Source organism: Haliotis cracherodii, unplaced genomic scaffold (assembly GCF_022045235.1).
Source record: "Haliotis cracherodii isolate W230 unplaced genomic scaffold, xgHalCrac1.p SCAF_12, whole genome shotgun sequence".
Classification (NCBI taxonomy): Eukaryota; Metazoa; Mollusca; class Gastropoda; order Lepetellida; family Haliotidae; genus Haliotis; species Haliotis cracherodii.
The window spans coordinates 2811529-2883617 of NW_027266267.1; the positions used below are offsets into that span (position 1 = coordinate 2811529).

At 41.7% G+C, this 72089-nt stretch overlaps 5 protein-coding genes across 5 annotated transcripts in view; 3 read left to right on the top strand and 2 right to left on the bottom strand.

Annotated features, from left to right (window-relative positions):
- Positions 1-9166: 9166 nt before the first annotated feature.
- Positions 9167-9901, top strand: LOC139458072 (uncharacterized). The gene has a single exon (XM_071239380.1). It carries the CDS (start codon positions 9167-9169, stop codon positions 9899-9901), a length of 735 nt encoding a protein of 244 aa, XP_071095481.1.
- Positions 9902-11216: 1315 nt separating this feature from the next.
- LOC139458073 (uncharacterized) lies at positions 11217-11546 on the top strand. Its single transcript, XM_071239383.1, has one exon. It carries the CDS (start codon positions 11217-11219, stop codon positions 11544-11546), a length of 330 nt encoding a protein of 109 aa, XP_071095484.1.
- Positions 11547-11672: 126 nt separating this feature from the next.
- LOC139458074 (uncharacterized) lies at positions 11673-12980 on the top strand. The gene has a single exon (XM_071239384.1). The coding sequence runs from the start codon at positions 11673-11675 to the stop codon at positions 12978-12980; it is 1308 nt and encodes a 435-aa protein (XP_071095485.1).
- A 21053-nt stretch (positions 12981-34033) lies between these two features.
- Positions 34034-47034, bottom strand: LOC139458123 (uncharacterized). The gene is made up of 8 exons (XM_071239431.1): positions 46974-47034; positions 43257-43533; positions 38213-38498; positions 37443-38003; positions 37099-37226; positions 36372-36621; positions 35899-35982; positions 34034-34671 (listed from the first exon to the last, which is right to left on the bottom strand). Exons 2-8 carry the CDS (start codon positions 43500-43502, stop codon positions 34091-34093), a joined length of 2136 nt encoding a protein of 711 aa, XP_071095532.1. The 5' UTR covers positions 43503-43533; positions 46974-47034; the 3' UTR covers positions 34034-34090.
- A 15443-nt stretch (positions 47035-62477) lies between these two features.
- Positions 62478-72089, bottom strand: part of LOC139458125 (uncharacterized) — a 10957-nt gene continuing 1345 nt past the window's right edge. Inside the window, exons 2-7 of the mRNA XM_071239432.1 lie at positions 71341-71629; positions 69985-70545; positions 69063-69226; positions 68057-68306; positions 66416-66508; positions 62478-63171 (exon numbers count right to left, since the gene is read on the bottom strand). Coding sequence (XP_071095533.1) covers positions 62615-63171; positions 66416-66508; positions 68057-68306; positions 69063-69226; positions 69985-70545; positions 71341-71629 — 1914 coding nt within the window. The 3' untranslated portion in view covers positions 62478-62614. The remainder of the gene's footprint in view (positions 63172-66415; positions 66509-68056; positions 68307-69062; positions 69227-69984; positions 70546-71340; positions 71630-72089) is intronic.

Below are 72089 nucleotides of genomic sequence, written 5' to 3' on the forward strand. Positions count from 1 at the left end.
TGGGAATCGAACCAGGGTCTCCGGTGTGGCGTGCCAACGCTATAACCACGAGGCTACACGACAGCCCCGCAAGTTCACTGAACATCAATGAGGAAGAAAGTGTATAGTAAGGAGGATATAGTTCAGTGAGGGATTAAGGGTACAGCAATGAGGCTATAGATCAGTGAGGAAGTAAGGGATACAGCAATGAGGCTATAGAGCATTGAGGAAGAAAGGGGTACAGCAATGAGGCTATAGATCAGGGAGGAAGTAAGGGGGACAGCAATGAGGCTATAGATCAGTGAGGAAGTAAGGGGACAGAAATGAGGCTATAGATCAGTGAGGAAGTAAGGGGTACAGCAATGAGGTTATAGATCAGTGAGGAAGTAGGTGGTACAGCAATAAGGCTATAGATCAGTGAGGAAGTAAGGGGTACAGCAATGAGGCTATAGATCAGGGAGGAAGTAAGTGGTACAGCAATGAGGCTATAGATCAGGGAAGAAGTAAGGGGTACAGAAATGAGGCTATAGATCAGGGAGGAAGTAAGGGGTACAGCAATGAGGCTATAGATCAGAGAGGAAGTAAGGTGTACAGCAATGAGGCTATAGACCAGTGAGGAAGTAGGTGGTACAGCAATGAGGCTATAGATCAGTGAGGTAGTAAGGGGTACAGCAATGAGGCTATAGATCAGGGAGGAAGTAAGGGGTACAGCAATGAGGCTATAGATCAGCAAGGAAGTAAGGGGTACAGCAATAAGGGTATAGATCAGTGAGGAAGTAAGGCGTATAGCAATGAGGCTATAGATCAGTGAGGAAGTAGGTGGTACAGCAAGGAGGCTATAGATTAGTGAGGAAGTAAGGGGGACAGCAATGAGGCTATAGATCAGGGAGAAAGTAAGGGGTACAGCAATAAGGCTACAGATCAGGGAGGAAGTAAGTGGTACAGCAATGAGGCTATAGATCAGTAAGGAAGTAAGTGGTACAGCAATGACACTATAGATCAGGGAGGAAGTAAGGGGTACAGCAATGAGGCTATAGATCAGGGAGGAAGTAAGGGGTACAGCAATGAGGCTGTAGATCAGGGAGGAAGTAAGGGGTACAGCAATGAGGCTGTAGATCAGTAAGGAAGTAAGTGGTACAGCAATGACACTATAGATCAGGGAGGAAGTAAGGGGTACAGCAATGAGGCTATAGATCAGGGAGGAAGTAAGGGGTACAGCAATGAGGCTATGGATCAATGAAGAAGTAAGGGGTACAGCAATGAGGCTATAGATCAGTATGGAAGTAAGGTGTACAGCAATGAGGCTATAGATCAGTGAGGAAGTAAGGGATACAGCAATGAGGCTATGGATCAATGAAGAAGTAAGTGTTACAGCAATGAGGCTATAGATCAGTGAGGAAGTAAGTGGTACAGCAATGAGGCTATAGACCAGTGAGGTAGGTAAGGGTCACGGGAAACACGAAAACGTCGTTTCTTTCCGTATATAGTCATTGGACGGAAAAACGACGATATTTGGACGCTTTCAAACCATCGTTTTTCCGACCAAATAACGTCGTTATTTGACATCGGAATTTACTGGGAGTGAACGATATCATCAAGCTCCTCCCTTTCTTGATTGGCATTGTCAATCAAGCAACAGCGTCTACTGGTATTCCTACTTCTCAGATTTCATTGGTCAGTTCTCGCGTGTTAGATTACAGGCCCGAGTTTGACGCTGTACTCGAAGCTCTTAGCGGAAGTACTGAAATCAATCATTCTTCGCATGCGGATTGCTTAATGCCTTGTCCAAATTTTCCGTACTGTGCATGCGCGATTTCGCGCATTGTTTCCACTATATGTCACCACTATTTGACAGTGATTCATAAACACAGTCTCGTGATGAGTTCGGAATCGTACAATGTCGCTTTAATTTATGGCACGTACTTGATCGGCGCGTATTTCCCATTAACAAATACAGTGACAACGGTAATAATTTTAAGGTTCGTCCGTCTAATTGACGGGATTCCACTTTCTCATTTGTACATGATCATGACACTTAAACAGTGTTCTGTTACTGTAAACAGATTAGTTTCAAATTCCAAACTGGTATTATCTATTCAGACTAATGCTTAGTCTCTAAAACTGTAAATTTTTGAAAGAAACAAGTAACTCCATTTAAATTGAAGAGGAGCCCCAGTTATATGGGAGAATCCGAGATGAACCTACTCTATGGATATCTAAGCTGCCACCCAAACCGACCCAAACGGGACGCGAAAACTTATTGTATGCTATATAGTCACATGGAAGTGTACTAGAATTATACATTGTATCTCGGACGATTGTGTTCTTTCATCTACTTTTAGATGTTGCTTATACACTAATCTGGACGTACTACTCATTGTTATATTTATGTCATCCTATTGTATATATATATATTTATATCAGATATACATTAACGCATGTTACCATTCCAAAGTCATACTCTCATATAACCTTATATTGTTCATAGTATCAAAGTTTATTCATCAACATCAAGAACAGCAATTTAAACTACTGAAACACCCAAACACAAGGCTGTTATCAAGCGCTGGTGCAGACGTGATGCATCGTAAAAAACTGTATCGTGATGTCATCAGAAATACAATTTCTTGCAACATTTATACTACGAGAAAGTAAGGCTAACGCTTACTCACCGATGGAACGTAGACAATATCGCTAATACAGATATCACGTATTTGAATGTTAATACTAAAGACAACACTCATTATTTTTACAGTGACGATATAACACTTATACACGTTTATTGGTGACTTTCATCAGTTTTCCAATTAATTTTAATAACTTTGTTTTCACATATACAAGTAGCAATACCCGACTAGCCTGTCATACATACTTATGGGGCAGTTTTCAATCTTGTATTGACTTACTCTGGTGTTCCTGAGGGGAGGTTATTGGCTTGGGTGTTATACCCCGTTTTTCTGGTAATCCTATTATTACTTCATTTTATCTAATGACACCTTGTTCTCTGGATCACGGCTCCGTGACTATCCATAACAATTAAGATGAACATTCAGATCAAGTACATGAATGAGTTTGTTTTGACGCCACAGTCAATCAAAGACCAATGCTGTGCGGTTTGATTACACACTTCTACCAGTTTGAACATCGTGGATCTTTTTCTACCTGAAGAGAATCATAGTTCATATGCTAATCCATCTATTGCCTACGAAAACCGTCCCGCTCAAGATGACCTTACAGGAAATACTGCTGATAGCCTCTGGTCAACACCGCCGCGAGCGCTACCACAGAATATTCGTCGAAGAACCGTGTTCACAGCTGACCGACTTGGTATTTTTCTGCACTGACAGAAACTGGATGTACTGACACACAGCTGTTATAGAAGTTTAACTTACCCCTGATCAAATAGATGCCCTTCGTTAATCTCTGTGTGGAGTACGGTACTTGTGATAACGATACCGGTGGCGATGCTGATGCTGATGGTGGTGGTGATGAAAATGATGGTGACGGCGATGATGATAGTGATGATGATGATGATGATGATGATGGTGAGGGTGATGGTATGCTGATATCCTTGCATTTTACAATGGTGATAAATATTATCTGTGATTGCAAACTTTAACATTTGAAAAATGAAAACACATGAGTTGATCATATGATCAAGGCCGCTGGCGTTGCCTAGTTGTAAAAGCGTTCGCTCCTCGTGCCGAAAGTCCAGGTTCGATTCTCTGCATATCATAGGCACAATGTGTGAATCCCCCGCCGTGATATTGCTGTAAAATCCGACTCACATAAACTCTCATAAATCACTGTGCCATTGCTAACCAAGGTTCTGCAGATGGCACCGGAGTATGTCAAGATTCAACTCTCGGTTGGTCTTCTTCCATAGTAAGGTGGCGCAACTGGCCTCGTTAGGTCGTTCATTCATCCACAGGGCTGTGTACTTGAATGGCGGCACTTTCTTAAAGCGGTTGTCAAGTAGGAGTTTATGTCAACCAATTCCAGCAGTCCTGCTTTTATCTGATCCATTGACCTAAGTTTGTGAATCTGTGACAACACGTACAAAAGAAAGTCTTTGTACAGGAGATGCAATGGGCTATTCATGGCATATGACATGCTTTTACGGATTGTGAAACGGCATCGCAATACCTAATCCGCTGTCCTCGCATAGATATTAACATATCTTCGAGATCTGTCTGAATGAATGGCGTGACAACATTCAAGAAGTACGTTAACGGTTATGTGAAATATTAGAATGATTCCACCACAGAAGCCAAATCTTAAAGTTGTTTGATTCTTCGGTAGCATTTTCCATTAATGTTGCTCATGAAAGGTTCCTGAATACATTAATCAAGATTACGCTATCCGCATGGATGACCTATTCCTTCAAAGATATATCTAGATTGGTGACGCTAAGCCGGTGACCTGTACCAAAATCCGGACATACCAGTGAAACACTCACTCACTCACTCACTCACTCACTCACTCACAATGAATGTATCAATCTATCAATCTATCAATCTATCAATCTATCAATCTATAAATCAAACAATCAATCAAAATGGAAATCGAGTGACGGATGCTTGACTCATTGTAAGTCTTTGTACGCCATTGTATCGTTGCTAGTGGTACCAGTTACCGGTTTGGGCTAGACGAAGCATTGACGAAGCAAAGAGTTTAATCAGACGTCTCCTTGAGGGAGACTGGTATCACACCTGTCATCCCTGGCGATAAGAAATATGACATTGCGTACCAGGCCAGCAGTTAGACGTATCAACGTATAATCGTAAATTCTCCTCGGCGTAATATATATCTTGCACGTGTACGTAAACAGGATGTGTTTGGTAGGTTGAGCAGGAAGCACAAGTGAACGAAGGGATGGTATTTCAGATCACAAATGAAAGAGGACAGAAAGATTGTGACCCAAATTGAGTGACTGGTGGCCGTGTCGCACACACGACTTTTTATTAAATGTATCCTCGAGAGTCAGTAAGAAACTAGAAATAACTGCCTTTGTTCTGTAAATCTCACCAAGTTTCAGCTTTCGCCTCTTCCTTTGTGGAATGAGGTTTCATATTTGTAAAATGATCTCTGTTATCTGTCTGTACCAGCAACTTAACTGCCCTCACCCCCTGCAGTTTTCCCGTCCCATATTGCCAAGCAGGTGACCCACAAGAAGGAATACGACCCTCCCTCAGTCCAGACTCATGAGTTATACTGTGCCTAACACAATAAGTTGTGAATACGTAGCCTTGCTGTGGCCAAACATTTTGTAACAATTTGGCACACTTTGACATGTAAACAGCACATACTTTTTATTTCACAGTTGTATTTCATCGTAATCCGGTTAAGAATAGATTTACAGCAACCCATGCTTGCCGTTATAGGCGACTATGCTTGTCGTAAGAGGCGACTAAAGGGATCGGGTGGTCAGGCTCGCTGACTTGGTTGATGCATGTCATTGTATCTCAATTGCGTGGATCAGTGGTCGTGATATCAATCACTAGATTGTCTGGTCCAGACTCGATTATTTACAGACAACCGTCATATAACTGGAATATTGCTATGTGCGGCGTTACACAAAGAACAACAAAAACGGAAAAAAACGGATCCTACTTATTTTGTGGATACCATAACAATAAATCAAACCAATAGATCGTTTGAGCCAGCTAAATATAAAAAAAATTAGCCGATAGTCATATTTCCCTCTGTTGGTCCCACGTGAAATGTTCTTCATGAATACTGTAAATTATGAAATTAACGCAATAATAAGTCAGCACATTAATGCGAGTATAGAAGAACCCTGGCCTCAAATGCGTCATGACATTTATGAGAGTTGCCTTGCAAAAATAACTGTAGTCTCACAATTCAATAATGTAATATTGGCTGATAGATGTTCGACCGAATAATATAATTTGTTCAATCAACTGTTCATCTAATTTCCATTAATGTATGTTACATTGATAATATGTTCATGGGTTTCTTCTCTGAACGTATAGTGTTGAGGACTACTTCAGTTGAGGATAAGTAACATAACTAATGATGATATTATTTTGATATTATTGTCATTATTATTCCTTCAGATCATTAAAAAGAGTTATTATGTTTCACATTAAACATAGAGAAAGAGGTATGGATATTGTGGAGATTAATTTTTAGCATCGACATTATTAACATAATTCTTAAAGATATTATGTTTTGTTTATGGTCTAATGCCGCATTCAGCAACTTAAGGATATTACAACAAACATTCAGGTTCAGTTGTATTATTAAATTTGTTTTATTTGTCATATGTTACAGAGACCTTATAAAATAATATAAAAATGTATAGTCGCTATTCTTAAAAGTAAGCATATGTTAGATTTATCAACCGGAAATATTGCACACCAAAGGATAATTATATATCATGACACTATTCTATGTCGAAGTCAACTATATTTGTGTTTGCTATTGCTACATTATTGGTTATGACACGGATACGTCATGATAAAGCAATGAGAAATTGACATTTGATGATATAAGACAGCTACGCGATAAATCGCAAAGAACAAAGAAGAAGGAAGCGATATTTATTTCATGATCAAACCTTGTTCTATCATTTATGGAGATTCGAACATGCACTCGCAACTTGAGGACGTCGTAACTTTGATGTTATTTGTGAGAGGGAAGTGTCCAGTGAGTTGTTCCTTATAGATGTAGCAGGAGAAGGTAGATAAATGCAATGCCAGAACAATCGCATCAGAAAGTGAGAGGGAAATGTTAATCGGTATTGGGAGAAAAGGTACAGACGAGAAAATTGTGACAATATGCGGGAAAGACCAAATTCAAACCCTCCTATTTATAAAATGGATTTATCTGGCATGGCCGCGGTCGAACGTAATGTTGATATCTCATATAAGAAATAATCGAGTCGTGGTCGTTGTTTATCGTACAATAAACAACTCCCAGTCGCGGTTTGTTTCTTAATTACATGACCATATACCCTGACATTATATCACAGTTGATTATATCAGTTGACAAAAACGACATAAGCCGTTCCATCATCACAAGAAACCCTTGCCAAAAGTAGCGCCAACTGCACGATTCCGACAACACCAGGAGCATGCATGTTTCATTATTCACCTTATAAAATGATGACACTGGGTGCTCGCAAAAAGGCGAGCTCATCCCGATCCACTAGTGGCACCGGTTACAAACACATGAAAAGGAAAGCCAACTGTTCACCCGAAAAGGCACGGAAACACACGGTACAAGTCAAAATAGAGAATTGCATCAAACATCATTCTGGTCATTGATACGTCAAACCTGGATTTGCCAGCTACACGTCCTATACAAAGACCAAGCCAGGACCCCAATCCTTTAAGCCCGCCCAAACAACCCACTGAGCATGAAGCTTGCTTACATTTTCTCCTAACCTAAAGTAATCTATACTAGCTCTGAAGTAAATCGTATTTACCCGCACGAATCGCCTTATGTCATTTATTCCCGATAAACAGAGCATGCACACTTTCTGACAGTAATGTGGGGTAAGTCACGCACCAAACCTATGTTGCTCTTTGTTAGAGCCGAATTTAGGTATTTGTGGTTCATTGAGAATCCTTTTAATTGGAACTTTGTTAGGGTTTGTATGTGTGCATGGATGCATGTGTTTAGTATAATTATAAGATAAAACATTAGAAACAGCCAGCCCTTGCTGCCAGTGGCCGTTTCAGGCTATTTTCCCAGGGGTTGGTGACAGCAATAGTATAATGTTGCGGCTAAGACTTTAAAGTTAATTGTTTTGTGTGGAGTCTTAGAGGTCGTGACCTGATCAACAGCGATAAGCATCCCACAAGAATTTCAGATATATAGCTGGACGAATGAGTGTGAGAAAGAGAGAGAGAGTTTTAAGATACGAAAGAAGTAAGACATGTTTCTAAGAGAGTGTAAGAAGATTGTGTTAAGGGAATAGAGGACATACGGTTTTTCAACCTGTCCGAGCTACTGTCCGAGCCACTGTCCGACCTACTGTCCGAGCTACTGTCCGAGCTACTGTCTGAGCCACGGTACAAGCTATCCTGCATTTATCCTGCAACTGTGCTGCGACTGTTTATTATATTACGACTTATTCTTGGAGTGTGTGATATGTTATTCAATCATTGTGTGGATATTCACTGAATTTATGGAATTATGGTATATGGAATTTGTGAAGTTTGAAATTAAAGACAATATTAAAGTGCTGGATCGAGTTAAAACTTTGATATCCTCTATCTCCAATAATTAGATAATTTAAGAGTTCACATTAAAAGTTGAAAAACCCGTGAAAATCCGGATGTGAACCTAAGACTTGGACATAAAGAAGATTGTGTCTCCATTCGTGAATTGGCAACAGGATCCTGCAAAGTTCAAAACGGATTAACACAGATTGGATTAAGGACTCGAAGTCGAAGTAAGGTATTTTATTTTCTCAAGAAGTTGACATTGTGAAGTAAATGTGACTTTTATGGTCTTATCAAGGCGTGATAAAAGAACTTACGGGTAATAAGACTACCTGTTCGAGTATGGAAGTGTGAGTTTATTCAGAAACAGGCAAATACAGGAGGGATTATATTTCACCGGAATCGTGTATACACTGAATTGGATTTATCACATAGGATTACGGAATTCAAGAACTGTAAGTTACATCAAATATTGAAAGATTATTGGAACTGGTGTTGAATTGATTTGAAATCATGGCAAGTAGAACATTGAGTGATGCTGTTACGAGTGACAAAGAACTGATTCATGAACCTGTAAGAAATGCTAAATCAATAACTGAATCAAGATTAAGAAAACAGACTGAAAAGGGCCAAAATTATGTTTTGAACATGGCACAGGATAAAATGAAATTCTTATACAAGCAGGTTCCTTCAAAGATAAAGGACATTGAATACTTGATGAGCTCAAAAATGAATTTGAAGATTGGAAGGAATTATGTGACAAGTTTCAAGAATCGGCTAAAGCTTATCATGAAAAACTTCATAGCCAATCAGCTAAAGACGATGAAGCAACTTGGTTCCAATCAAAGCTATGCACCTTTTCGCAGTTTGAAAGAAATGTTACCTCCTTCATTAAACATTACAGTACGGGAGATGACATTAGACCAGAAGATAGCGTTTCTCAAGTTGGATTACCTAAGGGTTCTGTAATCTCCTCTGCCTCCTCTGCCAAAATGGAGATCCTGGCGAAAAGGGCCGAACTTATTGCCAGACAAAAATGTTTAGAACGAAGACACCAATTAGAAGAGGAAGAAAACAGATTAAAACAAAGACGAGAAAGATTAGAACTTGAGACAGAAGTAGAGATTGCCGATGCCCAGTATGAAATTTTTGACCAGTATGACCGAGAATCACACAGTTCTCGAAAACCAGAAAGTTCACTAAGGTCCTCCAAGCAAGTAAAGACCCGAAATAAAGATTTGAACCCAGAAGCTGAAGAATTTACCCCTATTCAGAGTACAAACCTACAGGTTGGAGTCCACAATTCAAAATTTGATGAAGTATGTAAGCAACAGAATGAGATAATCCAGCTAGTGGTAAAACACCAGAAACTGGCCACGCTACCCACTAGGAAGATCCCTGTGTTCAGTGGTGACCCACTACAGTTTAAGCCCTTCATACAAGCATTCGAGTATGGCATAGAAGATAAAACCATCAATCCAAAAGATAGGCTCTTTTACTTGGATCAGTACACCAACGGTGAACCGAATGACTTGGTTAGAAGCTGCCTATTCATGAACCCTGAAAGTGGCTATGAACAAGCCAGGTCACTGTTGGATAAGAAATTTGGGAACAAGTACAAGATAGCAACAGCTTACATGGACAAAGCATCGAAGTGGTCGGCTATTAAGTCAGAGGACAGCGAAGCACTCAACAGCTTTGCTTTGCTGTATGTGGAAATACCATGACCGATATCGACTATCTAAGAGAATTAGAACATCCAAAGAACATCAGAGAGTTGATCCAAAAGTTGCCATATAAGTTAAGAGAAAGATGGAGAACAGTTTCATTTAATATCTTGGAAAGGAGAAATGTCACCTTTGCGGACCTTGTTGGTTTCGTAGATAAACAAGCACAGATCTTGTCAAGCCCATTGTTTGGCAATATCATAGACATCCAAGTTCAAGCAAGACCAAAGATGAAAGAAGCGCCAAAGAGATATAAGAGCTTTGCTACCGACACATCAAATTCTGAATTAGGTCAAGAAACTGCCACCAGGGCAGCCTACCCAGTTCAACCAAAATTGATGACATCTGATAAGCCATCTGCAACTAGAGAAAGAACAGCCAACACATCTAGAGTATTCATCAAGCCATGCTGATTCTGCAATGAGGACCACACCATGGAAATGTGCAAGGGAATACAGTGTAAGACGTTGGATGAGAAGACTGACTTCTTAAGACCAAAGGGCTTACAATTTGAACATATGAGTCGCGAGTGCCCCAGCAGATTGACATGTCATGTCATATGTAAACTGAGACATGCAACCTGTTTTCATGACAACGGTAAGGACAGAGAAAAGAAAGAAGTAGACCAAACGAAGCCAAGGGTTGTCACAAACAACAGTTTGGCTACGAGTGAGAGCGGGGACCACAAAGACTTGAGCTACATGCCTGTGGTCCTTGTTAGGATTAAAGTCAACTCTGGTAACAGATATGTCAAAACATATGCCTTCCTTGACAACGGCAGTTCAGCAACCTTTTGTACCAGCAAGCTGGCAGAGGAGCTACAAGTCACTGGAAAGATGACAAACATAGTTGTCAGCACCATGACTCAAAGGAAAACTGTAAATACCTCCATCCTAACAAATTTAGAAGTTGATGACATTGATGGAAACAATTGGGTCAAGCTGCCTTTTGTCTTTACACAGGATGAAATGCCAATTTCCACAAGCACAGTCCCCAAAGAAAAGTTCATCCATCAATGGCCCCATCTACAGGACGTCACACTACCACCTATAGATGCGGAGATAGGACTCCTTATTGGCAACAATGTCCCAAGAGCAATGGAACTGTATGAGATAATCAACAGCAATGGTAACGGGCCTATGCAGTCAGAACCATTCTTGGATGGATTGTAAATGGGCTAGTACAGGAATCAGAATCTCCCAGTAAGATCTCAGTAAACAGGACTGATGTTCTTGGAGACGATAAATTGGATCTTCAGTTAATAGGATACTTCAACAGGGAGTTCAACGAGCGCATCAGTAATGATCAACCTGAGATGTCAAGAGACGACAAGCAATTCTTAGACATCATGAACTCCTCAAAGACACTGACAGGAGGACATTACCAGATGTCACTCCCATTCAAAGATGCCCAATTAGATTTGCCCAACAATAAAGGACAAGCTGAACAAAGAGCCATTTCACTTAAGAAGAAATTCAAGAAGAATGAAAACTTTTATGAAGACTACAAGGTATTCATGAAAGATCTCCTGGACAAAGACTATGCCCAGAAAGTACCAGAGAATAAGAAAGACCGCAAGGATGGAAATGTGTGGTATATACCACATCATGGTGTGTACCATCCAAAAAAGCCAGAGAAGATATGAGTTGTATTTGACTGTGCAGCAACCTTCAGAGGGAAATCTCTAAATGACCACCTCCTACAGGGGCCGGATCTAACCAATACCCTACTGGGAGTGCTCCTGAGATTTCATCAAGAACCAATAGCTCTGATGGCAGACATCGAAGCTATGTTTTATCAGGTTAGAGTTGAACCAGACGACTATGATGTTCTGCGGTTCCTATGGTGGCCCAATGGAAACTTGGAGGAAGAATTACAAGAATATCAGATGAAAGTGCACTTATTTGGCGCTGTCTCATCACCAAGTTGTGCCAACTTTGCCTTGAAAGAAACAGCGAAGGACAACATGGACTTGTTTGGCAAGGAAGTGGTTCATGCTGTTGAAAAGAGTTTCTACGTGTATGACTGTCTTACTTCAGTCCAATCTGAGAAAATGGCCATTGAAATGTCACATAAGCTGAGAGAAATCTGTAAGAAGGGTGGATTTCGCTTGACAAAATGGATAAGTAACAGCAGAGCTGCGATAGAATCAATCCCAGGAGAGGAGCGAGCCAAAGAAGTTAAAAACTTGGACATGGATGATGCTTTACCAATTGAGAGGGCATTAGGTGTACACTGGTGCGTCGAATCAGATACATTTAAATTCCGGATTGCAGTCAAAGACAAACCAGTAATGAGAAGAGGAATACTGTCAACTGTCAGCTCCATCTATGATCCATTGGGATTTGCAGGCCCTTATGTCCTCAAAGCAAAGGGGATTCTACAAGACCTCTGCAGACTTAAGATAGGATGGGATGATGTAATCCCCGTTCCCTTGCAGAAGGACTGGACCAAATGGTTGTCGGAACTACGCAGGCTTGAGGAAATGGTGATTAGAAGATGCATTCAACCAAATGATAGTAATCAGAAGATGGTATCTCAAATACATCATTTTTCGGATGCCAGTGAAACAGGTTATGGAACTGTTTCTTACCTAAGACAAGTCAGTAGCACTGGTCAAATTCATTGTGCATTTCTCATCAGCAAATCAAGCGTTGCCCCACTTAAGCAGATCACGATACCAAGAATGGAGCTAACAGCTGCTACTCTAGCAATACGGGTAGACAGTATGCTCAAACGAGAGCTGGAAATGCCAATTGACCAAACTTACTTTTGGTCAGACAGTATGTCAGTTTTAAGATACATCGCCAATGATTCAAAGCGATTCCATACTTTTGTGGCAAATAGGCTGTCAGTAATTCATGAAGGCTCAAGCCCATCTCAATGGAAGTATGTGGACACTCAGAACAATCCTGCTGATGAAGCATCTCGAGGACTGTCAATAGATGCATTTCTGAAAGATACCAGATGGCTCTCTGGACCAAAGTTCCTGTGGGAAGATGAAGAAATGTGGCCTCAACAGACACACCTTTTGACAGATATTCCCAAGAAAGACGTTGAATTAAAGAAGGTTGCCTGAGTCAACTTGATAGACTACAGCAAGCCATGTAAGGAAATAGACAGCCTTATCAGTCACTATTCTGACTGGTTTGCACTGAAGAAGGCTATCGCATGGGTGCTCAGGATACGGGAAGTACTCCTGGATCGCAGTCAAAAGAAGAAGGCAGGCTTAGCACCTCAGCAAAACATGCCTGTAGTGTTGACTGTGAAAGACTTAGAAAATGCAGAGAAAGACATTGTTTGCTATGTTCAACAGCAAGACTTTTCAAGTGAACTTGAAAGACTTAATTCAAACAAAGAGCTTGATTTGAACAAAGGTAGTCCAATCTCCAAGCTTGATCCATTTGTAGAAAATGGTGTGCTTAGGGTGGGTGGAAGACTAAGTCGCGCTAACATGCCCGAAAGCTCCAAACACCCAGTGATTCTACCAAAGAAATCCCATGTCTCGGAACTGATAATTCGCCATGTTCATCGTGAATGTGGGCATTCAAGCAGAAACTTTGTACTTTCAAAATTGTTTGAGAAATATTGGATTATCAAAGCCAATGCAACAGTGAGGCAAGAAATACACAGATGTGTAACTTGCCGACGCAATCAAGTTGTAGCAGGTAAGCAAAAGATGGCTGACTTGCCAGCTCAACGTGTGACTCCTGATGAACCTCCTTTTACCTTTGTTGGAGTGGATTACTTTGGTCCATTTGATGTAAAACGTGGACGAAAGCATGAAAAAAGGTATGGAGTTTTGTTCACGTGCCTCACAACGCGTGCTGTGCACATAGAAGTGGCGTATAGCTTAGACACTGACTCTTGTATTAATGCATTGCGCCGTTTCATGGCTAGAAGAGGTCAAGTCAAAGTCATCAGATCAGATAATGGTACAAACTTTGTTGGAAGTGAGCGTGAGCTCAGAGAAGAGTTAGAGAACTGGAACAAATGTCAGATTCATCAAGAGATGTTACAAAGAAATGTTGAATGGACAATCAATCCTCCTGCTTGTTCCCACCATGGCGGCGTGTGGGAGAGACAAATCAGAACCGTGAGAAAAGTGTTGAGATCTCTGGTAAGAGAACAAACGTTAGATGATGAAACTTTGCGAACTGTGTTGTGTGAGGTAGAGGCTATTATCAATAATAGACCTATCTCCAGAGCATCAAGTGATCCAAATGATTTGGAAGCCCTCACTCCAAATCACTTGTTGCTCTTGAAAAGAAAACCAAATTTGCCACCAGGTATGTTTGGTATGGATGGTCATTATCCAAGACGGAGGTGGCGTCAAGTGCAGTACATGGCAGATCTGTTTTGGAAGAGATGGTTAAGAGAGTACCTGCCATTACTACAGGAGCGACAGAAATGGGTGAAGCTTAGAAGAAATTTGAAGATTGGTGACATTGTGCTCATAGTGGACAATACTGCACCTAGAAACTCTTGGTCGATGGGCAAGGTTGTGAAGCTTATGCCCGACAGAAAGGGTGTTGTAAGACGGGTTGAGGTGAAAACCCAGACAAAGGTTTTGGACAGACCTATTAGCAAGCTATGTTTGCTTCTAGAGAGTGACACTTAAGCTGTGTTTTGAGATTGTGTGATGTGGACAATGAACATTGTCATTGTGACAATGAACTGTCTTGATGTTAAGATAAATGGCATTGATCAATATTGTATGTTTACTACATTCATGCATAATGTAAAAGACTAAGATTTAAATAAGACAAACAGGATTATCATTATGTTATAGAATGTAGTTATGCAGCTAATTACAGTTGCTTGGGAAGACATTGCTGTACATTCAAAATTCGCTCTGTCCATGAGTTCTTGGTAATTGTTATAGTCAAATACAAGTAACAATTAGGGGCCGGAATGTTAGAGCCGAATTTAGGTATTTGTGGTTCATTGAGAATCCTTTTAATTGGAACTTTGTTAGGGTTTGTATGTGTGCATGGATGCATGTGTTTAGTATAATTATAAGATAAAACATTAGAAACAACCAGCCCTTGCTGCCAGTGGCCGTTTCAGGCTATTTTCCCAGGGGTTGGTGACAGCAATAGTATAATGTTGCGGCTAAGACTTTAAAGTTAATTGTTTTGTGTGGAGTCTTAGAGGTCGTGACCTGATCAACAGCGATAAGCATCCCACAAGAATTTCAGATATATAGCTGGACGAATGAGTGTGAGAAAGAGAGAGAGAGTTTTAAGATACGACAGAAGTAAGACATGTTTCTAAGAGAGTGTAAGAAGAATGTGTTAAGGGAATAGAGGACATACGGTTTTTCAACCTGTCCGAGTTACTGTCCGACCTACTGTCCGAGCTACTGTCCGAGCTACTGTCCGAGCTACTGTCCGAGCTACTGTCTGAGCCACGGTACAAGCTATCCTGCATTTATCCTGCAACTGTGCTGCGACTGTTTATTATATTACGACTTATTCTTGGAGTGTGTGATATGTTATTCAATCATTGTGTGGATATTCACTGAATTTATGGAATTATGGTATATGGAATTTGTGAAGTTTGAAATTAAAGACAATATTAAAGTGCTGGATCGAGTTGAAACTTTGATATCCTCTATCTCCAATAATTAGATAATTTAAGAGTTCACACTCTTACTTAAAACATTATTGGGCTAACAAGATACGTATATTAAAGTGCCATGCTTTTCTGATGCGCTATCATTCTAATTCGAAATAATGACATAAATAGTTACCACTCACCCTTCAATATTTTTCAAGGTCGGGTTAATCACAAACATATTTGAATATATACCACATCTATACTTACATGTACTTATCTTTATACTTTAAAGAATAAGTGTGTCTGTCATGCAGACCACGAAACAAATATGTCAAATACAGACCAAAATTTGGCAAAATGAAGAAAGTCTCTTGGCTCCTTTTTGTTATATTTTACAACTATTGTTTAAGAACTGTTTTTTTCTGTAAAATATGTTCATTTCAGAGATTAGATGTTATTCTAGCATCAGGTCTGTGGTACGTTCACTGCATCAGCGTTGACATAAAAACGATTTTTACATATATAAATACATACAGAGGAAATGCTTGGCATTTATCTTTTAAGGAAGAATGTGGGACTTGCTTAATACATATGTATGTGGACATATATGTATGTACATTTAGATGAATATAGATAGACCTCCTTATAGATAGTGATCGTAGATGATTGTAGAACGTGCACGAAGAAAATGGAATAGTTATGTGAGTAATTGGGCAAATACCAAGTTTAGCAATATTCAGCCATGTTGCGATATTAGTTTCCAACATACAAGACGGACCATGAAATTATGACTTGAATTTGGACCTGGCTTTCTGGTGTGATGTAACGCCCCATAATATAATGTAGAAAAAGAGCTTAAAGCACGAATAAAGATGACGAGATGAAACTTATGTATACATCTGGGCATATATTTGCGTAGTATTACTACGTTAATTCATCAGTATATATGTATTTTGGGCAAAGGATATTGTAGATCGACGCTTACATGCGCATATAACCTATTCACCAGTGCTGTAATATTTAATTCATTCGTCTTTTGATACATATAGATAGGAACATGGATAGTCTGTCTGAAGAAATATAGACATGCATGGGATCTTTTGGATAGTTGTACTTCACGGTTAGACAAACGCTTAGTCCCTGAAAATACGTTATTTTGGTTAAAACGAGAAACTATATTTAGATTTAAAAGGAGCCTAAGTGAGATGGAAATTTCAGCCTGAACCCGTTGAACATCAAGCTTGAAGCTATAAGCATTGCAGTAAGGCCTGGGCGGAAGGGAAAATAATATGGTTCAGGGACTGTGAGACAAACTACATCACGGTTTGTATCTCCGTCATGATTTTTAGAGCTACGAAATTAGAGCCATCTGAGACAGCCACTCGACACCTGTTTGCACCCATCAGATACCAGTAACTACTGTCACTACTCCTCTCTCCAAACGAAAAAAAACCCGAAAAATATTGGAAGTGTATATTTTGAATCCTTCTAATTTACTATTTAGATACATGATTTAACTTAAAAGTAAGTATATAGATATCTGTGATGCTAGTACTGTTTTGTCGCCATTGTGTAGCTATTGTCGAGTTATTATGAATATCAAATACATGTCTTGAATATAGACTTGTAAAAGAGTTCATCAAAGAACCATATGCAGCCATTTAATTGGCGTGAATGGATATATTATCATTAGATGAGAAGATCTGTTTCAGAATTACCTCAGTAAGTCAATTACAATGACAGAGCGTCGTAATACATTTACATCAAGTACAATACGTCAAAATGGCCGACACGATAAACGTGACGGGAGATATTTCCGTTAATTAACCTGTGGCTATTTCAAGCCTTTGTCATCACTGATCAATTGGCCGATCGTTGAAAGGTGATTGTAAAGATGTGTCAAATAGATACTAAGGTAAATTCATAGATTGCTATAGATTGTCACTACGATAGTTTCGATGTTTTTTTCGTTTGTTTTTTCTCTGGGATGGGTTGTAGCGAGGGTATCCTTAAACGGGCATGCAACCACGCTCCTGTATGAATTCGTACCAGGGAATTCCAAGGGTTTTCTCCAGGAATGTGGAAGTAGTCAGTGTTTACGCCATTTCAAGAATACAGTCACGTGAAGAACGTTATGTGACCGACCTCTCGTCCTAGCCGTATATCTTGTAAACTTCACATTAAAAAATTAGCTATTATTATAACCAAATGAAACACAACCCATTATCTGATAGGGGTAACTGTTCATAGCCGAGGGATATGTTATCACAATAAACTTGGTAACAGTTGAGGAAGTAAGGGGTACAGCAATGAGACTACAGATCATGAGACTACAGATCAGTGAGGAAGTAAGGGGTACAGCAATGAGGCTATAGATCAGTGAGGAAGTAAGTGGTACAGCAATGAGGCTATAAGTCAGTGAGGAAGTAAGTGTTACGGCAATGAGGCTATAGATCAGTGAGGAAGTAAGTGGTACAGCAATGAGGCTATAAGTCAGTGAGGAAGTAAGTGTTACGGCAATGAGGCTATAGATCAGTGAGGAAGTAAGGGGTACAGCAATGAGGCTATAGATCAGTGTGGAAGTTAGGGGTAGGCAATGAGGCTATAGATCAGTAAGGAAGTAAGGGGTACAGATTGAGGCTATAGATCAGTGTGGAAGTAAGGGTTACAGAATGAGGCTATAGATCAGCGAGGAAGTAAGGGGTACAGCAATGAGGCTATAGATCAGTGAGGAAGTAAGGGGTAAGGAATGAGGCTATAGATCAGTGAGGAAGAAAGGGGTACAGCAATGAGGCTATAGATCAGTGTGGAAGTAAGGGGTACAGCAATGAGACTATAGATCATTGAGGAAGTAAGTGTTACAGCAATGAGGCTATAGATCAGTGAGGAAGTAAAGGGTACAGCAATGAGGATATAGATCAGTGAGGAAGTAAGGGGTACAGCAATGAGGCTATAGATCAGTTAGGAAGTAAGTGTTACAGCAATGAGGATATAGATCAGTGAGGAAGTAAGAGGTACAGCAATGAGGCTATAGATCAGTAAGGAAGTAAGTGGTACAGCAATGAGGCTATAGATCAGTGAGGAAAAAAGGGATACAGCAATGAGGCTATAGATCAGTGAGGAAGTAAGGTGTACAGCAATGAGGCTATAGATCAGTGAGGAAGTAAGGGGTACAGCAATGAGGCTATAGATCAGTGAGGAAGTAAGGGGTACAGCAATGAGGCTATAGATCAGTTAGGAAGTAAGGGGTACAGCAATGAGGCTATAGAGCAGGGAGGAATCAAGGTGTACAGCAATGAGGGTAAAGATCAGTGAGGAAGTAAGGGGTACAGCAATGAGGCTTTAGATCAGTAAGGAAGTAAGGGGTACAGCAATGAGGCTGTAGATCAGTAAGGAAGTAAGGATACAGCAATGAGGCTATAGATCAGGGAGGAAGCAAGGGGTACAACAATGAGGCTATAGATCAGTGAGGAATTAAATGGTACAGCAGGATTTTGGTTACAGTCTGTGGGTGATTCAGTGATTTGAAATGCGAAGTGATCAGTTGCCCAGACTTGAGCAGGTGTGAGCAGGTGTTTATCACACATGCGCCGTCACGGGCACGCCTATCACACGACCAGGCACGCTCAGGTGTCTGAAACGCTTAAGTGCATAGCTTCTGTTGAGAAAAAAGTACGTGAATCACTTGCATGCATCCGTATCAGCTTACACAGCTTGCCGGCCGTATCTGTACATCAGTAGCGACACCTCCACCTCGTGGTGGAATAGGTGCACATCGATACTCAACCCCCCACGTACTGTAGAGGATTAACGTCGCGTCCAACATTATTGAACTTATGTAGCGACGTGCATGCATGAGTGTGTGTGTGTGTGTGTGTGTGTGTGTGTGTGTGTGTGTGTGGCTGTTTGTACTTGTCCAGAATAATGCCGATTTTATAGTGCTAGTCTACTAAGATACCATGTCTCAGTAAAACATTAATACCCTACTTAGAAACAGTATAATGACTCCGAACTGATCCGGCCCTTAATTTCGAGCGTCAGGCAGGATAACAACAAGTACCAGCTTTTAACGTCTTTTTGGACGCGGCCGGGGTTCGAACCCCTGACCTTTCGCTGTCCGGGCGGACGCTCTACCACTATACCACGGAGGCGGCCCCTACAGTATAACACATGACACGCAGTACGTCACACAGATATACAGGTTTTTTGCACTGATCACAGTATCTTTGGTCTTGTAGAGATAGGGAACAACTGCACCAAGGAAAGCATAGAGACTATGTTCCCCGAGTACAGTGTCTATGTTCCCCGAGTACAGTGTCTATGTTCCCCGAGTGCAGTGTCTATGTTCCCCGAGTACAGTGTCTATGTTCCCCGAGTGCAGTGTCTATGTTCCCCGAGTACAGTGTCTATGTTCCCCGAGTACAGTGTCTATGTTCCCCGAGTACAGTGTCTATGTTCCCCGAGTACAGTGTCTATGTTCCCCGAGTACAGTGTCTATGTTCCCCGAGTACAGTGTCTATGTTCCCCGAGTACAGTGTCTATGTTCCCCGAGTACAGTGTCTATGTTCCCCGAGTGCAGTGTCTATGTTCCCCGAGTACAGTGTCTATGTTCCCCGAGTGCAGTGTCTATGTTCCCCGAGAACAGTGTCTATGTTCCCCGAGTACAGTGTCTATGTTCCCCGAGTGCAGTGTCTATGTTCCCCGAGTACAGTGTCTATGTTCCCCGAGTGCAGTGTCTACAGTGTCTATGTTCCCCGAGTACAGTGTCTATGTTCCCCGAGTACAGTGTCTATGTTCCCCGAGTACAGTGTCTATGTTCCCCGAGTGCAGTGTCTATGTTCCCCGAGTACAGTGTCTATGTTCCCCGAGTACAGTGTCTATGTTCCCCGAGTACAGTGTCTATGTTCCCCGAGTACAGTGTCTATGTTCCCCGAGTACAGTGTCTATGTTCCCCGAGTACAGTGTCTATGTTCCCCGAGTACAGTGTCTATGTTCCCCGAGTACAGTGTCTATGTTCCCCGAGTGCAGTGACTATGTTCCCCGAGTACAGTGTCTATGTTCCCCGAGTGCAGTGTCTATGTTCCCCGAGAACAGTGTCTATGTTCCCCGAGTACAGTGTCTATGTTCCCCGAGTGCAGTGTCTATGTTCCCCGAGTACAGTGTCTATGTTCCCCGAGTGCAGTGTCTACAGTGTCTATGTTCCCCGAGTGCAGTGTCTATGTTCCCCGAGTACAGTGTCTATGTTCCCCGAGTACAGTGTCTATGTTCCCCGAGTACAGTGTCTATGTTCCCCGAGTACAGTGTCTATGTTCCCCGAGTGCAGTGTCTATGTTCCCCGAGTACAGTGTCTATGTTCCCCGAGTACAGTGTCTATGTTCCCCGAGTACAGTGTCTATGTTCCCCGAGTACAGAGTATATGTTCCCCGAGTACAGTGTCTATGTTCCCCGAGTACAGTGTCTATGTTCCCCGAGTACAGTGTCTATGTTCCCCGAGTGCAGTGTCTATGTTCCCGAGTACAGTGTCTATGTTCCCCGAGTGCAGTGTCTATGTTCCCCGAGTACAGTGTCTATGTTCCCCGAGTGCAGTGTCTATGTTCCCCGAGTACAGTGTCTATGTTCCCCGAGTACAGTGTCTATGTTCCCCGAGTACAGTGTCTATGTTCCCCGAGTACAGTGTTTATGTTCCCCGAGTACAGTGTCTATGTTCCCCGAGTACAGTGTCTATGTTCCCCGAGTACAGTGTCTATGTTCCCCGAGTACAGTGTCTATGTTCCCCGAGTACAGTGTCTATGTTCCCCGAGTACAGTGTCTACACGAGCTACAGAGAGTATAACTACCGAGGGGGCGTGTCTGCGTGTGTTCCAACTTCACTGTTACATAGTCTGCCCCGTGTTATCACTGACTACACACACATGGTATTTAATTTCTGTTATTTGATAAGAATATATTTAATCTCACACGTATTTTACTTATTGGTTTGGATATATCCATCCTGTAAATTCTTCAGTAATGACTGACAATAGAATCCATAAGGGTATAGAGTACTGAGATAAAAGCAGTGTTATATGAACATCCAGATTGCGAAATTATTCCTCCTGGTGACTATAATGCACGGTGTGGTAATCTGATTTTATTATCGACGACTACAGATTTATTACATGCTTAGACGACATGGAATATGTATCGGACGTTTGCTCAACTATGCTCAACCAGCTTTTTTGACAACATTTCTACTTTACCAGACATACTCGCTTTGAATCAGATCACTTTCCTATCATACTATCCCTCCATAGATGTGATAGACAGGTCGATAATGCTAATGAAATGCATGTAAATAATATTCCTAGATATACATGGAGAAATGAAATATGTGATGCATTTAAACATAGTGTTTCTGAGTCATTGTCTGCTCTTGACAAGGATGAGTTGATGCAGGTATTGTCTTTGAATGTTGATTTAGCTGTTGAAGCTTTCACCAATGCTGTAAATAATGGTTCTATTTCATGTGGATTACTTTCTAGAGCTAGAAAATCAAAACGTACGTCTGGAGAAAAATGTTACGATAAAGGCGGTGAGGATATGAAGACTAAAAAGTTTAATGTATTAGACAAGGTTAGAGTTACTGATTATAAGGGCATTCTCTCTAGATAGTCTCGTTAAGGAATAGTTACAGGTCTTTATACTGGAAGAAGAGAAGAGAATACGAAGAGACTTGTGTTCGTGAACTTGTAGACAGTAGTGGAGATAGTAAAACATTCTGGAAAAAGATATGTGCATTGACAAACAAGACAAGTTGTAATCCTGTTTCCAATAAGATTTGCCAAGAAGATTGGTGTGGTTATTTTAAGAATAGTTGAAACCATACTTGTATACTTGTGGACTCGAATATCATTGAGCAGGTAGATTATGTTATTAATAACCACAATTAACAATTGTGTGATTATCTGTACTGATGATGACTTAAATAATATTCTTAATGATGATATTACACAGGAAGAGATCGAATCATCCATAAAAGATCTGAAGAAGGGTAAAACTGCAGGACCAGATGGTATTAAGGCTGAGATGATCCAATGTTGCAGTGTTAGTTATGTATAATATTTGGTCAACGGGTAATTTTCCTTCCGAATGGGCTGAGAGTGTTATTGTACAGCTCCATAAAAAGGAAGCTTCGACTGTGTTAATAATTATGAGGGATATCTGTGATGGATATTTTTGGGAAGTTATTCTCCTCTTTTCTAAATGCGCATTTTAAACGTCGTTTTTTTCTGATCACTTTAACATTATACCTGAGGCGCAGGCAGGATTTAGGAAAGGTTACTGCACAATGGATAATATTTTCACTTTGCAATGCCTTGTACAAAAGTATTCATCTAAGAGTGGCGGACGTTTTACTGTATATATGTAGACTTCCAGAAAACATTTGATTTTGTTAATTTGAAATTACTTTGGTATTCAATAATGAATAAAGGCGTTCATGGTAAATTATTCTCTGTACTGAGAAATCTGTATTGAAATAGATAAGCAGGTGTAAGAGTTTCCAACACTACTACTACTGATTATTTTGATGGTTTTATTTAGTGGAGTCAGACAAGGTTGTGTTATCAGACCACTTTTATTTGCAATGTTTATTTCAGAATTTCAATCCATGATGGAAGATGCAGATGTAAGATGTATATTCACAGGTGTAGACTATTTGGAACTACTGTTATTATTGTATGCTGATGATTTATGTATTTGTATGACAGTGTTATTGGTTTGCAAAGAAAGATTTATGTACATGTTGTACATCATGAGGCTTTCAGATAAATATGGATAAGACAGAAATATTAGTTTTTCGAAATGGGGGCAATTAACTACATCATGAGAAGAGGTTATTTGATGGAGAGCTACTAAAGACATCACTTTATTATGATTTGTTTAGGTATTATGTTTTGCTACTAGGTTGTCATGGACAGTGTGTACAAATACTCTCGTTTCAAAAGCCAGTAAAGCTCTGTTTGTTATAAAGCAATTACAGCATAAATACCCAAATATTCCTGTCAATATGTTATCTAAGTTGTTTGATTGTAAAATAAAACCTATTTTGGTTGTGGGGGGCGGAGGTGTGGGGCTTCCAAGAAAGAGCTGTTTTTGAAAGATTTCATAATATTTTTTTGTAAATATGTATTGGGTGTTGGTACACATGTACCGAGTAGTGCAGCTTTAGCCGACTGCCGTAGACATGTACTTTATATAGTTTACTACCAAACATGTGTAAAGTACTGGTGTAAATTGTTAGGAACGTCAGATGATCGTTATCTAAGATAATGTTACCTACTTATTAAGAAGTGAGATTCAACAGGAAGGCAGGCATGGACATCCTGTGTAAGATTGTTGTTATACACGTATGGTCTCGGATATGCATGGGTAAGTCAAGATATTGGAGATAGTTCATATTTTCTGTCGATGTTCAGACAGAGATTAGAAGATTGTGAAAAACGGAATATTTTTAGTATTATCAATGATTCAAACGACTTGTACATTATAAGAATATTAAGTCATTGCTGACTGTTGAATATTATGTGACAAACATCAATGTTAGGGATTAAGAAGATGTATAAGTTTGCTGAGATTGTATGAACTGCCGTTGCGCTGTAATATCAGATGTAAAGAAGCTATAACTGTTAACCGAATTTGTAGGATGTGTAGTACTAATAACACTGAATATGAACTCCATTTCATATTTGATTGCGAGGCATATGTATTGTTGAGAAATAAGTACATGTTGCATATGGCATATGTCATCAAACATTTGTTAATTTCACAAATTACTGACTTCTAATGATGATGGTTTGCACGGAGATACCGGAAGATCTGAATTCAGTAATGTTTTTTAATATATTTTTTTATTTTTTTAATCATTTTACATTTATTTGATAAAGTGTGACATTCCAGTACATAGTTGATTATTCATCTAAATAGATGATGGCACGTTGACCAAAATTTATAGAATAGGCCAATGTCACACTCAATAATCGCTGAACATTTAGTATGGTTTTAGTAGTTTCTTATTTCGTTCTGAAAGACTTGAAATGACGGAAGTCTCTTATTCAACTTACTTTTAAATGTAAGATCTTTTGTTATTAAAAAGATGATATGTAGAGGGCCATTGCGCTTTTCTGGAAAACCAATCATCACATGTTTATTTGTAATTTCGATTTGGATGTTAGGCTTTTGAAGTAGCCAAACTTCAAGTTGACGCCAGATTTGATGAACCATATTACAGGACCAGAAAAGATGAATTGGGGTCTCGATATCAACTGAACAAAAACTGCAATTTCGACTTTCAACATAACCTAATTTACACAAGAGAACATTAGTCGGAAGTATATGATGAAGTATTTTGTATTGGAGCCATTGCAGTTTAGTGTCTCTCGTGCATTCTATTGTATTGGGACCAATTTAATCATCCTTTAGAATATTCTTTTCCCTTTTCACACAGTATTGATTTTTTGTAGTGATATCTGAAATTAGTAAGTTGTAGAAACATTTCGATCCATTTGCAAATTTTAGCACATTTTCGATACTTGGGGGTATAATTGGATTTTGCAAATTGTTCAATTCTTCTAGTTCAACAATACTTGCCTTGAAATAGTGTTTAATGGCCACGATAAGGCCGATATAGTAAGAAGTTCGTTTTTATCTCGAAAGATTTTAAAAAGTTGTCAAACGACAGAAATTTTCCATCTTTGTCAAGGAGGTCATTTATGAAACGTACCCCCTTTTGATTCCAGGTACTATAAAAGACGGGCTTACGCCCAATACATATATTACTGTTAAACCAAATATTATCGACCAGTAAATGATTTGCGTTATGTTCCAGTTGAGCGTTTAAATCCCACCAGGCAGTCAAAATATCTTTGTAGTAATTGTTAGGGGTAAGTGGTAGTAGTTTATTTCTTAAGTAGTTACAGTTATGTTCTAATATATTGCCTGCACCTACCGGTAACTTGGGAAGATTAAGATTAAATAGATAACTCCAATTGGATTTCAAAGTAAGAAAGCGTCTTATCATTGATATATTTTTAGCCTGGATTGTTGCTTTAATGTTAGGGACACTGAACCCTCCATCCTTTTTCACAAATGATTTGGTTTCTCTTAATTTTGTCAGGCTTATTCTTCCAGATAAACTTAAACAATTCCTTTGAAACGGATTAACAACATCAGTGTTTGGATTTGGTAGTGAACTGAAAAAGTGATGTAGCTTAGGAATAATTAACGATTTTAAAATCGTGTTTCTGCCAAGGGGAGTAAGGTTGCGGGCTGACCAAATAGACATTAACCGTTCACATATTCTAATCTTTTCTTAATAATTTGTTACTGTCATATCATCAAGATCCTGGGTAAATGTAAATCCTAGAAGGTCAAAGTCACTTTGGTCCCAATTGAGATTAAGTTGGGGGCATAATTTCATTTTTGAGTGTGTTTTTTTTTTATCCAATCCATAAGAAACGTTTTTTTTCAATGTTAACTTTTAGACCTGAAAGGCAAAGACGTTTCATACATTAAACACAACAAGATACATTGTTCGGAACCGTCTAAAATACATGTTAGTAGTATATAGTGCACTTATGCCCGTTTTTTAATTGCAGCCCTCTCATTGGCTGATTTCTACCCGCAGGGTCCCCCTCCCCCACCTCCCAATCCAGAAGAAAGACGTCATATATTTCTGTCTTCTCATTGGCTGATTTCTACCCGCAGGGTCCCCCTCCCCCAGCCCAGGATCCCCCCACCCAAACCCAGCACTCCAGGGGTCCCACCCTCACCCAGGGGTCCTACCCCACCCATTTTGATTTTGAGCGTTGTTATGTAACTTATTCATAATCAAACCTAGTGAATGCTATTCTAGACTTAGTGTATACAATAATAATAAAAAAGAAGTTCTAAAATTACAAAGTGAAATTCTCCAGCTGAAAAAGAGAAATAGAGAAAGGATATCTTTATTGAAAGCGTCTCAGCAAAATGCTAAAAGTTTTCTTTTGGGAGATTTGGTGGTTCCATAAGGAACCTGAGCGTACGCTGTACACGTGGATGTTGACGACGTCTTAGATCGTCGTGGATGGTGAGCCAAACACGGTCTCCAGGTAGACGCAGTAGGGGGAATGTCTTCTATGTTCTTGTAAGATTTTGTCTTCATATTTCCATTTGTACAGTTTAATACCGCACATATAGCACTGAACGCAATCGTTCATTCCCGTGTTGAATAACCCGCACCTGGCCAGCTTGAGAGGATTCTGCTAAATTTGAATATGAAATTTGTAGTAGGTATCTAAACGAATTTTGAAATACCTGTAGGAAGGATGATCGGGAATGACCATAATATCCGACCCCACTGTCCTCGAACTCCGACAGCTATCCGCATCCAAACATTTACATCCGTAGTCGACACTAGCGTCGCAATCCGCGCTTAAATCTGGAGAATCCATTTTCACATCCGATATCTCCAACAGCTCCAGCCGCAAATGATAAATCCGCGATGACAGTCCGGCGATCAAAATCACGTGACCAGCCGGATAACAAATGAACGCCCTACGCCGGACAATCACGTGACAGTTCCGGGTCAATGACCCGCACTCAAACCTACGTCATCTCCATGGTAGCAATGTCCCCTTTACCTATAGCTTTGGACATCCTGACAACTTTGTTCCCGTGCCGTCTATACGTTTTCAAGAATAAACATACATCGATTATATTGACTGGCCAATAGATGTATACATACCTTACTGGTAATGCAAACACGCATTACCTGAAAACACTACATTACGGTATATATCTGTCAAAATAACTCCTGAGCGTTTGTCCATAACGTTACATCCGTTGTCTTAAAGGGGGCAGTATAACGATGTTAGTATTATAAGAGGTTAACCCTAGAGGTCTACACGCATTGTCTCGTGGTACCGCTGTTAGGCCTTAAAGGTCGGCTCTACGTATAAAATCAGAACTCGTAGCCCGACTGTACGGGTATAAAGGGTGACACTGCCGACCTTAAGAGGTATTAATACACGAAATTACCTCGCCCTCATCATTCGATATATTCATGGCATGGTGTCAACGAGGTTGTAAATCGTGGGACCCATATTTCTAGACTTCTCTAAAGCTTTCGACATGGTATGACATAACGGGATAATACAAAAACTATAAAAAAGCAGGTCTTAAAGGCCAAATAATAAACTATATCCAAGACTTCCTAACTAATCGCAAAATAACCGTGGGTATCGACCAAACGCTATTGGACAAGTGTCCCCTAGAAAATGACACACCCCAAGGTAGCATTCTAAGCCCAACACTTTTCAACGTTATGATTAATGACCTATTCGAGGGAATACCCAATAAAATATAAACTTCCAAATACTCGGAAGATGGAGCCCTCTGGAAGCATAAATATGGCTAAAAACTTACTGCTGGATGCATTAAATAAAATTCAAATAAGGGTAAATAAGTGGGGTTTCTCACGAAATGCCAAAAAAACCATGGGGATAGTACTCAAACACAGAAATATGCTTGCAAACACCCCCAAACTACAACGAAACAAAAAAAACCAAAAAAAAAAAACCATGCAATTCCAAAAAGAAATCAAATTCCTTGGACTAATCTTTGATGAACACCCCACCGGGGGATGTTCACATTAAAAACCTAACAAATAGATGCACTAAAGACCTAAACACACTACGCTGCCTGACAGGTTCCAAGTAGGGGTCCCTCCAAGAAGACCCTACTATCTCTTTACAAATCACTAATTAGATCAAAAATAGACTATGGATGCCAAATATACAACACCTTAAACTCCTCATTAAGAGATAAACTAAACTCACTTCAATATCAAGCACTCAAGATAATCACACGCACTCAGCATGGCACACCGAGCATATCGCTACAGGCACTAACAGGGGAAATACCCCTGGATCTACGCCGAGAACATCTAACAATAAATTACTGGCCCTCAACCCAACAAAAATGGCAAACAGATCCTTAACACTAATAAGAGCCCCAGACTCCAAGCTCTAGCTCGCAAAAAAACCTCAATTAACATCAATCTCTCAACGCATAATAAATTACCTAAATACAAACACCCTAAATTATTTACAGTTAAACACAGTCCCAAATGACACCTCCACACCCAAACTCCGACACCCCCCCCCCCCCCCCCCCCCCCCCCAAAAAAAAAATCGACATATCTCTCTCCAGCAGATTAAATAAAGAAACTGATCCAAATACCGCTAAATCCATCACACAAGCATACATTCACGAAAAATGTCCAAATTGGTGTCACATTTACACAGACGGGTCCTTTGACCCGGGCTCAAAACGCACAGGATTCAGCATCCACGTCAACGAACCCAAAAAAGAAACACAATCTTATGGGCTCCCAAATGAACAATCAATTTTCACAGCCGAATTAATGGAGATAGTAACAGCCCTACACTGCGATCAAATAAATAGACACCAAAAAAAACCCTAATCCTTTCAGACTAATTAAGTGGGCTCCAGGCCATAAAAAACAAACACACAAAAAAGCGCCCAAAACTAATACAACAGATAATTAAAAGCGCAAACAATCTACATAAACTAGGTAAAGACATAGAAATAGTTTGGAGCCCTGCCCATGTTGGAGTGTTTGGCAACGAACACGCAGACAAAGCAGCCAAATCAGCACTAAAATTAGAAGAAGTAAGCATCAACCTAATAATATCAAAAAACGAAATTAAAAGTATCCCAAAGGAGAAAATCTTCCAAAAGTGGCAAAACATGTACACCTATCAGAAATCTGATTGCAAACTAAAACACCTGCTACAAAAGCCACTCAAAAAACAAAAATCCATAATAGAATTTAAAAAAATAGTAATATCTAAACTACAAATAGGCCACACAAAGTTAACTCCCAGCTACACCAAATTAAAAAACCTCCAACCGGTAAATGCCCCCACTGCAACTTAAAAGAAACGCCTGAACATGTAATACTATATTGCACACATTACCAGCAACACTGAACAACACTCCAGTCCACACACACACACGCACGCACGCACGCACGCAGGCGCGCGCGCACACACAAACACACACACACACACACACACACACACACACACACACACACACACACACACACACCTTTTGCATGGCATACGACACCATTATGCTCAATCAAAAACCGCTGAAGGATTTTATGTACATCGCTTATGTATGCTGAATTCAATAGTTTTAAATATCTATACGGTAGGCGCGTGTACACATATTCTAGTAGAAAGCTTCAATGTTACGATAGCGTTGTTTGCGGTTACTATTGTCTGTATTTTCTATATTATCGGTGTCGACACAACTCCATGAGTCGCATTTTAAACAGTTTCACCGATGATTGTACAATAAACGATGATATCGTACACTCTTGGTATTGGAATAAAAAGAGTTAAAAAAACGTATACGCTACAAATGTGTTGTTTATTCGGATATTAAAACGACGTACGGCTATAGGTTAAACGGTTGATAATAAGCATAATGACATATTCGTACATTCGATGTGTAATTGCGTGTTCATTATTCCCTGCATCTGGTCAGGATCTGATCAGTAACTGGGCAGGATCTGGCCAGTGGCTTTGTCATTCAAATGATAATTATCAGTCTCCAACTCGTGTCCCTCCGACTCATGACCGCTGGTCAACCTTTATGATAGGGATTATTATAATTAGTGCCTTGCCCACGACAATGCGTTAATCTACCAGCTACTGTTGACCAGCGGTCATGAGTCGTTCAAATGATAATTATCAGTTTATCTCGTGTCCCTCCGACTCATGACCGATGGTCAACCCTTATGCCCCCTATATAGATTCTTTAGATGCGACTGTATGCATTTAGGTAGATTAACGCATTGTCCCCTTTTTAAAGTTATGGACAATTCACCTTTATCATATGATTGATTTATAAAACGGATTAAAAATTTGTTGATATCTGACCAATTTTTTTAGCAGTAAAACCATCGGAACCGGGGCTTTTTTCATTTTTCAAACACTTCAGTGCTGCAAGTAGTTCTTCATAGTCAAGTTTGCCTTCTAGTGATGATGATAAGTTTTTATCCAGCTTAGACACATTACAATCTTTCAATAAATTTTCAAGATCAACATTACTAACATAATTTTTCTTATGATAGACTTTGGAATATGATTTTTTAATTTCTTCTTGAATTTTCTGTTGATTTGTTAAAACATCTCCATACTGGTTTTGTAGACAAGAGAAGTATTTATTTAGGAAATTTCTAGACTCGAACGATAAGAAATATTTGGTTGGTTTTTCCCCCTTTTCGACTGCTTACTTTTGCCCTTATCATAAGCCCTTGCGTTTTGATCTTATTAATATATTCTCAATTTTTCATTTATCGTATCAATTTCCTTTAGTATCTTAGATTTGGCTTCAGTGTCGAACGTCGCATCCATGTCCTCGGTTAACTGATTAATCTTAGATATGAGTTCAATTTCATCTCTTTCTCGTTGGCGCTTTTTGTAAGATGAATATTTAATAGTCTCGCCACTTATCTGCAAGAGAAGAATTTAAAAAAACATCTGTTCGTCTATGGTAAAGTCACTGTCAGTAGAGTCATAGTTCTTGTATTGTAAAATTGTGTCCGATATTGTTTTTTTTCACAATAGTCTTTGTCCCTGAGAAGCGAGTTATAAAATTTCCAGAATCCTGTTCCCCCTCCCCTTCCTGTCTATTTCAGTTAAAGTAAATGACATTGATACTGGGGAGTGGTCCGACAGAAAGTTTGGGTCTATTTGAGTAGTTGTGATAGACGGGATCATATTATGCGACACAAGAAAGTAATCAAGTCTAGCTTGCCTCAATGGAGATGGTTGGCGCCCTCTGTATCTTGTTTCATTCGGATATCTCTCTCGCCAAGGGTCAACTAGGTCCATTTCATCTTTCATTTCATTATTCTATGTCTCGCCTTTGGATTATTATTGTGTTTATAATTGAAGGTGTCAAAGCAATACTCTTGAACTACATTCCAATCTCCACAGATAATTATATGATCGCTATTTAGTGATTTTATCGCTGTTTCAAGATCGTTGTAAAAGGTAGGGTCGGACCATAAAGGTTAATGATAGCTAACTTATAGTTATCGATTGTGATTTCGACGATTAAACAATTACCATCATTATCTTTTACAACATTATCAAGAGCAAAGTCTATATCTGTTGAATTACTACTATAGGAACTGTAGAAGCAGTGTTTACAGCCCCAGTCTTCCGTTACTAACTTTTCCATATCTTCAGTAGTGTGAACATCTTGTAAGCAGTATATAGATAAGCGCTTCTTTTTCAAGAATCTAAACATTTCCCTCCTTTTTTTCCTATTATTCAAACCTTTACATTTTAGAGATGTTATCTTTATCTTAGTCATGTTTTGAGATGATATGCTAGCGAGGTGCTCACAATGAATGAATGAGAATATCCCGTAGTTACAGTATAGTTAGGGAACATGGATGGATATAAGCGAGAGCGGGAGTTGAGTGTAACATTGTCCAAAATCATACATACAGCTACATCTATAGCACATGAAAAACTCAGAAAAGTATAACAAAAAGTTGATAAAGATGAAAAATGAATGGTAACTGAGCGTTGGGTATTCATGAAGTAATGTCAGTTTGCACGAAGATACTGGAAGATCTGAATTCAGTCATGTCGGTTTGCACGGAGATACTGGAAGATCTGAATTCGGTCATGTCGGTTTGCACGAAGATGCTGGAAGATCTGAATTCAGTAATGTTGGTTTGCACGGAGATACTTGAAGATCTGAATCCAGTCATGTCGGTTTACGCAGAGATACTTGAAGATCTGAATTCAGTAATGTTGGTTTGCACGAAGATACTGGAAGATCTGCATCCCATGAAGAAAGGTTTTCTATTTAATGTGAAGCAAGGTGTAATGATTAGGATGAAATACATGTTTTATTTATCTGTAAGCTGTATGACAAGACATACGTGAATTCCCCCTTCTGTTCATATATCAGATACCAGCCACAACTTGATACATGTACTTGGTAGAAGAAACGAGACTTCTAAAACACATTTATACTACTTCTTAAGATGTGTAAACAAACTTAGGAAGTCTATCATTGTGTCACACAAAAATCATCTGCAGTTTGCTTTCCTTGATTTAGAGTGCATCTGAAACATTACTTGTGACGACGATGTGTTCTGGGCCGGCCTTGTTCCACACATCAAGCATCTGTTGTGTCACTGCACGGGACCTTGTGATAGGGTTAACACGTCATACACGCTTCCTTGGTGGTATTGCAGTTTTGTGGTAATGTGGTAACATAGTATTGTGGGGTGTTGGAATGATAATAATGTTGTATTGTGGTATGGTGGTGTTGTGGTGTGGTGGTATGACAATAATGTTGCTTTGTGATGTGTTGGTGTTGTGGTGTTGTGGTGTGTTGGAATGATTATAATGTTGCATTTTTGTGTGGTGGTGTTGTGGAGTTATGGTGTGTTGAAATGATAATAATGTTGTATTGTGGTGTGGTGGTGTTGTGCTGTTGTGGTGTTGTGGTGGTATGATAATAATGTTGTATTGTGTTGTAGTGTTATTGGTATTGTGGTGTGGTGTTGTGATGTGGTTTAGGATAGGGTTAACACGTCATACACGCTTCCGTGGTGGTATTGCTGTGTTGTGGTAATGTGGTAACATAGTATTGTGGTGTGTTGGAATGATAATAATGTTGTATTGTGGTATGGTGGTGTGGTGGTGTGACAATAATGTTGCTTTGTGATGTGTTGGTGTGTTGGTGTTGTGGTATTGTGGTGTTGTGGTGTGGTAGTGTTGTGGTGTTGTGGTGTGTTGGAATGACAATAATGTTGTATTGTGGTGTGGTGGTGTTGTGCTGTTGTGGTGGTGTAGTGGTATGATAATAATGTTGTATTGTGGTGTAGAGTTATTGGTATTGTGGTGTGGTGTTGTGGTGTGGATATGTGGAAGTAATGTTGTATTTTGGTGTGGTGGTATTGATATTGTGGTGTTGTGATGTTGTGTTGTAGTGTTATGGTGAGTTAGCTACCAGTACACTATAGTACACATTAACGTGAGAATCACCTAACCATTTGGAAAGAGGAATACAAATAATGACATTTTATATGTGGCGACTTTAATAGGAGTGCCTGCATGGAGTTAGACCACATCGGTCTGGATGCTATCACACATTCACCTGTTGATGAAATGGGTCAAGCATAACAGGAGAAGGTAGGTCAGGGCAACGCAGGAACACATAATGTAATGAAAGGTTATGAAAAATTATGTTTTGAACTGTGTAAAAGACCCGGTTTCGATTCCTCACATGGGTACAACGTGTGAAGCCCACTTCTGGTGTCTCCCGCTGTGTTATTGCTGCATCATTGTTAAAGCGGTGTAAAACCTCATCACTCACTCACTCACTCACTCACCATGTGTCCATTCCGTTTATGTAACTTGTGAAAATGAAGAAGCAATGGCAGTCAAAGGGAAATAACTCTATGGTACATACACAACAACGCACTGGTCGCCACTGTCATTTTATTCCGTTCAGTACGTGACATGTGCCGGTACAGTGCGACCGCTAGCCATAGTTGCAGCGCTTGATGCTGACGTCAAACTTGAGTGACGGAGGACAGGACATCACCACCTCCGTACCGTGGTTACAGGCGATGAACTTAGTTGGGTCAGCGTGGGGGAGTAGTGCCCCGTTGCTGTTGCCGTTGCAGCCAGTGGAGACAGGGGTGACTTGGGAGATGGAGGGGGTGGAGGTTCCAAGGGCGGATGGTTTCACGCCAGATTGGCCAGTACACGATCTCCTGACGTCATTCCACACTGTGCCACTGGGACAATCCCTCATCCACAGTTTCCCAAATGCATCACACCGGATGTACCTGGACGGGTTTGGCGGGTAGGGGAAGTCGAATCGATGCTTGGCAATATTTGCAGGAGTGCATGGATTGGTGACATTGCAGGAGATCCCTCCCTCGACTGGTTCCGACCCACAGCTGATTGTGTCAGGGTTGTATTGGGCTTTGCCGGGACATTGGGTGACGTACATGTTGCCCTTGAGGTCGCACCGGATGAACTTGGTTGAGTCAGAGGTGTGGGCGTGGTCACAGGCGTTGCCAGGGGAACAAGGGTTGGTAACATTGTAGAATGTATCTGAAACACATAAACTCTTGTAAATATCCTTTCTACACAGACAAGAATTGGAAGTATTGTTAACGATGTCATGTGATGGTATAAACTGGCCACATGACAAATACAAAATCTGATCTCAGAATAAATAGTTGCACTGAATTATATACTGAGTTACACACTGAGTTATATACAGAGTTATATACTGAGTTATATACTGATATATATACTGGTTTATCTACTGAGTTATATTTTGAGTTCTACACTGAGTTATATACTGAGTGATATGTTTAGCTATATATTGAGTTATATGCTGAGTTATTCACTGAGTTATAAACTGAATTATATATTGAGTTACTGATTTATATAGTGAGTTATGTATTGAGTTATATTTTGAGTTATACACTGAGTTATACACTGAGTTATATATTGAGTTATGCATTGAGTTACATACTGATTTATATACTGAATTATATATTGAGTTATATTTTGAGTTATGTACTGAGTTATGTACTGAGTTATGTACTGATTTATATACTGAGTTATATACTGAGTTATATTTTGAGTTATACACTGAGTTATATACTGAGTTATATACTGAGTTATTTACTGAGTTATGTACTGAGTTATGTACTGATTTATATACTGAGTTATGTAGATTTATATACTGAGTTATATGCTGAGTTATATTTTGAGTTATACACTGAGTTGTATACTGAGTTTTATACATAGTTATATTTTGAGTTATACACTGAGTTATATACTGTTATATACTGAGTGATATATTGAGTTATATACTGAGTTATTTACTGAGTTATATATTGAGTTATATACTGAGTTATAGTCTGAGTTGTGTACTGAGTTATGTACTGATTATTATACTGAGTTATATATTGAGTTATATTTTGAGTTATACACTGAGTTATATATTGAGTTATGTATTGATTTATATACTATGTTATATATTGAGTTATGTATTGAGTTATGTACTAATTTATATACTGAGTTATATATTGAGTTATGTTTTTAGTTATATACTGAGTTATATATTGTTTTTATATTGAGTTATATACTGAGTTATGTGAAGATATATCACTCAAATGGGAGATGAAACAAAGTCATAAGAATCAACATAATAATTATGAGCAAATACGGCATGAGCTGATTGCTGAAGAGAAATATGAGTCATATGCACCACCCGCTACAGGTTAGATGATTTGTGTAAACGTCCAAAATGTAATAAAAACGCACCATCACAGTTGTATCCGTTGTCCTCCAAGTCCTTCTTGGAGCACGGCCTTTCCTGCCCGCCTTCCTTACAGATTATCTCGGCCTCTGTAGGGACAAGACATGTGGAGAAATATTACTATGAGGGTAACACTATTTTTGAGGGCATTATCATTTGCAGAAGGCCGAGGTCTTCCATTAACTGCCCTACTAAGGCTATAAAGACACATAGACACTAATTCCTCTGTCAAACACTGCAGAATGCCTACAACTTTGGTAGAAGTGATTGTATCTTTAACAAAATATCTTATTCCATGTGTCAAATCAGGTTACTCCCGCTACTCAGGAGCTGATAACGTTTGTAAAATCCAAATATCCCGTTGTTCATTTCAGACTGATGGTTTATGTAAAATATCTAGATTTGGTGGAGAAGATCTTGTCCCTTTGGTCCCAGACTAACGGACTAGTGTCTTTGTCTAACGCTGAAGGTGACCCACTTGTTGGTTGCTGGGAAATCCGCACGCTGAAACTGGCGTTGACACACGAAGCCAATTGGGCACTTGAGACTGACAACCGAGTTCCAATGACAGTAATGTACAGTTGTCTCCCCTTCATCGTCTTGTTGAAGAAGATGACGCCAGGTTTGCCATCACTTGCAGTCTCTTTGACGTCATAGTAGGCGGGGCCTGGACGACGAATGGTGTAGGAAGCGTACATTTTGAGAGTGCCACACACCACCTCGCCCACCTGTGTAGTAACAATAAGGGCGAGTTACTAGGAAACATAGATTATGAAGTTGTCATTATCCCAGGAGAACGAAACATGCCTGACAGTTTGCAGAATAGACCATGAACAAGACAGATACTGAAGAACAGGACTATCAAACTTAACTGAAATCATCGTCAACACTTGATGTGTTTGTAGACAATAATTTCCATCACCCGTCAATACATTGGCCCACTTTGGTGTAGTCCCTTAACCAACGACTCAAGCGATGAGGTCATTGCTGCAACCACAGCCTTGGGTTGAGAATCCCGGGATGAAGGACCACATTTGATTATCCGTCGGAAAGTTTACACACTTCGGAATTTCACAACAGAGTATTGAAGGATGATAGAGTGTACGCACTGACGCCGGCATCAGATTAGGCATTGAAGAACCGACTACCGGCTGATTTCTAATTGTACAAACTGTACAGAACAGTCTACAGTCGCTGCTACTTACCACTGCTTTTTCTTTGCCTGGGTCGGGTGTTGTGGTGTTATCGTCCTTAAATTCAAATGCGTCCTCCACAGTCTTGTTCACGGGGAGTGGTGTGTTGATGGTCGTGTTCTTCTCCACTGCAGTCAGGGCTGAGGAAACCAATGACAATTACACATTGAGTGTTTGCAATGCATTAGGTCTGTCGTTTCACAATATGAAACAAAAGGGAATCATGCTGTCAGACACCACTTTCCCCTCATCATTTTTGGAATATTGGCTTATTGCTAGCATAGTTATAGCTTTGGTTAGATTTTGTTAATACACTGTTCCTAATCCTCAAATTTTGTTTTTTAACAACTACCTACCTCCACAGGAACTTTCCTTCAGTTGGTACAGGAGACTGTCAATCTCCCTGAAGCTGTTGAGCATGATCACGTGGGTACAGTAAGGATCTGTGGCCACGCCCCTCAACTCAGCCACATCAGCGTTTCCTATACCGACAGATATCATGGTAATGCCTGCACCTTTAGCCTTCTTAGCAGCGTTGATTGTTAAGTTTTTATTGTCTGAATGGCCGTCAGTCATAAGGATCGCTACACGCTTGGCATTTGGCCGGGCACCTGCTGCTGGTCTGAACAGGACGTTGACAGTGTGGAGGATGGCTGCAGCTGTGTTGGTGCCACTGTCACTCTTTCTGATTTTAGCTATGGCAGACACCAAGCTGCTTTTGGATGCAAAGTCATGGAATTCAATATCATCTCCAACTGAGGAACCATATTCCACAGTAGACACTTTTACCTCATCTTTCGATATGTCTAGTTTTTTCGTCACATTTTCCACGAACTTGATCATGCGATTAAAGTCACCTATGCTTACGCTCCCAGAACCGTCCAGGATGAATGCAAGGTCAAGCTGAGTCTTGCAATCTGGTGAAACACAAAGGCATTCATGAAAGTTTCTACATGTTTAGTTTGTAAACATCTGGGGCCTGTTCCAAAAAGTAATCTTAGCTCCGAGTGTTAACGTCAATGTTAAAGTATGAGAGTTGTGATCACCTTGCTGCTACGGAAGCTTTGTGGAACGGAGCCCTGCATGTCAAGATTTAATAAAACCATATAATAAGTTAATACCATACCAAGTCCTTTCATTGCTCTGGCTTTAGTAACGAATCCAGAATGGCTGCCACTCGGTCTCAACTTTGAGGCCCAGAACGAGGCTTGACTGGTGACGTCACCGGGAGGGCTGCCACTTTGATACTTCTTTATGTAGAGAGCCGCTGCCAGCCCGGAGTACAGAGGCTTCCTCAGGTCTGACCAGGACGTGGTGCGCCAGTCGATGTTGAAGGCTGATTCTGTTTTGTTACACTCAGCCACTATGGACGAGGGACAGGTCTTCGTCTCCAGGAACTTGCTTTCATCAATCTGTATCAGGGAAAGCATGTGTAATGCATCTAGAACAGTAACAAATTTACACTGTAAAATGATATATATATTTATAATACTGTTTCAAAAGACATTGTATAGATGATTTCTTCATTCTATTATGATGTGATTATTTGGTGTAGATCCTTACACGGTTGTCAAGCATACTGACTTTACTTAAAAGAGTAAAGACATTGGCATCCATAAAGTATCTTGCTTTTGCTTTTGCTTACCAACTTCTAAAAATGCCAATTAAATGTTCAGGACATTTCAACCAAACTGGACCCTCATGATTACTTCCCTAGTGGGCACGCCCACACCTTTATAGCCATGAGAAACCCTTATCGTCCCTAGCGGACACTCCAACACCTGAATAGCCATGAGAAACCGCTATCGTCCCTAGCGGACACTCCCACACCTGAATAGCCATGAAAAACCCCTATCGTCCCTAGCTGACACTCCCACAACTGAATAGTCATGAGAAACCCCTATCGTCCCTAACGGACACGCCCACCACTGACTAACCATGATAAACCCCTGCCGTCCTTAGCGGAAAAGACCACCAATGAGTAGCAATGAGAAACCACTACAGTCCCTAGTGGACACGCCCACCAACCGAATAGCCATGAAAAAAACCGTGCCGTCCCAAGTGGACACGCCCACAACTGAGTAGCCATGATAAACCCCTACCGTCCCTAATAGACACGCCTACAATTGAGTAGCCATGAGAATCCCCTACCGTCACTAGTGGACACGCCCACCACCGAGTAGTCATCAGAAACCTCTACCGTCCCTAGTGGAAACGCCCACAGCTCTGTTCCCATGAGAAACCTCACCGACCCTAGCGCTATACTACCTAACGGAAAAGCCCACCACTGAGTAGCAATGAGAATCCACTACAGTCCCTAGTGAACACGCCAACCACCGAGTAGCCATGATAAAAAAAACACCGTCCCTATTGGACACGCCCACAACTGTTAGCTCTGAGAAACCCCTACAGTCCCTAGAGGACACGCCCACAGCTGAGTAGCCATGATTAACGCCTACCGTCATTAGCGGACACGACCACCACTGAGAATCACAAGCTCGACTTCAGCGGACTTGTATACAGGTTCTGAATCTGGTCTAAATTTGCAGTTTTTATCATAGTGTAATTATAATGGGAAAACCCTACCGTCCCCAGTAGTCACATCCACCACAGGGTAGCCATGAGAAACCCCGACCATCCTTAGTAGACATGCCCACGACGGTGTTCCATTGAGAAACCTTACAGTCTCAAGTGGACTCGCCCTCCACTGAGTAGCCATCAGAAACCCCTACCGTCCTTAATAGACACGCCCACAACTGAGTAGCCATGAGAAACCCCTACCATCACTAGCGGACACACTAAGTAGCCACGAGAAACCTGATACCATCCCTAGCGGCCACGAGTGGACACACCCACCACTGAGTTGCTATGAGAAGCTGTGAGAATACACCTACTGTCCGTATGGGACACGCCCACCAGTATGTAGCCATGATAAACACCTACCGTCAATAGGAGCCACGCTCACCATTGAGAAGCCACGAAAAAACCCTACCGTCCCTAGTGGACACGCCCACAACTGAGTACCTATCACAAACCCCTGCCAACCCTGACGGACACACCTACCGCTTAGTAGCCATCCGAAACCCCTACCGTCCCCAGCGGACACACCCTCCACTGAGTAGCCACAAGAAGCCCCTACCGTCCCTAGCAGACACGCCCATCACTGAATAGCCACGAGAAACCCGATACCATCCCTAGCGGCCACGAGTGGACACACCCACCACTGAGTAGCCATGAGTAGCCCAACCGTCATAAGCGGACAAACCAACCTGAGAATAGCCATGAAAAACCCTATCGGACATGCCTAGCACTGAGTAGCGATGAGAAGCCCCCACTGTTCCTAGTGGACACACACATCACTGAGGAGCCATGAGAAACTCCGACCGTCCCTAGCGGACACGACCACAACTGAAAAGCCATTAAAAACCCGATACCCCCTCTAACGGACACATCCGCCATTGAACAGCCACAAGAAGTCCCTACCGTCCCTCGCGAACACGCCCATCACTGAGTAGCCATGAGTAACCACTACCGTCCCCAACGGACATGCCGACCAATGAATAGCCATGAGAAACCCGAAACGACCCGCAGCGGACACAACCACCACTGACTAGCCAAGAGATATCCCTACGGTCCCATTCGGACACGCCCACTACTGAGTAGCCATGAAAAACCCTACCGTCCCTAGCGGACACGCCCACAACTGAAAAGCCATGAGAACCCCGATTCCGCCCCTAGAAGACAAAACCTCCACTATGTAGCTATGAGAAACCCCTACCGTCCCAAGTGGACACGCCCACCACCGAGAAGGCATGAGTAACCCATGCCGCCCTAGCGGACACACCCAGCACTGAATAGCCATGAGAAACCCAAACTGTCCCTAACGTACACGCCCACCACTGAGTAGCCACCAGAAGCCCCTACCGCCCTAGGGGAGACGCCCACCACTGATTAACCATGAGCAACCACTACCGTCCCTAGCGGACACGCCCACTAATGAATAGCCATAAGAAACCCGAAACCATCCGTAGCGGAAACACCTACCACTAAGTAGCCATGATAATTCCCTACCGTCCCAAGCGGACACGTCCACCACCGAGTAGGTATGAGTAACCCGTACCGTCCCTAGCGGACACGCCCACCACTGATTAACTATGAGTAACCCATACCGTCCCAACCGGACACACCCACCACTGAGTAGCCATGAGAAACCCAAACTGTCCCTAACGGACACGCCCACCACTGAATAGCCACGAGAAGCCCCAACCGTCCCCAGAGGAGACGAAAACCGATACCATCCGTCGCGGATATGCCTACCACTGAGTAGCCATGATAAACCCCTTCCGCCCTTAACAGAGACGCCAACAACTGAGTTGCTATGAGAAACCCTTCCGTCCCTAGCAGACACGCCCATCACTGAGTAGCCATAAGTAACCACTACCGTCGCCAACGGACATGCCGACCAATGAATAGCCATGAGAAACCAGAAACGATCCGCACCGAACACACCCACTACGGATTATCCATGAGAAACCCCTACTGTCCCAAGCGGACAATCCCTCCACTGAATAGCCATGAGAAACCCAAACTGTCCCTAACGGACACGCCACCACTGAGTAGCCACGAAAGCCCCTACCGTCCCCAGGGGAGACGCCCACCACTGAGTAGCCATGAGCAGCCACTACCGTCCCTAGCGGACACGCCCACCAATGAATAGCCATAAGAAACCCGAAACCATCCGTAGCGGACACACCTACCACTAAGTAGCCATGATAATTCCCTACCGTCCGAAGCGGACACGTCACCACCGAGTAGGTATGAGTAACCCGTACCGTCCCTAGCGGACACGCCCACCACTGATTAACTATGAGTAACCCATACCGTCCCTACCGGACACACCAACCACTGAGTAGCCATGAGAAACCCAAACTGTCCCTAACGGACACGCCCACCACTATGTAGCTATGAGAAAACCCTACTTCTTCCTAACAGACACGCCTTTCACTATGTAGCAACGAGTAACCCCTACCGTCCCTAGCGGACACGCCCACCACTGAATAGCCATTAGAAACCCGATACCGTCCTTACTGTACACGCCTACCCTTGTGAAGCCATGAGAAACCCCGACCTTCCCTAGTGGGCACACCCAGCACTAAAAAGCCATGTGAAACCCCAAACGTCCCGAGCGGACACACCCGCCACTGAGGAGCCATGAGAATCCCAAACTGTCCCTAACGGACACGCCCACCACTATGTAGCTATGAGAAAACCCTACTTCTTCCTAACAGACACGCCCTTCACTATGTAGCAATGGGTAACCCCTACCGTCCCTAGCGGACATGCCCATCCACTGTTTAGCTATGAGTAACCCATACCGTCATTAGCGGACAAGCCCATCAGTGAATATCCATGAAAAACCCGACAACATCGCTAGCGGAAATACCTACCAATGAGAAGCCTCTACTGTTCCTAATGGACACACCTACCACTGAGGAGCCATGAGAAACCCCTGGCGTTCCTAGCGGAGACGCCCACCACTGATTAGTTATAAGTCACCCCTACCATCCCTAGCGGACACGCCCTCCATTGAATAGCCATTAAAAACCCGATACCGTCCCTAGCGGACACGCCCACCACTGAATAGCCATGAGAAACCCGATACCGTCCTTACCGTACACGCCTACCCTTGAGAAGCCATGTGAAACCCCTACCGTCCCTAGCGGACACTAGGGACGGTAGGGGATTCACATGGCTACTCAGTGGTGGGCGTGTCTGCTAGGGACGGTAGGGGATTTCTCATGGCTACTCAGTGGTGGTTGTGTCCGCTAGGGACAGTGGGGGTTTCTCATGGTTACTCTGGTCTTCGGCGTGACGAGCGAACGCTTTAACCACCAGACTAACTGACCACCCCTCTGAGTGAAAGAAACAACGCACATGTATATATGGCCCAGCGGTCATTTCACCAGTGTTGAATACAGCTTCTTACTGACATTCATAGACACTCAATACAAAAACATAATTTTGCTGAATATGAACAATTGCAACAGTTATAGTCAATGTTAAAAGCCTCAGAAATCATGGCACTATACATCAAAATACAGGACGGTATACAAACATCGTTTTTTTTCAACCTTACTCTTACTAGAATCAAGCCTTGTCGACGATCCTACCTGCCAGATGCCCCCGTCATACCCAGGTCTGTATGTCTTGGTATCTGTTCCGTCTTTTGTCTCCACGTAGGCCAGACGTCGCAGGAACAGACGGTCGTCCCCGAGGATGCAGTTGGACCTGATCCTGTCAACGACAGCCTTGACGACAGCGGTGCCGGAAGCTTTTGGGATCATGGTCAAGTCCACGCCCCCTCCAGTCCCCAAAGCGCCGGGCAGGAACAACGCCCAAAGTAGATACATCAGCATTCTTCTTGACTGTTGGTTCACTGGACCGCTTCTGCAGGTGGAATATATACATACTTAGCCTGGGTGTTGATGACCTATTGTGGCATTAGGTTTAGAGGTAAATTATATCACATGAGATTCTACAGAGTACAGATCCATGTGGTCGCCTGGCAGATAGCTACAGACAGGTACGAGAGATGACTACGCCCACTAACTAGCTTTTGTGGGCACGTAGACACGTGCATATACCTACATAAGATAAAACAATGACCACCTGAGCGCTTAAAGCCCCCGTTACTTAGCATTTGGCCCCCGGACCCTACAATATGCGTCGAGAATGGCTGATCAATTGTACTTGCTGGGGATGCAAAATCAGCCATTTTGGGCGCGTTTGTATGGTGGCCGAGAGGACACATCGCTCTATCGCTTTCTCGCTTTCTTGCTCTGTCGCTTTCTCGGGGTATAGAATATTCCATATTCCCTCTTGGCCACGATATGCGTTTTGTGTTTCTGTACGATAAAAAATATATACGGAAAACAAGTGTGCATGTGTGTGTGTGTGTGTGTGGGTGTGTGGGTGGGTGGGCGGTAGGTGGTCTGATGTGGGTTTTAATCATGAAAGTGAGCTGAGATCTTTCCAATCGCATTTAAAATTATGCATATGGCTGGAATGTTGAAATTTTCTCACTATCTACTTAAATATGATTTAACAGTGCTTTTATAACAATCCGCGTATTTCTGGGTAAAAAAAAAATTGATTGATTTATGGCCTTATTTAGCTATTTCATCCCCTGCCCGCAGGCCAAGTTTTCAAAACAAATATCAAAAAACACCGCACAATAGCCCTGAGTAGTACGTACTTCCTAAAAAGCAATAGTGTTTTCCTAAAAACAACGCTTATATCAATGATTATTCTGTTTGCGGAGTAGATATCATCAAAGTGGAAGTCCTCAACTAAGCAATGGTAATACTACCAGATGTTCATTATGTAATTTCTAGTTTTTGGATGACATATTGTTCTCATTAACCGTAATGTGGAAATAGATAGTTGATTGGTTTTATATTCAAGTTGGTATTTCCGCTATTCAAAGTGTGCAGTGAGGCTGTCGTATCAACAGTCATTTCAGAGACATAAATGCAAAGTATCATTACCGTATTCGACGTAATAAGCGCCCCGCTCAAATAAATGCCCACGGCAATATTTGCTAATATATTGGCTAGTGAACAATCCCAATTAGCACCCCTTCCGATTGATTAATTTACACAAGACTTATTTATTCGCGTATAATACGCACTCGTTATATGTACACTTAATTATGGGCAATTCAATTCTAGAAAAATATATCTGTCGTACATAAACATTTATCTTTCAGCTCAACTTTTTTTTCACCAAAATAATATTCTAATTCTGAGAGCGCCCCTAGCTCTAACGTTTATTTCAAGACTATGGTTAGTCATTAGAGGAAGCGATAGAGCAAGAGAAAGCAATAAGGCGATAAAGCAAGAAAGCGATAGAGCGAGAAAGCGAGAAAGTGATAGAGCGATAAAGCGATAAAGCGATAAAGCGAGAAAGCGATAAAGCGATATTTGCCATAATGCCGTACATTAAAACGGTTCTTGCTGATATTTAGTGATCCATTCCTGTAATTCTCACCGCTATTTTGCTTCTTATGATTCGATTTTTTAAACATCTTGTAGTAGATAAATATGTTACAAAATACACACGTAATTTTTTCTCGTTTAGCCTGTATATTTCCTTGTAGTGTAATAAATAAGCAAGATTCACAGAATACAGATAGTCACTGTTGATATTTTCATTTTATTCCTAGTATCACACACACACACACAAACACACACACACACACACACATACACACACACATGGGTACAATGTGTAAAGCCGATTTCTGGTCTTTCCCTTGATATTACTGGATTATTGTTAAAAGTGACGTGAAACCATTCTCAATCACTCACTTACAGTAGTTTTTATCAAATTACTATATGCAAGTACATATATTTGTAGATTTGCACAAGACAAGAAACACAATTCAAGTTAAACATACATCAAATGTCAAAAAGAACATTTACAGACAACCTTATGACACACTATAACATCATATACTACCGAAAACAAGTTATAGAACACCCACAATTATAAGATTGTATTTTTGCAAAACTATCAACCATGACTAATTAACCATAGTCTTCTTAACTTCTTTTGAAAAGTATATATTTAGATTTTAACCTGATTTATTTAGAGCATATTGCCATGATCTGCCACGCGCTTTCGGCGTGATGGTCACATATAACTGAATAGGGCCATAAATAAATCAATTACATTCTACGCACAAATCGGTGGATTGTTTTAAAATCACCTATGTCTCTACAGTTAAATTATGTTTTAAGTAAATATTGAGAAAAGTTCAACATTACCTCCCAATTGCAGAAGATATCACATGCGGCCCCTATAGTGGTCAAGAGAGGATATTCCTTAACCGCGAGAAAGCGAGAAAGCGATAGAGCCAGAAAGCGAAAAAGCGATGTCCCCTCTCGGCCACCATACGTTTGTTGTTTTATGCCACATTCAACAATAGTGCAGCTGCTTGTACTACTCCGGACTTATGCTGATTTATAGTGCTAGCACACTTAGCATGCCGCAGTTTAACATGAATACCCCACTCAGACACAGTATGCTGCCTCCGAGACAACCAGTCCTTGTTTTTTAGCCCCCTGATGCCAAGCGCCAGACAGGGTAACATCAAGTACTATGTTTTAACGTCTTTGGTATCACGCGGCCAGGGATCGAACTCCGGACCTTCTGCTCTCCGGGCGGACGCTCTACCACTAGACCCCGGAGGCGGTCATGTACTGCAGGAAACCTCATGATAGGCATGCAGAGTGAGTGAAACATCAAACACCCGCATCCTCTTCAAGAAAGCGAAACCGTTTTTTTTCTTAAAACTGTTCTTATATCAGCGTGAGTTGGGTTTAATGCCACGGGTGTGACTCTGCACGCCGAATTGCTTGACCTCAGACGACTGAGCCACCCTTTACCCCTCATACAGCAGATTGACGTGCGGCATAAATATCACGCGGATCATTGCTATGTTTGTCTGCTCGCGCTCCCGGCACCATGGACAAACATACGTATTGATCTGCCTCTATATCGCACAGACCCGTGTAGATCTGGGGTAGAATAGGTCTTCAGGAACCTGTGCTTGACGAACAAGGCGACTAGGCTTGTCGTAAGAGGCAACAACGGGATCGGGTGGTCAGGCTCGCTGACTTGGTTGATGCATGTCATCATATCCGAATTGTGTGGATCGATGCTCATGATGTCAATCACTTGATTGTCTGGTCCAGAGTCGAGTATTTACAGGCGGCCCTCATATTGCTGGAATATTGCTGAGTGCGTCGTTACATAAAAACACAAACAAATATAACTATATCGTACCTCAGCATGCTTGCGACAAGGACACTGGTGGAACTTACCTTGCGTGATGGTGGTCCTGGTTCCAGATGAGCTGTGGGACAAAGGACCTGAATATTTTATAGCCTGATGGTGTGCCATTAAGTTGAAGGTGTTACCAGGATATGGCACTGTCGAGTACGTGCATGTACTCCGAACCTACTGGAGTAAAATGAGGCAATACATCCGATTTCAGATCAGGCAACAGGTGCACCATGGACTGACACCACTCTTTCATCAGCTCTGCAATTTTAAACAATCAATATCGTTTCGAATTAAATTGCTGTCCAGACTAAAACGATGACAACCAGAAACAACTTGAGTGAGCATTGTTTGACGCAGCTTTTCGTAATATTAGAGCGATATCACGGCGGAGGACACCAGAAATGGGCTTCACACATTGTACCCATGTCGGGAATCAAACCCGGGTCTTCGTCGTTACGAGCTAACGCTTTAAACACAAGGCTGCCCGACCGCACAATAGAAAGAAAAGGAAACAAGTCATATGAATTATTGCAGATATATCAGCGCAATATCCATCCAACTGACTCAAAAAGATTTTAAAGAACCAAAATACTAATTTGTTTTCCAATTGTGTGTGGAATTAAAGTTGCCTTCCTAAGGTAGAAAAAAAGGCCATCAACTGTGTCGAGCTGTAAATGTGTATAGCGTATGTACAGTCCATCTTTGCATCCACCCTCACCTAGCTTCATCAGGGAGGGAGTAAGGGGTACAGCATTGAGGCTATAGATCAGGGAGGAAGTAGGTGGTACAGCAATGAGGCTATATATCAGTGAGGAAGTAAGTGGTACAGCAATGAGGCTATAGATCAGGGAGGAAGTAGGTGGTACAGCAATGAGGCTATAGATCAGTCAGGAAGTAAGGGGTACAGCAATGAGGTTATAGATCAGGGAGGAAGTAAGTGGTACAGCAATGAGACTATAGATCAGTGAGGAAGTAAGGGGTACAGCAATGAGACTATAGATCAGTGAGGAAGTAAGGGGTACAGCAATGAGGCTATAAATCAGGGAGGAAATAAGAGGGACAGCAATGAGGCTATAGATCAGTGTGGAAGTAAGGGGTACAGCAATGGGGCTATAGAGCAGTGAGGATGTAAGAGGTACAGCAATGAGACTACAGATCAGTAAGTTAGTAAGGGGTAAAGCAATGAGGGTAAAATCAGTGAGGAACTAAGGGGTACAGCAATGACGCTATAAATCAGTGAGGAACTAAGGGGTACAGCAATGACGCTATAAATCAGTGAGGAAGTAAGGGGTACAGCAATGAGGCTATAGATCACTGAAGAAGTAAGGGGGACAGAAATGAGGCTATAGATCAGTGAAGAAGTAAGGGGTACAGCAATGAGGCTATAAATCAGTGAGGAACTAAGGGGTACAGCAGTGAGGCTATAGATCAGGGAGGAAATAAGGGGGACAGCAGTGAGGCTATAGATCAGGGAGGAAATAAGGGAGACAGCAATGAGGCTATAGATCACTGAAGAAGTAAGGGGGACAGAAATGAGGCTATAGATCAGTGAAGAAGTAAGGGGTACAGCAATGAGGCTATAAATCAGTGAGGAACTAAGGGGTACAGCAGTGAGGCTATAGATCAGGGAGGAAATAAGGCGGACAGCAATGAGGCTATAGATCAGTGAGGATGTAAGGGGTACAGCAATGAGACTACAGATCAGTAAGTTAGTAAGGGGTACAGCAATGAGGGTAAAAATCAGTGAGGAACTAAGGGGTACAGCAGTGAGGCTATAGATCAGGGAGGAAGTAAGGGGTACAGCAGTGAGGCTATAGATCAGGGAGGAAGTAAGGGGTACAGCAGTGAGGCTATAGATCAGTAAGGAAGTAAGGGGTACAGCAATGGGGCTATAGAGCAGTAAGGAAGTAAGGGGTACAGCAATGATACTATAGAGCAGTAAGGAAGTAAGGGGTACAGCAATGAGGCTATAGAGCAGTGAGGAAGTAAGGGGTACTGCAATGAGGCTATAGATCATTGAGGAAGTAAGGGATACAGCAATGAGGCTATAGAGCAGTAAGGAAGTAAGGGGTACAGCAATGAGGCTATAGAGCAGAGAGAAAGTAAGGGGTACAGCAATGAGGCTATAGATCAATAAGGAAGTAAGGGGTACAGCAATGAGACTGTAGAGCAGTAAGGAAGTAAGGGGTAGAGCAATGATACTATAGAGCAGTAAGGAAGTAAGGGGTACAGCAATGAGGCTATAGAGCAGTAAGGAAGTAAGGGGTACAGCAATGAGGCTATAGATCAGTGATGACGTAAGGGGTACAGCAATGAGGCTATAGAGCAGAGAGAAAGTAAGGGGTACAGCAATGAGGCTGTAGATCAGTGAGGAAGTAAGGGATACAGCAATGAGGCTATAGAGCAGTAAGGAAGTAAGGGGTACAGCAATGAGGCTATAGAGCAGAGAGAAAGTAAGGGGTACAGCAATGAGGCTATAGATCAATGAGGAAGTAAGGGGTACAGCAATGATACTATAGAGCAGTAAGGAAGTAAGGGGTACAGCAATGAGGCTATAGAGCAGTGAGGAAGTAAGGGGTACTGCAATGAGGCTATAGATCATTGAGGAAGTAAGGGATACAGCAATGAGGCTATAGAGCAGTAAGGAAGTAAGGGGTACAGCAATGAGGCTATAGAGCAGAGAGAAAGTAAGGGGTACAGCAATGAGACTATAGAGCAATGAGGATGTAAGGGGTACAGCAATGAGACTGTAGAGCAGTAAGGAAGTAAGGGGTAGAGCAATGATACTATAGAGCAGTAAGGAAGTAAGGGGTACAGCAATGAGGCTATAGAGCAGTAAGGAAGTAAGGGGTACAGCAATGAGGCTATAGATCAGTGATGACGTAAGGGGTACAGCAATGAGGCTATAGAGCAGAGAGAAAGTAAGGGGTACAGCAATGAGGCTGTAGATCAGTGAGGAAGTAAGGGATACAGCAATGAGGCTATAGAGCAGTGAGGAAGTAAGGGGTACAGCAGTGAGGCTATAGAGCAGAGAGAAAGTAAGGGGTACAGCAATGAGGCTATAGATCAATGAGGAAGTAAGGGGTACAGCAATGAGACTATAGAGCAGTAAGGACGTAAGGGGTACAGCAATGAGGCTATAGATCAGTAAGGAAGTAAGGGGTACAGCAATGAGGCTATAGAGCAGTAAGGAAGTAAGGGGTACAGCAATGAGGCTATAGAGCAGTGAGGAAGTAAGGGGTACTGCAATGAGGCTATAGATCATTGAGGAAGTAAGGGATACAGCAATGAGGCTATAGAGCAGTAAGGAAGTAAGGGGTACAGCAATGAGGCTATAGAGCAGAGAGAAAGTAAGGGGTAGAGCAATGAGGCTATAGATCAGTAAGGAAGTAAGGGTAACAGCAATGAGACTATAGAGCAATGAGGATGTAAGGGGTACAGCAATGAGACTGTAGAGCAGTAAGGAAGTAAGGGGTAGAGCAATGATACTATAGAGCAGTAAGGAAGTAAGGGGTACAGCAATGAGGCTATAGAGCAGTAAGGAAGTAAGGGGTACAGCAATGAGGCTATAGATCAGTGATGACGTAAGGGGTACAGCAATGAGGCTATAGAGCAGAGAGAAAGGAAGGGGTACAGCAATGAGGCTGTAGATCAGTGAGGAAGTAAGGGATACAGCAATGAGGCTATAGAGCAGTAAGGAAGTAAGGGGTACAGCAATGAGGCTATAGAGCAGAGAGAAAGTAAGGGGTACAGCAATGAGGCTATAGATCAATGAGGAAGTAAGGGGTACAGCAATGAGACTATAGAGCAGTAAGGAAGTAAGGGGTACAGCAATGAGGCTATAGAGCAGTGAGGAAGTAAGTGTATAGTAAGGAGGCTGTAGATCGGTGATGACGTAACGGGTACAGCAATGAGGCTATAGATCAATAAGGAAGTAAGGGATACAGGAATAAGGCTATAGATCAGTGAGGAAGTAAGGGGTACAGCAATGAGGCTATAGATCAATAAGGAAGTAAGGGATACAGCAATAAGGCTATAGATCAGTGAGGAAGTAAGGGGTACAGCAATGATACTATAGAGCAGTAAGGATGTAAGGGGTACAGCAATGAGGATATAGATCAATGAGGAAGTAATGGGTACAGCAATGAGGCTATAGATCAATGAGGAAGTAAGGGGTACATCGATGAGGCTACAGATCAGTAAGGAAGTAAGGGGTACCGCAATGAGTCGATAGATAAGTTATGTTATGCACAAGAGAAGAAGCAGTGTCAGGTCATGTTAAGGGCCTTACAAAATATGCGAAGGGAACCTGACGTCTTCTAGTACAGGCTTAGAATCCTGGGCCCGCTTGAACAAAGCGATCTTAGCGCTGAGGTGATCGTAACTCCCATACCTTAACATGGGCTTACAATAGTCTTAGCGCTAAGATCGCTTTGTGCATGTGGGCCCTGGATCTGATCGTTGTGCTCATTGAGTCCAGATCTCAATCTTGAACAGACCTGGGACGCTTCACTGGAGGCAATATGACGCTGGTTGAGGCAATCTTTTGGGCATGGAGCGACTACACATGCTATTGACGATCTCGTCACAGGAAGTCATGTTTGGGCCATAGCGGTCATTTGAGCAACAACTGTGTCAAGTGGAAGCCCTTAGGCTGGCCAGGGTTTGAATCACGGTTTGATCTGCTTCCAGATTTGTCAACGCCATACCCGTGCTCTTGGGTTTCCCCAAAGTCCTAATCGCTTCAGACATCAGGCTTTCTTCCCACATGAAACTCACAAGCGGTCATTAGACATAATAAAGTTACTTTCTGATAGTCAAACATGTCAATGGCCCAAAAGCAGTGAGATGATTGTTTTGTTACTCGATGAACGCTTTCTGAAAAATATGTTTTCTATACAATATTCTGATTATGGTTACAGTCTGTGGGTGATTCGGTGATTTGAAATGCGAAGTGATCAGCTGCCTAGACTTGTCACGTGAGCAGGTGATTCTCACACATGCGCCGTCACGGGCACGCCTATCACACGACCAGGCACGCTCAGGTGTCTGAAACGCTTAAGTGCATAGCTTCTGTTGAGAAAAAAGTACGTGAATCACTTGCATGCATCCGTATCAGCTGACACAACGTGCCGGCCGTATCTGTACATCAGTAGCGACACCTCCACCTCGTGGAGGAATAGGTGCACATCGATACTCACCCCCCCCCCCCCCCCCACCGCACTGTAGAGGATTAACGTCGCGTCCAACATTATTGAACTTATGTAGCGACGTGCATGCACGAGTGTGTGTGTGTGTGTGTGTGTGTGTGTGTGTGTGTGTGTGGATGTTTGTACTAGTCCGGACTAATGCCGATTTTATAGTGCTAGTCTACTAAGATACCATGCCTCAATTAAAACATTAATACCCTACTTAGAAACAGTATAATGACTCCGAACTGACCAGACCCTTAATTTCGAGCGTCAGGCAGGATAACAACAAGTACCAGCTTTTAACGTCTTTTTGGACGCGGGCGGGGTTCGAACCCCTGACCTTTCGCTGTCCAGGCGGACGCTCTACCACTAGACCACGGAGGCGGCCCCTACAGTAAAACACATGACACGCAGTACGTCACACAGCTATACAGAAAGCATAGAGACTATGTTCCCCGAGTACAGTGTCTATGTTCCCCGAGTACAGTGTCTATGTTCCCCGAGTACAGTGTCTATGTTCCCCGAGTCCAGTGTCTATGTTCCCCGAGTACAGTGACTATGTTCCCCGAGTACAGTGTCTATGTTCCCCGAGTACAGTGTCTATGTTCCCCGAGTACAGTGTCTATGTTCCCCGGACACAGTGTCTATGTTCCCCGAGTACAGTGTCTATGTTCCCCGAGCACAGTGTCTATGTTCCCCGAGTGCAGTGTCTATGTTCCCCGAGTGCAGTGTCTATGTTCCCCGAGTACAGTGTCTATGTTCCCCGAGTACAGTGTCTATGTTCCCCGAGTACAGTGTCTATGTTCCCCGGGTACAGTGTCTATGTTCCCCGAGTACAGTGTCTATGTTCCCCGAGTACAGTGTCTATGTTCCCCGAGTCCAGTGTCTATGTTCCCCGAGTACAGTGACTATGTTCCCCGAGTACAGTGTCTATGTTCCCCGAGTACAGTGTCTATGTTCCCCGAGTACAGTGTCTATGTTCCCCGGACACAGTGTCTATGTTCCCCGAGTACAGTGTCTATGTTCCCCGAGCACAGTGTCTATGTTCCCCGAGTGCAGTGTCTATGTTCCCCGAGTGCAGTGTCTATGTTCCCCGAGTACAGTGTCTATGTTCCCCGAGTACAGTGTCTATGTTCCCCGAGTACAGTGTCTATGTTCCCCGAGTACAGTGTCTATGTTCCCCGGGTACAGTGTCTATGTTCCCCGGGTACAGTGTCTATGTTCCCCGGGTACAGTGTCTATGTTCCCCGAGTACAGTGTCTATGTTCCCCGAGTACAGTGTCTATGTTCTCCGAGTACAGTGTCTATGTTCCCCGAGTACAGTGACTATGTTCCCCGAGTGCAGTGTCTATGTTCCCCGAGTACAGTGTCTATGTTCCCCGAGTACAGTGTCTATGTTCCCCGAGTACAGTGTCTATGTTCCCCGAGTACAGTGACTATGTTCCCCGAGTACAGTGTCTATGTTCCCCGAGTGCAGTGTCTATGTTCCCCGAGTACAGTGTCTATGTTCCCCGAGTACAGTGTCTATGTTCCCCGAGTACAGTGTCTATGTTCCCCGAGTACAGTGTCTATGTTCCCCGAGTACAGTGTCTATGTTCCCCGAGTGCAGTGTCTATGTTCCCCGAGTACAGTGTCTATGTTCCCCGAGTACAGTGTCTATGTTCCCCGAGTACAGTGTCTATGTTCCCCGAGTACAGTGTCTATGTTCCCCGAGTACAGTGTCTATGTTCCCCGAGTGCAGTGTCTATGTTCCCCGAGTACAGTGTCTATGTTCCCCGAGTACAGTGTCTATGTTCCCCGAGTACAGTGTCTATGTTCCCCGAGTACAGTGTCTATGTTCCCCGAGTACAGTGTCTACACGAGCTACAGAGAGTATAACTACCGAGGGGGCGTGTCTGTGTGTGTTCACACTTCACTGTTACATAGCCTGCGCCGTGTTATCACTGACTACACAGACATGATATTTTTTGTTATTTGATAAGAGTATATTTATATAGACTCATACGTAATTTACTTATTGGTTTTATATATATCCATCCAGTAAATACATCAGTAATGACAGACAATAGAATCCATTAGAGTATACAGTACTTAGATACAAGCTTGTCTGATGTGTTATATGAGTGCAAAAATATTCTGAGGCCCAGGCAGGATTTAGGAAAGGTTATCGCACAAGGGATAATATTTTCACTTTGCAATGTCTTGTACACAAGTATTCATCTAAGAGTGGCGGAGGTTTTTACTGTATGTATGTAGACTTCCAGAAAACATTTGATTCTGTTAATTGGAAATTACTTTGGTATTCAATAATGAATAAAGGCGTTCATGGTAAATTATTCTCTGTACTGAGAAATATGTATTCAAATAGATAAGCAGCTGTAAGAGTATCCAACACTACCATTACTGATTATTTTGATGGTTTAATTTAGTGAAGTCAGACAAGGTTGTGTTATAAGACAACTTTTATTTGCAATGTTTATTTCAGAATTTCAATCCATGATGGAAGATGCAGATGTAAGAGGTATATTCATAGGTGTAGAGCATTTGGAACTACTGTTATTATAGTATGCTGATGATTTATGTATTCATTATGTGTTATTGGTTTGCAAAGAAATGTTTATGTAAATGTTGTAAATAATGGAGCTTACAGATTAATTTGGATAAGACAGAAATATTAGTTTTTCGAAATGGTGGTTATTTACGACTTAAAAAAAAGTGGTATTTTGACGGAGAGCTACTAAAGACATCAACTTATTATAATCATTAAGGTGTTATGTTTTCCACTAGATTGTCACAGACAGTGTGTACAAAATTAATACTCTCGTTCATGTTATTGGAGGCGGAGGTGTGGGGCTTCCATCAAAGAGCTGTTTTTGAAAGATTTCATAATATTTTTTTGTAAATATGTATTGGGTGTTGGTACACATGTACCGAGTAGTGCAGCTTTAGCCGACTGCGGAAGACATGTACTTTATATAGTTTACTACCAAACATGAGTAAAGTACTGGTGTAAATTGTTAGGAACGTCAGATGATCGTTATCCAAGACAATGTTACCTTCTTATGCAGAAGTGAGATTCAACAGGAAGGAAGACATGGACATCCTGTGTAAGATTGTTGTTCTACACGTATGGGGTCGGATATGCACGGGTTAGTCAAGATATTGGAGATATTTAATATTTTCTGTCGATTTTCACACAGAGATTTGAATATTGTAAAAAACAAAATATTTTTAGTATGATCAATGATTCAAACGACTTGCACATTATATGGTAAGTTAAGTCATTGCTGAATATTGAATATTATGTGACAAACATCAATGTTAGGGATTAAGAAGATGTATATGTTTGTTGAGATTGTATGAACTGCCGTAGCGTTGTAATATCAGATGTAAAGAAGCTATAACTGTTAACCGAATTTGTAGGATGTGTAGTACTAATAACACTGAATATGAACTCCATTTCGTATTTGATTGCGAGGCATATGTATTGTTGAGAAATAAGTACATGTTGCATATGGCATATGTCATCAAACATTTGTAAATTTTATAAATTACTGACTTATAATGATGTGCCAGTCCTTAACAAATGTGCTAAGTTTGATAAAGAAGCTCTGAAATGTAAATATGCACTGTATAGGAAGTATATTGTGTCATCTACCGCCTAACTGCCATATATATATATATATATATATATATATATATATATATATATATATATATATATATATATATATATATAAAGATATATATATATTTATCATATAAAGGATAGGTTTCTCGGCAGGATAAAGCCAACGGATAAAAATGATATCCGTTGGGGTCATATGCGGATAGAGATGCAAATATCAAAGGTCAAGTAGGACTACTTTCACTGTTTATAAACAAACATGGCGTAGGCCTCGTCATTCGGCGATCGAGTCAGAATTAAACATCGGGAATCTGGTTAAACTACTGTGATAACTGCTATCATTATCAAAAGAACTAATATACTAAAAATCTGTGTCTAACTGTGACGTAGCCAAGGCATTTTATAAGTTTTGTCAACTTTGGAGATACACATTTCGAAACAATTTTGCGAGGGCACGAGGCCAAGCCAAGCGGGATCAGTAGCCATATATGTGCTTGTAGACCTCTGCGGCTTGAAACCTTCTCCACAAATAAAAATAGTTGGATTTGGCCGAAATATGTTTGAATTGTTACCTTTGTTTCGTTTTGTCGCTTTGTGTACATCTGACTACACTTCTTAACTTCATATGACAGGACAGACCGACTGTCAACAACGTCTGACTGTGGCCCTGACGGCTCATAGACTAGGGTTAGAGTAGCTTCCCTTTGACCAAGGGCAGTTACTCTAGCGGACAGACTGGTGGATTGCCGCGAAAGGCAATTAAAAACAACTGTTGTTTTGCTTATATGTCGCTTCGTCACTGTATAAAAAACAGATTTCAGTTGGAACTATATGGGCTACTGTCACTGTGATTTGATTTAAACATATTTATTCACAAGGAGTGAACGGGATTGGGGGACAAGTTCTTCCAACTTAGAATGCCCTCTCCCTGGTATTTACAAAATATTCACAATTTCAAATTCAATATATATGCATAAAACATAAAACACTATAGATGAGAGAGAGAGAGAGAGAGAGAGAGAGAGAGAGAGAGAGAGAGAGAGAGAGAGAGAGAGAGACAGACAGACAGACAGACAGACAGACAGACAGACAGACATTGTTGAATGAACAGTTCTTTACACAAATCTTTTAGTTGTACATATATAATGTTGTACTGCCTTAAATATAGCTTCATTTTCTGTAACAACGTGATCTGCATTGCCGTGTAACAGTAAGTGTACATCAATAGGTATGTTATGAACAATATGTTTAAGGCTGTTTAACATAATTTCACGCTGATGACTAAAGAATGGACATTCCATGAGATAATGATATGCATTTTCACATGTATTCGAACATGTACAGTTCGGGTGATCTTTTATACCAATTCTATATAAATCATAATTCAATTGACTGCACATGTATCTCAGTTTTGTGTGTAAGATATTATATTTTCTTTTTCCATAAGCGAAGTACGCAGGTGACGTGGGGTGGTGCTTTTGTAGCGAATTTTTAAAACAAGAAATCGTAGAATTTCGATCTGATAACGGAATAGAGTTCCACAATCGGATAGACGATGGGTAAAAGGATTCACACGAATGTCTTAGTCTTGTGACAGGAACACTGATGTTTTCAGAGTTTCTGAGACTGTATGAGTTTTTTGCTGCAACCGTTTTGGGTAGAATATCTGTTAGATAGGAAGGGGCCATGTTATGATTAATTTTGAAGAAAAGACAAAGTTTACGTTTCTTTCTACGCTCAACTAAGGGTTCCCAACCGGTTTCGTAATATAATGAATGCCGGGGGGCATATTTAGGTAGACCAGTTACAATGCGTGCAGCTTCTAATTGTAATTGTTCTAATTTCTCACTTTGTCCTTCAGTGCAACCATCCCAAACCTCACATGCGTATTCAAAGTGTGGTCTTATGAACATTTTATATATATTGTTAATAGTATTTCTGTGAAGTAGATGTTTGAGTTTTCTCATTGAGTAAATCATCTTGGAAGTTGTTTTAATTATGGTATCTATATGACAAGACCATTTGCCACTGGCTTCAAGTATAACACCCAAGTGCTTATGACTGTTTGCAGAGCTGATTTCTTTTCCGTTGAAATATAGTTTTAGACCTCCGTTGTTGTCTTTGCGAGAGAATAGAACCGATTTGGTCTTATCGGGATTGTAAGTTATGAGCCAAAGTTTCGCCCATTCACTTAAGATTGCTAAATTTGTGCTTAAGGAACGTTCCAGTACACTGTTATCATTGGATGACATGCCAATCGATGTATCGTCGGCAAACAGTCTTGTCATACAGTCTAATTTATCAGCAATGTCATTAACATAAACAATAAAGAGTAAAGGACCAAGCACGGACCCCTGTGGCACACCAGCCTTCATGTATCTTGGTTTGGATATTTCCCCATTCACAAATACGCTTTGGCTACGATTACTTATGTAACTGGTGATCCATTTTAACAATTGGCCTTTTATACCATACCTCTCTAATTTATACACAAGCCCACTGTGCCATACACGATCAAAGGCTTTTGATACATCACAGAATACAATACAATAGTTTTCTTTGTTATCTAACGCTGTACAAATTTGGTGGTAAAGTTCTATTAGTTGATGGACAGTTGAGTGACCAGCCTGAAACCCAGATTGGTACTTATACAACAATTTGTTCTCATGAAAATAATTATATAAATGTTTGAACACTACTCTCTCAAACAATTTTCCTAAACAACTAATGAGTGATATCGGTCTATAATTAGAAACGATAGTGTGATCACCTTTCTTAAATAATGGCATAACGTTTGCTTTTTTCCACACTGATGGAAATATACTTGATTGTAGTGACATATTGAACAGTAAACACAATGCTTCGCTTATAGAATATACAGTTTTCTTTAATAATTTATGACAAATTTTATCCCGTCCGGAGGCTTTATTAAGAGGCAAACATTGTATTATGTCTTCAATTTCCTTTTTAGATATGATTATGTTGTTTATCTCTGTCTCTGTACGAAATGTGAAGTCGGGCATAGTTGTTCTTGTATCGTGGACATCAGATATAGATTGAAAATATTTATTCAGTTTCTCTGCCTTTTCAATATCAGTAAAAATTGTCGGGTGTTCGTCCGTATCATACATTTTAAGAGCGGCTATGTTGTTAGCTGAGCCAGAGTTCTTCACAACATAACGTAAAACTTTCCAGTAAGAGGGTTTGTTTTCTGCATGCAATTCTGATAGCAATTCATCGAGATTTGAGTAAAAATGTTCTTTAGCGTGACATTTCATGTTATTTACTTTGTTCCTCTGATTTTTATAGGCCCGAATGTCTTTTTCCTTTTTACTTTTTCTAGCCTTCTTTTTTAATCTATCTCTTTTCCTGGATTCTCGTCTTAAACTGAAGTCATACCAAGGTTTGTCATTTGGACGAATGGTTACTACTTTGGTTGGAATGCATATTTTAACATATTTATTCAAGTATTTATAGAACAGATTACATGCTTCATCAACATTTGAATTTTGACTAAATAATTCATTCCAGCAAGTATTTTCAATGAGCGAATTGAGCTTATCATAGTCACCGTTTTTGAAACATGAAATTTCTCTTTTATATGCTAATTTTGTTCGCAAACCAGTGTCTATTTCAATGTAAGTTCCCCTATGGTCGCTAATTTTACTATCAAAATCAATTACACCACTGTCGATGACTTTTATATCTTCACTGATAATAATAGGATCCAATAAACTACTGGTATGGTTCGTAATTCTGGTAGGCTCGGTTATGATATTTTGTAGATTTTTCCTATTTATTAATTCATTTACGTTTAAGCTCCTAGACAATAACATGTTTTCATTTATGTCACCAACAATAGTAATCTTGCACGAAATATCCAGGGCATTTTCAATGCTATCATCTAAGCGAGTCCAAAAGTTCACTGAATTATGTTCAGGTCTGTAGACAGAGCACAATAAAATTGAGCTTTGAGGTAAGCATATTTGAATCCATATCGATTCGTCTTGCATGTTTTCTAATTCGTGTCTTCTTTTAAAAGATAACAGCTTATTTACATATATCATAACACCACCACCGAACATATTTCTGTCTTTTCGTACCGGTTCATAAAAGTTTTCCCAGCTCAAGTCTTCATTTTTAATACTGTCATCTAGGTGTGTCTCGGTAAAACAAACGACGCTGTAATCTGAAAGGTATTCACTTAAATAAGAGAGTTTGTTACGTATACTTCTAGCATTTAGGTGAAATATAGACACTGACTGGTCAGCGTTGTCACGGTTCGGTGGTCCAGGATTTGGATGTACGTCCCCGGCTAGCATGAGCAACAATAACAATACAATTGTTACATTAGCGTTTCTGATCTGAGCTTGTATGAAACAAAGAAATACAAACACGCTGCACGCTCTGCATTCGACATGTAGTATATCACACAATTTGTAAAATTCGTTCAGAAAAAATACAGTCAATGAAGTACAACTTAGGCTGAGTTTAAGTGTGCAACGCAGACTCTTTTGACACAAAATACAATTGAAAACCCCGATCACCACACGGTGTTGAATTACATCATTACCCATTGGGTAAGATAAATATATACATACTTCTCAAAGGTGTGTGGTAGTGTGATCGGGAACACTGACAATAGTAAGATAACTGCGAGAACAAAATATCATGCATATTTAACAAAACCGGCAATGCAGATCTTGACAAAGAATTATGGCAAGGATAGTTAGTCATCATAAAACTGTGTGCACCAGAAAGCAATAGGAAAAGGATACAGGAAGGTTTCGGTAGGACTACATAGGAAGGCTGACAGAAGGTAGAGACAGAGGTAAACTTATATACAATTATAGTACATGACTCAAGTAACAGTAACAACAGATACATGGAGTGTTTTCCGTTGTGTGGACACGTGACAGTAGTTAGTTTTGATGACATTACTATAAGTATACGTTGGCGGATCCTTTTGTATCACTGTTTCATCGCAGTATGGATTACTTGTAACTGAAGATGTACAGTGCAGGGTACAAATCTTATCTAATGTAAGTTCTCAATAAAGTTAGCGATATCTGTCCAGGTCAGACTCGCACAGAATCACCCTCATAACACCCTCGGGTTGTTCCTCAACATACACTCGGCCATCATAAGTCCACGTGGAAGAGATTAGGTGTTTTGCTTTTAAATCTCGGGTCAGTTTGAACAGTTTACTTCGATGCTTGGTTAGGTCCTCGTTTATATAGACTGAACTTCTATTTTGTCTCAGCATTCTTCTGTTTGAGATTACTTTGTGCCTGTTTCTATAGCTGACGAACTTTACGATGACCTGTCTGTTCCTATCCATGTTTTTCTTACCGACTGTCACTGTCCGACTGACACATTCTCGCCAAGGCTCGCTAAATACAATGTTTATTCCTAATGCAGGATATTTACCATCCCCAAACACACTCGCGTGATAACCTCCTCTCTCTCTCTCTCTCTCTCTCTCTCTCTCTCTCTCTCTCTCTCTCTCTCTCTCTCTCTCTCTCTCTCTATAGTCTAGGTTGTGATGGTCTACTGGACTAGTCTAGGTTGTGATGGTCTACTGGACTAGTCTAGGTTGTGATTGTCTACTGGACTAGTCTAGGTTGTGATTGTCTACTGGACTAGTCTAGGTTGTGATGGTCTACTGGACTAGTATAGGTTATGATTGTCTACTGGACTAGTCTAGGTTGTGATGGTCTACTGAACTAGTCTAGGTTGTGATTGTCTACTGGACTAGTCTAGGTTGTGATGGTCTACTGGACTAGTCTAGGTTATTTCAACGGTGAGAAAACAAATATAAGACTTCTTTTAGCCATAGTCTGACAATGGACATTCTGCCATGATACTTTACGCCCTTATTTCGTTTAAATATTTATTTATTTAATTTCTACCAGGAAATAACTTTAAATTCAGCACAGTGACTTCAAACACCTCAAATGAAAACAATGCAAACTGAAAACTGATTTATTTCAAACATATATTTTTTCAAAACTACATTCAATAAACATAATCTCGTATTGTGAGAACTGCCTCAAAACAATACCATCCAGGTTACTTAAACACATGAAGGTACAGGTCAACCTACTCAGGAAGACGGTCAACTGTGTTTCAGTAAGCAGACAAACACATCGTAAAACACAAGACAAACTGCTGTCATGGTTTAACTGTCTTTATCATGTTTTATAAGCACGGTAACTCAAGTTTTTCTTATATATTATTTTGGACAGACAGATAGTTTATTCAGTATGCAAGGCCAAGTATTTGCACATAATGTGAAGTGGGTTTTAATTGGACTCAAACTTGACACCAAATGTTTAGATTTTCATAAACTCCACCAAATTTCGATGGTGCCTTGCAGTCATAACGTCCAATCCCCATTAAGGATGTACAGGGTTTGGAGAGGGACAGCGGGGCGGTGGGGTAGTCCAGTGGTTAAAGTTTTCGCTCGACACTCCGAATGCCTGGGTTCGATTCCCCACATGAGAACAATGTGTGAAGCGCATTTCCGGTGTCCCCCGCCGTGATTTTGCTGAAGTAAATCTCAAACGGCGTAAAACACTACTCACTTAGAGGGAAAGTATGTTCGAGGTGTGACATGTTCCTTCAATCAATCCAGCGTGGTCCAGATATGCAGTGTCTTGACACGTTGTTTGGGAGCAACTATTGTCTACAGCTATATAGTACTTGTAATGAAGCGGGTAACAAAGCGGTATTTAACAAAAAGATAACATTTGTGTATGTATAGTTGATCTGATTAACATAATGCGTACAGAGCCATGTATCACATATAAAATAAAACATATTGGTGAAATATAAATGATATATGCTTGGTGCCTGGTTACCCACCCTTGGGCCAGTCGCACGCCTTAATCTGGTCGTTAAACACCAGACCCGCGGGGCAGGACATCACAATAGCGTTACCATGGGCACAAGAGATGAACTTGCTAGCCTCACTATGTGGGAAGCGTTGTCCGTTGTTGGTGGAGTTGCAAGGGTCGGAGGATGACGTAGCGGCGGAGGCGTGGGAGCAAGTGGAGTGATGGTCGTTCCAGGTGAGGCCGTCAGGACAGGGCTTGACCCACGCTCGGCCCCACACGTCGCACTGGACGTACATGGACTGGTCGCTGGGGTAGGGGAAGTAGAACTCCCCTCGCGCCAGGTTCGCGGCTGTGCACACGTCTTGAACGTTGTTAGGGAGACGAGACGAGTTGCCTCCCCCTAGGGCCTCGTGACCGCAACTCTCGGTGTTCTCGTTGTAGGTCTCGTTGTTCGGGCATTGGGTGATGTACATTTTGCCTGTGACGTCACAGCGGATGAACTTTGTCAGGTCCGATGGATGGGGATACGTGGACACAACACCGGTCCGGCAGGGATTAGTCACGTGACTCCAGGTGTCTGGATGGGAGATAAGAGGGAGACGTTAAGGGAGTGTTACGTCAATGTTATACAATATGAAGGGATAACTCACGTGTTTCCAGATGTCTGCATGGGAGATAGAGGGATGCAGTATTTGTTTGTTTGTTTGTTTGTTTTTTTGTTTCACGCCTCAATATTCCAACTTTATGACGGCGGTCTGTATGTAATCGAGTCTACACCAGACAATCCAGTGATAAACATCATGAGCATCGATCCACGCAATTGGGTTACGATGACATGCATCAACCAAGTCAGCGAGCCTAACCACCCGATCCCGTTAGTCGCCTTTTACATCAGGCATATGTAGAGCAGCAGCCCAGAGCCCTTTGGTCAAACGAACAAGGTACCAATATCCGAACACAGGAACATTTACTGTGTAACCCAACATATTCATATATGGATGTCTGCCGGGGACCCCATGCTGCGTGTAAGGGATCATTCAAGGGCTGGATCAAACATTGGAGGTACCACACGAAATCAACATAAAATGAACTATTACGCTCTACTAAGTATGAAATACCCATTGCCAGACAAATCGTCTGCTGCATAAGGCCCGCCAGACACCCCAAAATGTTGACCCTAAATGCACTCAGTGGACACTCTGGTAAAATTTGACTAAAGTATACATTCAAAGTACCAGATGAAAGTAAGTTTAGATGAACAGGTACATGTTACTGAGAACAAAACGGCCCATACCTGACAAATTTTCCTCTGCATAAGGTCCGCCATACCCCCCAGAGAGGGTCCCAAAATTTGGGCTGGGTTAAACATTGGAGGTACCACATAAAACCAACATAAAATGACCAATTGCACTCTACTCATTGCACAATACCCATTGCCAGACAAATCATCTTCTGCATAAGGCCCGCCAGACCCAAAAAGTTGACCCTTCAGGTATACACGGGTAAAATTGGGCTGGAATATATATCGATTGTACCACATTAAGGTAAGTTTAAATGAACAGGTCCATACCACAGAGTACAGAATGGGCCACACAAGACAAATCTTTCTCTGCATAAGGTTTAAACATTGGAGGTATGACATGGAACCAACATAAAATGAACTATTACACTCTACTTATTACAAAATACCCATTGCCAGACAAATCCTCTTCTGTATATGGCCCGCCAGACACACCCTCACCCCACCCCACCCCACACAGTTGACCCTCTGTAATCCCAGTGTGCATAATGAAACATAGGAGGCGGGAGAGCATTGGACATCAGCTCTTGAGAGTCAACAGATGGTCAAATTTATATTTTGTTCTTAAAGATGGAATGATTATATGAGATTAAATCAAGTATTTATAAAATCAGGTCTCTGAATACTAGTACTGATATCATAGATTAGGCCTATCGTTGGAATGTGATGATAATGGCATGAATCTGATTCTTGTGAATATATATCTGATCATCTATGAAGTCCTCAAATCCTGCTATAGCCTGATAGCTTGGCTATGGATTCCTACAAACCCAAACAAGCTTAGGTAGTCTTCAAAGCCTGCTATAAGAATGGTTAATAATAGTCCCTAATACCATTTGGAAATCTCTTGGTGATAATTGTTTTTAAAAACCTATGATCTCCGTTTATTTAGCAAGTTTTATCATCTAAAACGCTGAATTCCGGCCTGATCTGGGCTGCTGGTCTAATGGTCGCCTTTTACAGCAAGCATATGGTCGCCTTTTACATCAGGCATATAGTCGCCTTTTACATCAGGCATATATTCGCTTTTTACAGCAAGCATATAGTCGCCTTTTACAGCAAGCATATGGTCGCCTTTTACAGCAAGCATATGGTCGCCTTTTACAGCAAGCATATGGTCGCCTTTTACATCAGGCATATAGTCGCCTTTTACAGCAAGCATATGGTCGCCTTTTTACAGCAAACATAGAGTCGCCTTTTACAGCAAGCATATGGTCGCCTTTTACAGCAAGCATATGGTCGCCTTTTACAGCAAGCATATGGTCGCCTTTTACAGCAAGCATATAGTCGCCTTTTACAGCAAGCATATGGTCGCCTTTTACAGCAAGCATATGGTCGCCTTTTACAGCAAGCATATGGTCGCCTTTTACATCAGGCATATAGTCGCCTTATACAGCAAGCATATATTCGCTTTTTACAGCAAGCATATGGTCGCCTTTAACAGCAAGCACATGGTCGCCTTTTACAACAAGCAAATAGTCGCCTTTTACAGCAAGCATATGGTCGCCTTTTACAGCAAGCATATGGTCGCCTTTTACAGCAAGCATATGGTCGCCTTTTACATCAGGCATATAGTCGCCTTATACAGCAAGCATATATTCGCTTTTTACAGCAAGCATATGGTCGCCTTTTACAGCAAGCATATGGTCGCCTTTTACAGCAAGCATATGGTCGCCTTTTACATCAGGCATATAGTCGCCTTATACAGCAAGCATATATTCGCTTTTTACAGCAAGCATATGGTCGCCTTTTACAGCAAGCACATGGTCGCCTTTTACAGCAAGCATATGGTCGCCTTTTACAGCAAGCATATGGTCGCCTTTTACATCAGGCATATAGTCGCCTTATACAGCAAGCATATATTCGCTTTTTACAGCAAGCATATGGTCGCCTTTTACAGCAAGCACATGGTCGCCTTTTACAGCAAGCATATGGTCGCCTTTTACAACAAGCATATGGTCGCCTTTTACAGCAAGCATATGGTCGACTTTTACAGCAAGCATATGGTCGACTTTTACAGCAAGCATATGGTCGACTTTTACAGCAAGCACAATGACACAAAACCAAATTGCACGTAGACTGGGTTGGCGTGATCCATGATCATGTAAAACCCTTGTCGGGTAAATATTAATATCACTTAAAAATTCAAAAATAGAAGTTTCTTCCACGTGTTTAACCAGAATAGGGAGTGGATGGAAAGACCTAGTTACAAAAGTACATGGACGACTGACCTACTTACAGCAGTGCATGGGAGACTGACCTAGTTACAGCAGTGCATGGAAGACTGACCTACTTACAGCAGTGCATGTAAGACTGACCTAGTTACAGCAATGCATGGAAGACTGACCTAGATACAGCAGTGCATCGAAGATTAACCTAGTTACAGCAGTGCATGGAAGACTGACCTAGTTACAGCAGTGCATGGAAGACCGACCTAGTTACAACAGTGCATGGGAGACTGAACTAGTTACAGCAGTGTATGGAAGACTGACCTAGTTACAGCAGTGCATGGAAGACTGACCTTGACACAGGAGGTTGTTGTAGCGGCTCTCTCTAAGGTCCCCCTCCGTACACGTCCGCTCTGTCTGCCCCACCCGACACACCACCTCGACTCCTGAAACATGACTTCACGTTATACTGTACAAAACCTCAGCCGTGAAACATGACTTCACGTTATACTGTACAAAACCTCAGCCGTGAAACATGACTTCACGTTATACTGTACAAAACCCCAGCCCTGAAGGCGTTATAACCTCAATATATGTTGTACACTGTTCCATCAAGTCTATATGTGTTGTACACTGTACCATCAAGTCTATATGTGTTGTACACTGTACCATCAAGTCTATATGTGTTGTACACTGTGCCATCAAGTCTATATGAAACATGACTTCACGTTATACTGTACAAAACCCCAGCCCTGAAGGCGTTATAACCTCAATATATGTTGTACACTGTTCCATCAAGTCTATATGTGTTGTACACTGTACCATCAAGTCTATATGTGTTGTACACTGTATTATCAAGTTTATATGTGTTGTACACTGTACCATCAAGTATATATGTGTTGTACACTGTGCCATCAAGTCTATATGTGCTGTACATTGTGCCATCAAGTCTATATGTGTTGTACACTGTACCATCAAGTCTATATGTGTTGTACACTGTGCCATCAAGTCTATATGTGTTGTACATTGTGCCATCAAGTCTATATGTGTTGTACACTATACCATCAAGTATATATGTGTTGTACACTGTACTATCAAGTCTATATCTGTTGTACACTGTACCATCAAGTCTATATGTGTTGTACACTGTACCATCAAGTCTATATGTGTTGTACATTGTACCATCAAGTATATATGTGTTGTACACTGTACCATCAAGTCTATATGTGTTGTACACTGTACCATCAAGTCAATATGTGTTGTACACTGTACCATCAAGTATATATGTGTTGTACATTGTACCATCAAGTATATATGTGTTGTACATTGTACCATCAAGTCTATATGTGCTGTACACTGTGCCATCAAGTCTATATGTCGGAACACTGTACCTACAAGTCTATATGTGTTGTACACTGTACCATCAAGTCTATATGTGTTGTACACTGTACCATCAAGTCAATATGTGTTGTACACTGTACTATCAAGTTTATATGTGTTGTACACTGTACCATCAAGTCTATATGTGTTGTACACTGTACCATCAAGTCTATATGCGTTGTACACTGTACCATCAAGTCTATATGTGTTGTACACTGTGCCATCAAGTCTATATGTGTTGTACACTGTACCATCAAGTCTATATGTGATGTACATTGTGCCATCAAGTCTATATGTGTTGTACACTGTACCATCAAGTCTATATGTGTTGTACACTGTACCATCAAGTCTATATGCGTTGTACACTGTACCATCAAGTCTATATGTGTTGTACACTGTACCATCAAGTCTATATGTGTTGTACGCTGTACCATCAAGTCTATATGTGTAGTACACTGTACCATCAAGTCTATATGTGTTGTACATTGTGCCATCAAGTCTATATGTGTTGTACACCGTACCATCAAGTATATACAGCCATCACAACTATGGTTGTATATTCACAGGCAAAGACATAACCATCGGCGCATATCCACGTGTTATTTCCAGCTTACTTGTTGGTGCTGTGGTGATAGACACGTTGTAGGAAGCATGCGCACAGTGTGTGACGTCAGCAGCAGACACGGGGACACGTGATCCGATGACTGTAACGTAGAGTGGTCTCCCTTGACGTGTAGTGTTGAGGTAGATGACGGATGGCCTCCCCTCCCTTGCGTTGTCCCGCATGTCGAAGAAGGCGGGGCCGGGGCGGGGCGTGTTGTAGGAGGCGTAGATCTCCAGGCTGCCACAGTGAACCTCGGACCTCTATCACAACAAACAAAGTCTCGATAGACTGGTGTCACGTGCTTATCGGTCGCGTCTCCAGAACCACGGAGGATCCATGTGTATAACTCTTACACTTAGGATTCATCAACAAAACTTAAATACATGATAATGATATAAGCGAAATCATACAATCGAATCGTTTTTCGCAAAGATTTCTTATGAATCTGGAGAGGGTTTTGTCACTTTTATTTAGGTCACGAGGGGATGTAGGCTGCCCAGTTGTCCTTACCATTCGCTTCCATACCCATCCATGAAACCAACCTCCCAAAACCCACTCACTAAATCAACCACTCACTCACTAACTTAACCACTCACTCACTCACTCAAACACTCACTCACTCACTCAAACACTCACTCACTCACTAACTCAACCACTCACTAACTCAACCATTCAGTCACTAACTCAACCACTCACTCACCAACGTAACCACTCAGTCACCAACTCACCAAATCAACCACTCACTCACCGACTCAACCACTCAACCACTCACTCTCTCACCAACGTAACCACTCACTCACTCACTCACTCACTCACTCACTCACTCACTCACTCACTCACTCACTCAACCACTCACCATATCAACCACTCACTCACTCACTAACGTAACCACCCACTCAGTCACCAACTCACCAAATCAACCACTCACTCACCAACTCTACCATTCACTCACTCAACCACTCACTCACCGACCCACTCACTCTCTCACTCATGTATGGACGTCAACCACCACGTACAAGCACTGTAGCCTGGTTCTGATCCCCGTCAGATGTAGTCGTCGTGCTGCCGTTGGAGCCGCTGCTGCCGGCGGGGAGTTGTGCCACGTAGATGTCGGTCACTGTCTGGTTCTCAGGGAGGACTTTCACCACTGAGATGTCGGTATCAGAGATAATCTTTGGAGCTGAAAGGGAACATCAATGTCATTGCCCACCACGGAACGTCAACCCCTGTCCCACTCATGATACAATACATTCACCAACACGTCAAATTCCTGTTCAAAGAGATGACACAGACGCTCACTTAAATCACATAGATGACGTATTGGGACACCAGGGAAATACCAGCTCCAGTGCTTGTGGAACACCGTCAATGATATGCTGACAAGCACGTGAAGGCTACATCTCTGCTGGTCGATGGACGTTCCACATCGTGTCTACATCCCTGCTATTCTAGGGGCGGTTTGGTAGCCGTTGGGTAAACGCGATCGCTCGCCACAGAGGGCCTTTGTTCGATTCCCCACATGGTATAATACCCATTTCTGGTGTAATCCGCCGTGACATTGATGGAATGATGCTGAAAGCGGCTTCAACCATACTCACCCACTCACCCACTCACCCACTCACCCATTCACTCACTCACTCACTCACTCACTCACTCACCCACCCAAGCCACCCACCCACCCACCCACTCACTCACTCACTCACTCACTCACTCAACTCACTCATTCACTCACTCACTCACCCAAACCCACCCTCCCACTCACTCACTCACTCACTCACTCACCAACCCACCCAACCACCCACCCACTCACTCACTCACTCACCCAACCATCCACCCATCAGCTCACTCACTCACTCACTCACTCACTCACTCACTCACTCACTCACTCACTCACTCACTCACTCACTCACTCACCCACTCACCCACTCACTCACTAACCTGTGCAGGAGCTGTCTTTCAGCTGATATAACAGAGAGTCGATCTCTAGGAAGTTGTTGAGGATAAACACGTGAGTACAGTTAGGGCTGCTGGCGATGTTGGCCAGCTCGACGTCATTGGCGTTGCCCACGCCAACAGAGAAGAAGGTGATGCCCTGGTCTCTCGCTGTCTGTGCAGCAGCAACTGTCAGCTGGCGTTCATTGGACGCGCCGTCGGTCAGCAGGATGGCCACTCTCTTGGCGTGTGGCCGGGCACCTGTTGTTGTGTTGAACAGGGTGGCGCCTGCCTCCTGGATGGCGCGGTCAGTCCTCGTGCCACTACCACCTTTCCTGATTCTCGAGACGGACGATGTGAGGGCTGCCTTGGTGGTGAAGCTGTCGAACGTGATTATATCTCCAACAACAGTGGAGAATTCCAGAGCAGCGACGTGGATCTCGTCGTCATCTATGTTCAGGTCATCTATGACGTCATTGATAAAGGCCAACATCCGCCGGAAGTTTGAGGAAGAGACACTCCCAGACCCGTCAATGATGAATGCCAGATCCAGCTCAGTCTTACAGTCTGTAATAAAACACAACAATAGGACATTGTGGATTCAGGGTTATTATAGTGAGTGAGTGAGTGAGTGAGTGAGTGAGTGAGTGAGGTTTAACGTCTTTAACATTCTTCCAGTTATATCACGGCGTGTCAGCTTAGAGTTGGAGGAAAGCCCGAAGTGATGCAGGAGAGTCTGAAGTGATGCAGGTCTCAGACGTTTACCACTTCGGTGAAACCAAGGAGCACTGGTATGGTGCTCACAAACATAGAAACATAATCGGGGCGAACCGGGATTCGAACCCACAGTCCCAAGGGACACAACTCTGAACTGAGCCACCTGTGCCCCGGGGTTGTTATAGAGTAAACTAAAGCACAAAAAATACACACCAGATATTTAGGGATTATTTTAGTAATGTGCATGTAAGAATTTTGGAAATATATGTAATATGTATACGTTACTGAGAAATCAAAACTGTTTTTGTTAAAAGTGACGTTGATATCGTCAGATCATAGGTTTTCGGACGGCCATGGTTAGTGCGATTACTCGTGCTATAACGGGGATGTAGCATCACACAGGCATTGCAAATACTGAAATGATCGCTTGTTTTTAAGAGAAAGTTGTTCTTCATTAGTTAATGAGATGTTTTACAGTTGTTTATGTGATTAAAGGGAAAACTACGAATGTTACTTAAGCCTCCGAACACCCATACGCGGGGATACAAACATTTGTGTTTGAGAAGTAAAGTCAACACAAATATATGTCATATCTCATTGTAGTGGTACTTGATAAACGCAATACAAATCCAGCAGTTTCCTTACCCATCCCTGGTAAATTCCTGGCCTTTGTAACGAATGCCACATGGTCGCCTCCAGTGCGCATGTACCGTGTCCAGAACGAGGCTTGAGAGGTTATGTCGACTGGTGTGTCACGAGACCCGGATCGATATTTAATATACAGCGATGCAGCCAGACCAGAATACAGGGGCTTCCTCAGGTCTTCCCATGTTGCATTGCGCCAGTCAATGTTAAACTCGGATTCGATGACGTCACATTCATCCCTGATGTAGTAGGAACATGTTCTTGTCAGATTGAACTTGTCTTCGTCTATCTGAAACAGTGGTAGGTGAGTGAGTGAGTGGGTTGGTGAATGAGTGAGTGAGGGAGGGAGGGAGTGAGTGAGTGAGTGAGTGAGTGAGTGAGTGAGTGAGTGAGTGAGTGAGTGAGTGAGTGAGTGAGTGAGTACCATCTGTTGATGGAATGACGCGGCTGTGGATCGAACCACGAACTTTCACTGACTTAGACGGACGCTCTATCCACTAGATCACTGAGTCACATATATTCAAAAACAAAAGTTCCTGTGACATCAATATTTTATTGTATTTTTCAAACAAGTAAAGTTTGGTTTTCAATATTGTAGTACATGTATGAAATCAAGTAAAAAAACGCAACTGCTACAGAAAAACATGCATTCCATGCAAAAGTTGACTTTAATGCAAGCCCGATGCATTTCACTGTCCAAGAATGGGTAAAAAAAACATGTGCGTTAACGGGATACCATATGCATTTAG

What these genes read in the sequence shown, in the direction of transcription:
- LOC139458074 (XM_071239384.1), top strand. Translation starts at nt 11,673, where the DNA reads ATGGCAGACATCGAAGCTATGTTTTATCAGGTTAGAGTTGAACCAGAC.
- LOC139458073 (XM_071239383.1), top strand. Translation starts at nt 11,217, where the DNA reads ATGTCAAGAGACGACAAGCAATTCTTAGACATCATGAACTCCTCAAAG.
- LOC139458123 (XM_071239431.1), bottom strand. Translation starts at nt 43,502, where the DNA reads ATGCTGATGTATCTACTTTGGGCGTTGTTCCTGCCCGGCGCTTTGGGG. An exon ending in ATGACGGGGGCATCTGGCAG is followed by an intron (nt 38,499 to 43,256) that starts GTAGGATCGTCG and finishes TCCCTGATACAG; the next exon opens with ATTGATGAAAGCAAGTTCCT. An exon ending in CAGAGCAATGAAAGGACTTG is followed by an intron (nt 38,004 to 38,212) that starts GTATGGTATTAA and finishes GTGTTTCACCAG; the next exon opens with ATTGCAAGACTCAGCTTGAC.
- LOC139458072 (XM_071239380.1), top strand. Translation starts at nt 9,167, where the DNA reads ATGGAGATCCTGGCGAAAAGGGCCGAACTTATTGCCAGACAAAAATGT.